Source organism: Patagioenas fasciata, chromosome W, assembly GCF_037038585.1.
Source record: "Patagioenas fasciata isolate bPatFas1 chromosome W, bPatFas1.hap1, whole genome shotgun sequence".
Lineage (NCBI taxonomy): Eukaryota > Metazoa > Chordata > Aves > Columbiformes > Columbidae > Patagioenas > Patagioenas fasciata.
Genome location: NC_092559.1, coordinates 38,499,053 through 38,571,141, shown reverse-complemented (window position 1 = coordinate 38,571,141; position 72,089 = coordinate 38,499,053).

Below are 72,089 nucleotides of genomic sequence, written 5' to 3'. Positions count from 1 at the left end.
GATATATTACTGGAACATGGGTCTTATATTACTAAATGCTCAAGGCAGCACCATTCATGGTTTCTCCATTGTTCACATCCAGAAGTATCAATTAGATTGCCTTGGTTATCTATCAGTTTGCTTCCTTGAACTGGTGCCCATATTCTGTTAGCTACAACTATGGGAAACAGGCTATACTGGTAAATCACAAAATCACAGAATGGTTAAGGTTGAAAGGGACCTCTGGAGATCATCTAGTCCAACCCACCTACTAAAGCAGGTACACCAAGAGAAGATGGCACAGGAATGCATCTCTCGTTATTTTATTAAACTGCGTTTATCTCAATCCAAGTTTCTCCCTTCCCTTTTGACTCCCTGGTTGGGGGGGGGGGGTGGGGGGGGTGGGGGTGAGCGAGCAGCTATCATGGTTGTATTGCTAGCTCGAGTTAAAACATGACAGGCTTTTGTGGTGCCCAACATGAGGCTCAAAAACTGCTAAAATTTGGCACTAAAAAGAGGTAAAATTTAGAGATGTTGGTGTTCTTACTGCTGTGATGCAGATTCAATTTTTTTGGCATGGTGCCAACTCATAGGGTTGAGATACAGGTCTGTGTACTTTGGACATCATCTAGTAGTATTAAAGCAGTTTGAATTATATTGGTTTAAAGATGCTGTGACATAAGTTGTATCAGCTGCTCTCTACAATGTGTTCTGCAGAACCTTATTTGTGCTGAGCATATTTCACTATTAGGTTCGTGCATTCTATTACATCTGGAAACTGGATGATGATGATGATGTTTCTGTGTGTTTTGGCACTGTTGTATTTAGAGAAACCACTATTATATCTAGAGAAACCTCCAGTAGAGATTAAAGAGAAATACATCTATGTGTTTTCCAATTGGATGAGCCAATCTATAGAAAAGCTAACTAACTATACCTTTCCTTTTACATTAGGACAGATTACAGATGTTTTTGAGAGTTTTGAATATCCTTGGAGCTTTGACCATACTTTATTGGTATTGTCAGGTCTGCTGAATGTGTGTCAGTTGATGCCAGTGATAAGAGAGATGATGTTTAATAGGAGGATTGCATCTATTCTAACTCCTGAGACTTATGTTCCATCTTCTCAAGCCTCAGCAACAGGCATGGTTATGGTTGCTGTCTGCCCCAAATGGGGGAAGGCAACTAAAACAGCTCCAACTCCTACACAGAGCAAGGCAGTGAAGGCTATAATAGCTACATTACCCACTACCCCACCCCAACTACTGCTTCTCCAGCCTCAAAGATTGACAAGGCAGCTCCAGCTCCTACACAGAGCGAAGCCGCCAAGGCCGTTACCTCCCTGACCGCAGACACTGTTGCTTCTCCAGCCTCATAGACCGACAACGCAGCTATTGCACCCCCCAACACTGTGCACTGCTACTGCTACTGCTGTAACCACAACAGCCACTGTAATTATGCCAATGTTGGTGACAGTCATTTAGACTCTGGAAATACATCAAGAGATTGTGAGCCCATATCGGCATCAGTTGCCAGTTGTAAGAAAGTCACAAGAAAGACTACTCATGCTACAGATGATGGCAAAGGGCCAACACCAACCCAAGGGTCAGTGTCATCAGCACAAGGAGGAGAGGAAATGACTCAATCCTTTTCTCCAAGTGAGCTGAGAGATATGTGAAAAGATTTTAGTCATCATGAAGGAGAGAATGTTGTAACCTGGTTGCTCTGATGCTGGGATAACGGAGCTGAGAGTATGGAACTAGAAGGTGGGGAATCCAGGCAGTTGGGATCTCTGTCAAGGGATTCCACCCTTGATAGGGCAATTTCAAGAGAGAACATCTCCACCACCCTCTGGATCCGACTCCTGACAGCTATGAAAGATTGTATATGTAAACCAGGGAAATGGAATACTATGGAGAGAAGTATCCAGTTCCTGAGAGAAATAGCTGTGCGGGAGATCATCTATTTTGAGCCAAACAGCCAAGAGGGGACAGACCCAGACAGAATCAATCGTACACGACCTTTGTGGCGCAGGTTTGTATGAAGCGCACCACCTGCATATGCTAAAGTCATTCACAGCAATGATCTGGTCAGCTGGAGGCAGACAAAGCATTTCTGATGTGATTAAGCAGCTTTGGGACTTTGAGGACAGCCTTGCTGGCTCTCTACAGGCTTGTGTCTCGACCATGGAGAATCTGTGTGAAAAATCTGATGACCAGTTTGAAAAGCTGTTGCAGGAAATCAAAGAACTCAGAGAAGACAGGTTCCATTCACCACTTGCACATTTCAGCTATTAGGAGAAGGCATTTCCAATCTCAAGAGAGAGGACAGAGGCAGCCCAAAAAAGAGGTTCACTGAGGTTCTTCCTCTGTGAGCAGGGAGAAAACATGAGAAGGTGGCATAGAAGGCCTACCTCAGAACTTCAGGAATGAGTACATCAGTTAAAAGGAAAAATGCAAGGGCGAAAAATCATGGACTCCACACAATCCAATATGAATTCAAGAGAAGCCATTTATTACAGAGACAAACCTCCTTATATATGCCGTTATTTCCTGATCACGCGTCCACACTCCAAGCATGCATTAGCTGATTGGATATTGTCCATGTTCACGGGCTGTCCACGCGCCCGAGTCTCACTGCTAATAGGTCTGTTGATTTACACCACGTTGGGGCCTTGTTATTTCAGAGTTGCTTCTCTCCCATGGCAGGTCCTGTTCACAGCCTTGAAATTCCTGGCTGGTTCAGTAACAAATCTCCATCTAACAGCAACCCCTCCACAACTCAGCCTCAAGAAAATCCCTCAAATCTCCCACAGAAAAACTCCTAGGAATATGGCTGATCCAATTTACAAAAGGAGCAGAAGAGATTCTGATCCTCTTGAAGGAACCTCTAATTTGTACACAGAGACTGTGCATAACACACATTAGAGGGGTCCTGCGTCCAGCCAGGCCGAGGAAAGGAACAACAGAGTTTATTGGACTGTGCAGATACAATGGCCTGGTACAACACGCCTCAAGGAGTACAAACCTTTGGTGGACACTGGTGCTCAGTGCACGATAATCCCCTCAAACTATAAAGGAACACAATCCATCAGTATTTCTGGAGTGACTGGGGGATCCCAGGAACTGACTGTTGTAGAGGCTGAAATGAGCCTAACTGGAAAAAACTGGCAAAAGCATCCCATTGTGACTGTCTCACATGCTCCATGCATCCTTGGAATAGACTGCCTCAGGAGAGGGTATTTTAAGGACCCAAAAGGGTATCAGTATGCATTTGGCATAGCAGCCATAGACACTGAGAATATGAAACAGCTGTCGACTTTGCCTGGTCTCTCAGAGGACCTTTCTGTTGTAGGACTGCTGATGGTTGACGACCAACAGGTGCCAATTGCTACCATGACGGTGCATCACCGGCAATATCGCACAAATAGAGACTCTTTGATTCCTATCCAGAAGCTGATCCGTCAACTGGAAAGCCAGGGTGTGATCAGTAAGACTCGCTCACCTTTTAATAGCCCAATTTGGCCAGTGCGTAAGTCTAGTGACAAGTGGAGACTAACTGTAGACTATCGTGGCCTGAATGAAGTTATGCTCAAGTGGAAGAGAAGAGTATATAGATCATGGAAGGAGGGGCTGACCACTTGGGGAGAATATAAGGCTGTTGTCAGAGGGTGTAGGGAGGCAACTAGGAAAACTAAGGCCTCCTTAGAATTAAACCTTGTGAGAGGGGTCAAGGACAACGGGAAGAGCTTTTTCAAATACGTGGCAGATAAAACTAACACCAGAACCAATGTAGGTAAACTGATGAATGAGGTGGGTGCCCTGGTGACAGAAGATACAGAGAAGGCACAGTTACTGAATGCCTTCTTTGTCTCTGTCTACTCTGCCAGAGGCTGTCCTGAGGAGCCCCGTACTGCTGAGGCCCCAGAGGAAGTCAGGACAATGGAGGAGTTTGCCTCGTTTGATGAGGACTGGGTTAGGGAGCAGTTATGCAATCTGGACATCCATAAATCCATGGGTCCGGATGGGATGCATCCGTGGGTGCTGAGGGAGCTGGCTGAGGTCATTGCTGGACCGCTCTCCATCATCTTTGCTAGGTCTTGGGTAACAGGAGAGGTGCCTGAGGACTGCAGGAAAGCAGATGTCACTCCAGTGTTCAAAAAGGGCAAGAAGGAGGACCTGGGTAACTATAGACCAGTCAACCTCACCTCCATCCCTGGGAAACTGATGGAACTACTTATCCTTGGTATCATCTCAAAGCATATCAGAGATAATAGGGTCATTAGGGGCAGTCAACATGGCTTCAGCAAAGGGAAGTTGTGCTTGACCAACCTCATTGACTTTTATGAGGACCTAACAAGATGGATGGATGATGGCAGAGAGGTGGACGTGGTCTACCTTGACTGGAATAAGGCATTTGACACAGTCTCCCACAGTATCCTCACAGCTAAATTGAGGGAGTGCAGTCTGGATGATCGGGTAGTGAGGTGGACTGTGAAGTGGCTGAAGGGAAGAAGCCAGAGAGTCATGGTCAATGGGGTGGAGTCTAGTTGGAGGCCTGTATCTAGTGAAGTGCCTCAGGGGTCAGTACTGGGGCCTGTATTATTCAATATATTCATCAACGATTTGGAGGAGGGAATAGAGTGTACTATCAGCAAGTTTGCTGATGACACCAAGCTGGGAGGAGTCACTGACACACCAGAAGGCCGCACCGCCATCCAGCGAGACCTGGACAGGCTGGAGAGTTGGGCAGGGAAAAATTTAATGAAATATAACAAGAGCAAGTCTTGCATCTGGGTAGGAACAACCCAACTACATTCCATGTAGTTACCAATGATTTAACTTCTTTATCTCCATTGCTGAATTTATCCCATAATTTCTGCCCTATATCGTCCCAAAGTTCAAGTTTAAGTTTTGAGTCACTAAAGCTCATAACAGTCTTTTCAGATTTTAGTTGCTTCAGTGTAGTAATCATCAGTTTCCAGGAGGTTACAAGGCCGAGAATATCTTTTTCACTGCGACTAATTGCCTTCCACAACACAGTTCCCACTTTTTCCCAAATCTCTGTTTGAAAAGCTCCTAACTGATCAGCAGGAAACCCATTGCCTCTGCACCAGATTAATAGTCTTTTGAGGTTACTCTCCTCATACTTCACCCCTCTCTTAGAATATGCGAGAGGAGCCGCAGTATTTCTTCTTCTTCTTTAAAAATATTCTGCCCCATCTCCTCTCGCCCCCAGCTGTTCACCTCTTTGGGTGTCTGTTGCAATGATATCAGATCCTTTATCCCTCCTCTGTTGCTTCTGTAGCGATCAATCAGGAGTCACGCTGCCTGCAGACTGCGTCCCGGTCACAGTCCGGCCGCGCCGTTCCAGCTGGGGCTCTCTCCCCGCAGTGGTCATCCCCCTTCCGTAAATTCTCCTTATGGATCATGTTGGGGTCACCACTTGCGAGGGCGAAAAATCATGGACTCCACACAATCCAATATGAATTCAAGCGAAGCCATTTATTACAGAAACAAGCCTCCTTATATATGCAGTTATTTCCTGATCACGCGTCCACACTCCAAGCATGCATTAGTTGATTGGATATTGTCCATATTCACGAGCTGTCCATGCGCCCAAGTCACTGCTAATAGGTCTGTTGATTTACATCTTCTTGAGGCCCTGTTATTGTAGAACTGCCTCACTCCCACAGCAGGTCTTGTTTTCAGCTTTCGAGCTGACCTTGAAATTCCTTTGAGCCTGGTTAGTTCAGAAATAATTCTCCATCTAATAGAAACCCATCCACACAACAACCTCAAGAAAATCCCTCACATCTCTCACAGGTAATTGCTCCATAATACCATACACCATACTAACAGTATTCAGTAAGTACCTTTCAGGTCAATGAAGAATGAACTTCAACAAAACTGAAGAAAGCCCAGCAATCATGAAACCAGAGCTGTCTTCAACAACTGGCATCCAGCCACCTCCTCAGGGTTGACACCTTTGACCTGCAAACCACAGGCATGAACTACATCAGATACACAAGCTATGAGTTCCAGATGTAGCATGCCACAATGCAACACTCCAACATGGCACTCCATCTTTCTTGCCCCAGGAGACCATCTTGACAGACAGAATACAAAGTCACAGACTAAGTGGACTTAATGAACATTTTAGAGGGATGAGATGATGCTGTGGACTAAGGGAATAATATCTATGTGCACATATATATATAAAGTTGTAGTAATTAACTGAAATGTATTGGTAAGTCTAAGACCTGAGCATGACAGAAAAGGTATAGAATAAGGGGTGGAATATACTGAATCTCTCGCTGCCAGGAGTGTGACAGTCTGGGGCACTCTCGGTTCTCTCTGGACCACACGATTTGGTGCTATTGTGTTTAGGGAGTGAGCTGCTGTCCGGGACAGGGGGAGGTTTTGGCGCAGACTGTGGTCGGGAGGAGGCGAGCTGCAGCCACATGGTGAGAGATTGTGTTGTGTATCCATCGCTTTGTGTGTTCTTTCACTATTGTCATTGTTATTGTTGTGGGTTTTGTTTTGCTTTGTTTTGTTTTGTTTTCTCTGTTCCGTTAAACTGTCCTCATCCCATCCCACAAGTTTTGCCTTTTGTTTCCTGATTCTCCTCCTCATCCTACCAGGGCAGGGAAGGGGTGAGTAAGTGGCACATGGTTTTAGTTGCTGGCTGGGGGTGGAACTGGGGCTAAACTGCGACACTGCAAATTTTGTTTACCTGGACTTTAATAAAGCTTTTAACACTTTCCCACAGCATTCTCCTGGAGAAACTGTCTGGTCATGGCTTGGATGGGCATATTCTTCTCTGGATAAAAATCTGGTTGGATGGCTGGGCCCAATGAGTTGTGGTAAATGGAGTTAAATCCAGTTGGTGGCCAGTCACAAGTGGTAATCCCCAGGGCTCAATATTGGGGCCAGTTCTGTTTAATATCTTTATCAGTGATCTGGATGAGGGGATTGAGTGCACTCTAAGTAAGTTTGCAGACGCCACCAAGTTGGGTGGTGTCACATACATACCTTGACTCAGATTCGTTGATCCCCTTGGTTGGAATATACTCAATACCTGAAGTCCATAAACAAAGGCTTTTATTTTGTGGCTCAGCTCACATGGCAAATAATTTGCTAATAGAAAGATTTACAATGCTTGTGGGGTTTATACTTTACATGACTTATTACTTATTAAAAATAAAAGCAAAAGAATAAAGAGAGAGGGAGAAAAAGAGATATCACCACTCTCAGATCCCACAATGTGTATGATGGGTGAAATAGTCCTCTGGTTCTCAGATTCCACTATGAGAATGATGGGCAAAGTAGTCCTCCAGTGGTGGGTGCGCTGCCAGTGCTTGTATATGTCAAGTTCTTGCTTCCGGATTGCTTGCTTACATAATCCTTGATCTTCTGCACAGATGCCACTGTGGGTGTTGGTCGCAAAAAGTGGAAGGGTCAGTACTGTTGAGGGTGCACTTGGTCTCTTCATCCAGGTCACTGATGAACAAGTGGAACAGGACTGGACCCATTGCTATCATGGAGACGTGGTGGGACAGCTCACATGACTGGAATGTTGTCATGAAGGGCTATGTACTTTTCAGGAAAGACAGGCCAGCAAGGCGAGGTGGAGGAGTTGCACTTTATGTGAGAGAGCAACTTGAATGTCTTGAACTCTGCCTGAGGGGGGTTGACGAGTGAGTTGAATCCCTATGGGTAAAAATTAAGGGACAAGCTAATAAGGGTGATACTGTTGTGGGTGTTTACTACAAGCCACCTGATCAGGAAGAGGAAGTTTTCTACAGACAGCTGGAAGTAGCCTCACAAACACATGCCCTGGTTCTCATGTGTCCTGGTTTTGTTAAAAACAAGTTTCTCTTTTAGTGAATTTGCCTGTCAGCTAAAGCTTTCATATCAGCTGCATTTTCCTGGAAAACCAGATACATTTTTGGTAGACATAGCAATGGAATGCGAGGTTATTGATAAAGAACAGATTCACATCTCACGAGAGGGGCAATGAGAAACAGGTGACCAAGAAACTGACCAATGGAGTATAACATTCCATTCACGTGAATACTTCATATAAAAGTGGGAGATCACAAGGATCTCATCCCTTTTTCCTTATGGCCGGCATTAGGAGAGGACCTTGCTAGTCGTCCCTGCGAACTGAGGCCTAGTGACAGACTGAATCCAGTTCCGGTTGGCTGCAGAGTCCAATCCAGGAATTCAGGTGCCAAAGCAGTTGCTGGGACTCTCAAGATTGGTTTTGTGTAATTTGTACTATTTTTCTCTATTTTTATTAGTAGCATTAGTAAAACATTTTTAATTTTTCCAACTCTCTTCTCTCTGTCCTTTTTTCCCCTCCCAATCACCTGTACTTAGTGGGAAGGGGGGAGAGAGAGGGGCTGAAGGGAGAAGGGGGGGAGAGGGGGTTAACAATACATCTGCCACGGTTTTATTGCCACCCCGCAATCAAAACCTCAACATCATGGGAGACTTCAATCACCCTGACATCTGCTGGGTAGGCAACACAGCTAAGCATGCCCAGTCCAGGAGTTTCCTACAGATCCTGGTGGGATCAAACTCTGGCTGCCTGGGGGCAAGACCACCACCAGCAAGAAAGAAGATCAAGGGATTCCTGTCTCCTCCCCTTCCCTGACTGAAGAAGGCAGGTCAAGGGAAAGGGGTGAAGAGAAACAAGTCCACACTAAGGTTGGCAGGAGAAACATCCCCCTACCCAACCCACCTTCCCAGGTGCCTCTGTCCAACAGGCAAGAGGCTCAGGATGTGGAACGCAGCAACTTCAGGAACTAGGAGAAATGGCAGCAAGTTCCTGTCTGGTGCAGAATGAGGAGGGTTCCTACTGTGACCACCCCATCCTCCCAGGTTCTCTTGTAAAACAGGTATGAGGCCTTGTAAGTGGAACCAAACAACAACATCGAGGGAGTCAGTTCCACTGAGTTGGACGTGCTGCAGAGAATAAGTCACCCTGCATCCTCCATCAAAACAGCTCCCACAAAGAAAAAAAGGCAGGTTGTGGTTGTAGGAGACTCCCTTCTAAAGGGAACAAAAGGCTGTATATGCAGGCCAGACCCACTTCTTAGGGAAGTCTGATGCCTCCCTGGGGCCAGGGTTAAAGATGTTAGAAGGAAACTTCCTGTCCTGGTTAGGACCTCAGACTACTACCCACTAATAATTTTTCAGGTGGGCAATAATGAAAGTGAAAAGGGAAAGCTAAAGATGATCAAGAGAGACTTCAGGGCCTTGGGACAACTGGTCAAGGGATCAGGAGCACAAGTAGTGTTCTCCTCTATCCCCACAGCTGCATTGTATGATGAGGAAAGATGCAGGAAGACCCAGCAGATCAATACCTGGCTGCAGGACTGGTGTCACTGGCAGAATTTTGGGATTTTTGATCATGAATCAGCTTACATGGCACCTGGCCTGCTAGCAACAAATGGGATGCACCTGTCTCAAAAGCAGAAAAGGATCTTGGGGCAGGAGTTAGAAGGACTTATTGAGAGGACTGTAAACAAGATTTGAAGGGGGAGGAAACCAGGTGTGGCAGAGGCACACCCAAGGGTGACATGCCGGTATCTGAGGGTAGTACTAGCGAGGCCCTTCAGTGTGCCAACCCAGTGGAATCAATGACTCAGCTGAAGTGCATCAATACAAATGCATGCAGCATGAGCAACAAACAGAAGGAGCTGGAAGCCCTTGGGAGTCAGAAAAACTGTGATATAATTGCCATCACATGTGGAGAGTCTCTGGCTGTGTGCTGTGAACAAGCCAGGGCTTGATGCGGCTGTGCTACACGGAAGGATTTCCCTGAGACACCAGAGACAAAAGGAAAGTAAACAGAAGCTGCTCTGCCCTCGACCCAGGCTGCAGGAGGGGCGTTGCCGCTGCGCATGAACAGTCTGTGAGCAGTGCCCTGCAGCCAATCGCCATAGTGGGGGGGGATGAGTGACTGTGAGTGTAACCAATTGTAGCCTGCACTTGCCGCATGGCCTTTTGGTATAGAGTATATAAGGCTTGGAAAAACGTGGTCTCGGGGACATTGATATTCAGTGTTGTTTAAGAGTTCATTAAAGAGTACGGATGGTAAATTCACATTGAATTAGACTCCTTACTCTCGCCCGGCCCGCCCGTTCGATCAAAGAGCTTATGCCGGCGTCTGGATTCGTCGAATTTACTACCACTACAAATGGTAGCAGAGGATGGTTCGTTAGCAAAGCATAACGCTCCGGATCTACATATGGTAGCAGAAGGATGGATCGTTAGCAAAGCATAACGCTCCGGATCGAAATTACTGCGGTAAGCAGCGTTCATAAAAAACGGAGCCAAGCCGGGGTGTGGGATAGTGTGCTTAGTCCGATATCAAAAGACGGGCACCTGTCGAGCTGGCCACTCGCATCCTACGTTAAGACCGCGCTGATAAGATAATGGATATTGAAACAGCCGCGGCACTGCTGACGACTATTCTCTCTAAGAGAGGTATTGAATCGTCACAGGAAAAGCTAATCACATTGATTTTTTTAGCTCAGAAGTGGGGACACTTTGGAGAAGTTCCACTTTTGTTTTCCCCAACGGAATGGAGATCAGTGGGGGACACTATGTGGGACAAAACTATCAGAGAGGAAGAAGAGAAAGAAATTAAAGCTGTGAGAGAATTGTGGAAAACCGTATTAGAATCATTAGAAGTTATGAAATCGGAACAGCGTGCCGCCCTAAGAGCCGCGGAGGCGCTTGTCCCAGAACAAACCTGGACTGATAAAACTTGTCCAAAAGAAAAGAGGGGCCTGTGGGCTACTCTGTGGGGTCTGCCTGCCGTTCGGGGTGGTCGCGGGGTCCCGGCTCAGCCAATACTTTCACAATCCGATCTGCAACGCGGATTAGAAACTGCGCGGCTCGTAAACAAAGAACCGGAAGTTTCCCCCTCCGAGTCTCTGGGGCAATGTGCCAAGAAGGCGGAAGTGCAACTGGTCGACTGTCCGGATGTGGGAGGCCCTGAGTGCCGCCCTCCTCCTACCGCTCCGCCTCTGCCCTGCCCCGAGCCGGACGCCCCCCCTCCCTCCGAGAAAAACGTGGGGGCCCGGCCCGGCCCGGCCGCGGCGCCGTCGCCGGGGCCGGGGCCGCCTCAAACTTTGCCTCCGCAAGCACCCGCGGAAGTTTTTTGTGAGCCTCCTCCTACATCATTGGGCTCACCCCAAGCAGTAGAGCAGTTACTGCAAGTTATTACCAACAAGCTTGAACAACTTAAGAGTGTCAAATGTAGAGAAAAATAAGGAACAAATTGAGTTTCAAAAACCGGCTTGCCCTTCACAAACAATGCAATCAAAGGTGCCTATAGATTCTACTGACCAACCACAGCTCCGACGTGGCAGATGGTCAGGGGTCATCAAAGATGCCATCCTAGAAGGTGATTGGTCTCCAGCAAAATTAGCCCTACCGGTAATTCAAAATATGAACACTCAGACAACGGTATGGGAACCACACAATTGGAAAATTTTGCAGCAAGCAAAACAAACAACCACAAGCTATGGTATACGTTCAGCAGCTACCGGACACAAAGAACATCTCCGAACCTGTATCACAATCAGTGACCAACCGTGAACCAGGCTTCTTTCACCTCAACAAGCCAAGCACCGCAGGAAGCCTCGGAGTTGATGTGGAGACAGCAGTAGATATAACATTGACCAATACTGCAATTCATAGAATACCAACTAATGCTAAAGGACCTTTATTTCGACAAGATAGTCTCATTGGAGGCCTATTGATTGGCCGTTCTTCTGCTAGTATCAAAGGTCTTATAGTAATACCAGGTATAATTGATGCAGATTTCACAGGAACTGTTCAAATCCTGGCCTACACTCTGCATCCGCCAATTTTTATTCCTTCTGGGAGTAGAATAGCTCAGGTAGTAGCACTGGAAAACTGCCTACCAATGCTTCCAGGAGTTCCTCCAGCATCCTCAACACAAAGGCATGATAAAGGATTTGGATCGACAGGTCCTGCAGTTTGCTTCACCTCATCAATGACTCAGCGTCCCATGTTACGTGTGCAACTATTTCAGTCTGATTCTACTGTTGTTGTAGAGGTAAATGCAATGCTTGATACTGGAGCTGATGTCTCCATCATTAGTCAATTCAAATGGCCACGAAATTGGAAACTTCAAAAATCAATCTCTTCCACTGTAGCTGGAGTAGGGGGTCAAACTACTCCAAATATAAGTGTTGATCCCATTTCGATTAGTTTCCCTGAAGGTCAATGTGTTACCCTTAGGGTGTATGTAATGGAATTGCCAAGCAGCCTTGAGGCGCTTATTGGCCGTGATGTCTTGGGGCAACTTGGTGCTGTGTTAACTACTTTGCCTTTTCCTTAGTGGTCACTGGAAAGCAGTTGCCCAACCTTCCATTGACCTGGTTAACAGATAGCCCAGTTTGGGTTGACCAGTGGCCATTAACAGAAGAGTGACTGCAAAAGGCACGTGAATTAGTAGAAGAGCAATTAGTTGCAGGCCATATCAAGCCTTCTACTAGTCCATGGAATACCCCAATTTTTGTAATACCAAAAAAGAGTGGAAAGTGGCGATTATTACATGACTTGCGAAAGGTAAATGATCAAATGCAAGCCATGGGTGCTTTACAGCCTGGATTACCATCACCTGTAATGTTACCAGAAAATTGGCATATTCTAATTATAGATTTAAAGGATTGTTTCTTTACCATTCCTTTTCATGAACAAGATACACAGCGTTTTGCATTTACACTGCCTTCAGTAAACAAAGCGGAACCAGCTAAAAGGTATGAGTGGGTAGTGCTACCGCAAGGTATGAAAAATTCTCCTACACTGTGCCAAATGTATGTTGCATGGGCACTTCAACCTATTCGTGCATCATGGAAACAAACAATTATTTATCATTATATGGATGATATTCTGTTCTGTCAACAAGCTGAGTTCACAGAAAGTTCCATAGTCCAAATTACGATCAAACTCAAAGAAAAGGGGTTGGTCATAGCTCCAGAGAAAGTTCAGAAGTCTGCACCTTGGAAATACCTTGGTTGGTCCATTTGTGATGCACAGATTCGTCCACAAAAAATTGAATTACATACTGATTTACAAACATTAAATGATGTCCAAAAATTGTTAGGGGACATACAATGGATTAGAAATTGCGTCGGCATTACTAACAATGATATAGCACCTCTTACTTCGCTTCTAAAAGGAGGTGATCCAGCTAAGAAAATAAGCTTAGAGTCCGTGCATCTCAAATGTCTTTCTGATATTATACAAAAAGTACAGACAAATTGGTCTAGCCGAAGACTTTCTGATCGACCAATTTCCCTCCTTATTAGCAATCTAGAACATCCGTGTGCAATCATCTGCCAGTGGCAAAACAAAAACGGGGAATTCCCCATAGATGTTGCTACAGATTCTTCCTTTTGTGCCACTGTCAGATTGAAAACAGAAAATGATTTGCGATTATTAGAGTGGATTTTTCTCAGTGTCCAACCAAAATTCAGTATTCAAACGAGACCAGAAGCAATTGGAGAATTGATTCGAAAAGGAAGATCTCGAATATTAGAAATTAGCGGTCAGGAACCAGATGACATCAGTATTCCGATAAATGGAGCCGATTTAGAATGGTGGCTGAGACATTCGATGCCTATACAGAATGCATTATTAGGATTTATAGGCAAGGTACATTCACGACAACCAAAAGGTAAACTATGGCAATTCCTTAGAACAAATCAGTGGTTAGAGAGAAGCAAAGTAAAAGCAAAACCTGTTGAAGGCCTTACAGTATATACAGATGCAGGAAAACGAAGACACCAGGCAGCATGTGTCTGGCAAGAGAATAGTCAATGGAAACAGCATTTAATTGAAGGTTCAAAAGAGGATTCATTGCAGACTTTAGAGCTCACGGCAGTAATATGGGCCTTAAATAATTGGCTGAAATCTGCTTTAAATGTTGTCACAGATTCTTTGTATGTAGCAGGTGTAATACCCAGAATGGAAAATGCCCTGTTAAGACAATCGAATAATCCTCGATTAGGAAAATTGTTTGTACAATTGAGAGCTATTTTAAATCAAAGAAAAGAACCCTGTTGTGTGATTCACATCCGCAGTCATCAATGGAATCTTGGTCTAGGTGAAGGAAATCAAATTGCAGATAGTTTAGTAAGTTCAGTACAGCACATGCCTCCAACAGATAAATTCCAACAAGCGAGACAAAGTCATGAGAGCTTTCATCAGAATGCCAGAGGTCTCCAAAGACAATTTGATTTAACTTTAAATGAAGCAAGAAGTATTGTACAGGCATGTCCTCAGTGTGGAAGCCAGATGTTAGGTATAGGAATCGGTGTCAATCCTCGAGGTTTAAAAGCCTTAGAAGTATGGCAAATGGATGTGACACATGTGCCAGAATTCGGAAAACTTAAATATGTGCATGTCACAATCGATACTTTTCCAAAAATGATATGGGCTACTGCTTTACCAGGAGAAAAAGCACTACATGTATGTAAACATCTTACAGCTTGTTTTGCTGTAATGGGTGTCCCAGAAAAGATTAAGACAGACAATGGCCCTGCCTATGTTAGCCAGAAAGTTAGAACTTTTCTAATGAAATGGGGAGTGAAACACGTTACAGGTATACCTCATTCCCCAACAGGCCAAGGAATCATCGAGAGAGCACATCAAATGATTAAAGGGTATTTGAGCAAACAGAAGCAGGAAGAGTTAGATTGTCAACAGCGTTTAGCAAAGGTGTTGTTTACCTTGAATTATTTATGTCTAACTGGAGACCATGAGGAGCCTCCTGTGATCATTCATCATTATCAGATCAGACTAGGAAGGAAAAACAGTTTACCGGAATTCATGGTGAGATATCGTGATCCCACCACTGGATTGTGGAAGGGACCAGTACCTGTTATTTTTAATGGTAGAGGGTATATGTGTCTCTCCACAGATCAAGGTCCATTGTGGGTTCCAAGCCGAGCAGTAAAGCCGGAGTTGAAACAAACTCAACCAAGTCAACTCCCTGCAGCAGAACCCTCGGAGGTCACAGAGTGAGGTGTAACCTTTGCATTGATTTAGCTGTGACATGTATGCGTACTATAGTTATATAAGTAGATCTTTAAACACCACTACCTCTTGAGTAAGTTTATCAACACCCAGCACATCGTTTGTTATAAGTTGAGTATCTTTAAACCAAAGTTCTTGGAATTTGTTTAATCAATCCATTGCGATATTTAAACGGCAATGGAATACCTCAGGTTTATTGCAAAGTGCACTGTTTACGTTGATTGTTGTTGTTATTTATATGTTATGTATAAGTTGTTTTTTATCACATATCAAAAAAGGATTAGAACACACAGCTAATCAATCCTGGCTTGTCCAAAAAGAAAAAAAAAAGGAGGAATTGTGGAGAGTCTCTGGCTGTGTGCTGTGAACAAGCCAGGGCTTGATGCGGCTGTGCTACACGGAAGGATTTCCCTGAGACACCAGAGACAAAAGGAAAGTAAACAGAAGCTGCTCTGCCCTCGACCCAGGCTGCAGGAGGGGCGTTGCCGCTACGCATGAACAGTCTGTGAGCAGTGCCCTGCAGCCAATCGCCATAGTGGGGGGGGATGAGTGACTGTGAGTGTAACCAATTGTAGCCTGCACTTGCCGCATGGCCTTTTGGTATAGAGTATATAAGGCTTGGAAAAACGTGGTCTCGGGGACATTGATATTCAGTGTTGTTTAAGAGTTCATTAAAGAGTACGGATGGTAAATTCACATTGAATTAGACTCCTTACTCTCGCCCGGCCCGCCCGTTCGATCAAAGAGCTTATGCCGGCGTCTGGATTCGTCGAATTTACTACCACTACAATCACAGAAACATGGTGGGATGATTCTCATAATTGGAGCGCTGCAATGGATGGCTATAAACTCTTCAGAAGGGATAGGCAAGGAAGGAGAGGAGGTGGGGTAGCGATGTATGTTAGGGAGGTTTTTGATTGTCTGGAACTTGAGGAGGGTGGTGATAGGGTTGAGTGTCTGTGGGTGAGAATCAAGGGGAAGGGCAACAAGGCAGACATCCTGGTGGGGGTCTGTTACAGATCACTCAGCCAGGATGTAGAGGCAGATGAAATATTTTGCAGGCAGCATGGAGGACAACTTCCTAACACAGCTGGTTAGTGAGCCTACCAGGGAAGGAGTCCCACTGGATCTGATGTTTGTAAATAGAGAAGGACTCATGGGCAACGTGTCGGTTGGAGGTCGCCTTGGGTATAGTGATCATGAAATGATTGAGTTTAATATCCTTGGAGAAGTTAGAAGGGTGGTCAGCAGAACTGCTACTTTGGACTTCCAAAGGGCAGACTTTGATGTGTTCAGAAGGCTGGTTGGCAGAGTCCCTTGGGAGATAGTCCTGAAGGACAAAGGAGTCCAGAAAGGCTGGTCTCTCTTCAAGAAGGTAATCTTATGCGGCAATGAGGAACGACGCACACGGAGATGCAGACAAAGACACACACACAGGCAGAGGTTGTGTTCAGGAGGGAGCACAGAGCCAGGCAGAACAGAGAGAGCTGAGTCAGGCTAAGGCCCTCTTTATTAATCATCCACAATTTATAGGTTTACAGATATGGGCCTGGACTAAGAAGTTAGACAGGATGTTTTTTCAATAATTGTTATTCCAAACATACCACACTCGTGTTGCGTCTGTTTTCAGTCACGTTCCCACAAATTCACAGACCAGGCCCAACATCATTCACACGTCACATATACTTGGGGGTGGTTTTCCTGCCTGAGATACCATTCTCAAGAGCCTGGGCTATCACTCCTTACAATTATGAAAAACATACTTCAGTACAACTCGTCCAAGGCCCTTTATATTTTGACTAATTCCTGTGATTTATTCATGTTAGTATTATTTCTTTTTTGACCGTCTGGATGGTCATGTTAGTATCCATCTTCCTTTATCACACGTCTTGCTATTCCCACAATCTCAGAGGTGCAGGAGCAGGTTGTCCCTGTGTGCCAGAAGGCAAGCCGGCAGGGAAGAAGGCCAGCCTGACTGAATAGACAGCTGCAACTGGAACTTAGGAAGAAAAAGAATATTTATAACCTTTGGAAGGAGGGGCAGGCCACTCAAGAAGAATACAAGAATTCTGTGAGGTTATGCAGGGAGAAAATCAGAAGGGCCAAAGCCCAACTAGAGCTGAGCCTGGCTAGGACTGTGAAAGGCAAGAAGAAATGTTTCTATAAATACATTAGCAACAGGAGGAGGGCTAAGGAAAATCTCCATCCCCTGATAGATGCAGAGGGAAACATAGTGACAGAGGATGAGGGAAAGGCTGAGGTACTAAATGCCTTCTTCGCCTCAGTCTTTAATAGTCAGAACAGTTGTGCTCCAGGTACTCAGCCCCCTGAGCCAGAAGACAGGGATGGGGAGCAGAATGAAGCCCAAATAATCAAAGGGGAAATGGTTAGCGACCTGCTACACAACTTGGACACTCACAAGTCTATGGGGCCAGATGGGATACACCCAAGGGTGCTGAGGGAGCTGGCGGAGGTGATCACTGAGCCACTTTCCATTATCTATAAGCTAACTTTCAGCTATCTATCTATCTTGGCTAACTGGGGAGGTCCCAGTTGACTGGAAGTTGGCTAATGTGACATCCATCTACAAGAAGGACTGGAAGGAGGATCCAGGGAACTAAGACCTGTCAATCTAACCTTGGTGCCGGGCAAGGTAATGGAGTGAATGATCTTAAGTAACATCACACAGCACTTAGAAGAGAAACATTTGATCAGGCCCAGTCAACATGGGTTTATGAAAGGCAGGTCCTGTTTGACCAACTTGATCTCCTTCTGTGACAAGGTGATCCAACTAGTAGATGAGGGAAAGGCTGTGGATCACAGAATCACAGAATGATAGGGATTGGAAGGGACCTCAAAAGATCATCTAGTCCAATCCCCCTGCCACAGCAGGAACACCTAGATGAGGTTGCACAGGAAGGTGTCCAGGCGGGTTTTGAATGTCTCCAGAGAAGGAGACTCCACAACCTCCCTGGGCAGCCTGTTCCAGTTCTCTGTCACCCTCACTGAGAAGAAGTTTCTTCTCAAATTTAAATGGAACCTCCTGTGTTCCAGTTTATACCCATTGCCCCTTATCTTATCATTGGTTGTCACAGAGAAGAGCCTGGCTCCATCCTCGTGACACTCACCCTTTAGATATCTGTAAACATTAATGAGGTCACCCCTCAGTCTCCTCCAAGCTAGAGAGACCCAGCTCCCTCAGCCTTTCCTCATAAGGGAGATGCTCCACTCCCTTAATCATCTTTGTGGCTCTGCACTGGACTCTCTCCAGCAGTTCCCTGTCCTTCTTGAACTGAGGAGTCCAGAAATAGACACAATATTCCAGATGTGGTCTCACCAGGGCAGAGTAGAGGGGAAGGAGAACCTCTCTGGACCTACTAGCCACCCCCCTCTAATACATCCCAGGATGCCATTGGTCTTCTTGGCCACAAGGGCACAGTGCTGGCTCATGGTTATCCTGCTGTCTACCAGAGCCCCCAGGTCCCTTTCCCCTAAGCTGCTCTCTTAACAGGTCAGTCCCCAGCTTATACCCGAACCTGGGGTTGTTCCTGCTCAGATTCAATACTCTACACTTTCCCTTGCTATATTTCATTAAATTTTTCCCCGCTCAACTCTCCAGCCTGTTATGTACTTAGACTTCATTAAAGCCTTTGACACCGTATCCCACAGCATTCTCCTGGAGAAGCTGGCAGCTCATGGCCTGGATGGGAGTACTCGGTGATGGATAAAGAACTGGCTGGAGGGCCAGGCCCAAAGAGTCGTGGTGAACTGAACCAAATTCAGTCGGCCACAAGTGGTGTTCCCCAGGGCTCAGTATTGGAGCCAGTTCTGTTTAATCTCTTTATCAATGATCTGGATGAGGGGATTGAGCGCACCCTCAGTAAGTTTGCAGATGACACCAAACTGGGTAGCAGTGTTGATCTGCTGGAGGGTAGGAAGGCCATACAGAGGGATCTGGACCAGCTGGATTGTTGGGCTGAAGCCAATTGTATATAGTTCAACAAGGCCAAAGGCTGGGTCCTGCACTTGAGTCATAACAACCCCAGGCAGCACTACAGGCTCAGGGAAGAGTGGCTGGAAAGCTGCCTGGCAGAAAAGGATCTGGGGGTGTTGATTGACAGCCGGCTGAATGTGAGCTAGCAGTGTGCCCAGGTGGCCAAAAAGGCCAACAGCATCCCGGCTTGTATCAGGAATAGTGTGGCCAGCAGAACTAGAGAAGCGATTGTGCCACTATACTCAGCAATGCTGAGGCCCTACCTTGAGTATTGTGTTCTCTTTTGGGCCCCTCATCATAAGAAGGACATTGAGGTACTAGAGAGAGTGCAGAGGAGGGCGAAGAAGCTGGTGAGGGGCCTGGAGCATAGGTGATATGAGGAGCAGTTGAGGGAACTGGGGCTGTTTAACCTTGAGAAAAGGAGGCTGAGGGGAGACCTTGTCGCTGTCTACAACTACCTGAAAGGAAGTTGTAGTATGGAGGGTGTTAGTCTCTTCTCCCAAGTAGCAAGTGATAGGATAAGAGGAAATGGCCTCAAGTTGCACTGGAGGAGGTTTTATTGGATATTAGGAAAAAATTCTTCACGGAAAGGGTTGTGAAGCATTGGAACAGGCTGCCCAGGGAAGTGGTGGAGTCACCATCCCTGGAGGTGTTTAAATGGCATATAGATGAGGTTTTTAGGGACATGGTTTAGTGCTAGAGTTAGGTTATGGTTGGACTCAGTGATCCTGAGGGTCTCTTCCAACATAAATGATTCTGTGATTCTATGATTCTATGATCATTGGTGACAACCTTTTGACACAGATGGTGGAGGAGGCAACGAGGAGAGGTGTGCTGCTGGACCTTGTCCTGACAAACCAAGAAGAAATGGTTGGAGATGTCACGGTTGGGGGCAGCCTCAGCTGCAGCAATGATGAGATGGTGGAGTTCAGGATCCTGCGTGGATGTCAAGGTTTAAGGCACTGGCAACAATAAACCATGGCAGACACTCTCTGTTACCTCCTCACCCTCCATCCACCCTCTCCTTTAGATCGGAAAGATAATAAGGAAGATAAGAAGGAAGGAAGAGAGATTTAGACTTCAAGTTGGAAGGTTTTAAAGGGTTTTAGTAATGCTACTAATAAATAGAAAATATATACAAAATATACAAAACCAGTCTTGAATGCTTGATATGGAGTTGGCGTCACTCCTGCAGTGGTTGAGCTGGGTGGGTGTAGCTGATGTGGCTCCAGCAGCTGTAGGGCAGGCACCCGGAAGTCATGGGTGGAACTTCACAGCAAACTGGAAACTGGATTTCAGGGATGCAGGTCCTGAGGCCTTCCAGATTGCAGGCAGACAGACAGGGTGCTCTTCAGATGCCGACCATGGTCGAAGAGCACTAGACCCTTGTGATCACTCTCTTATATAGGGGTATGACGATTATGGGATGGAATACTCAGTTGGTCAGTTTTAGTCACCTGTTCCGTCTGCCCCTCCTTCCAAATATGTCCTGTTAGCAGTTAACCTTGGTTACCATAGTAATATATCTAAACACGAGCTTTTTCAGCATTCCATTGGTCCTCTTATCAGCACCAAGCACAGTATCCAAGAAAAATATGCAGGCACTTAGAAGGCACTTAGCTGAGAGGAAATTCACTAAAAGAGAACTGGTCTTGCTTTTAACAAAACCAGGATGGTGGAGGAAGCAGTAAAATAAGTAGGACTAAAACCTTGGACTTCAGCAGGGCGAACTTTGGTGTCTTCAAGGTTCTACTTGGAAGAATACCATGGGATAGGGCTATAGAAGGTCAGGGGGTACAAGAAAGCTGGCTAAATAGTCAAACATTGCTTCCTCCAAGGCCAATACTGATGCATCCCTATACGGAAAAATCAAGTAAAGGGAGTAAAAAGCCAGCATGGATGAGTAAGGAACTCCAGTCAAAATTCAGGTGGAAGAAGGATGTTTATGACATGTGGAGAAAGGGACAGACCACCTGGGAGGAAGACAAAGAAGATGTTAGAGTATGCAGGGATGCAGTGAGGAAGGCCAAGCTCCACTTGGAAGCAAATCTGACCAGGGAGGTCAAAGACAACAAGAAGGGCTTCTTCAAGTATATCAGCAGCAAAAGGAAGGTTAGAGAAAATGTAGGTCTGCAGCTGAATGAGGAGGATGTACTGGTGATGGATAATACAGAGAAGGCAAAGTTACTGAATGCCTCCTTCGCTTCCTTCTTTACTGCTAAAACTGGCCCTCAGGTATTCCAGACCCTAGAGACAGAAGAGCAAGTCAGGCAAAAGGAAGACTTTTCCTTGATTGAGGAAGAACAGGTTAGAGATTGTCTACACAAACTGGACATCCCCAAATCCATGGGCCCCGATTGGTTGCACCCATGAGTGCTGAGAGAGTTGGCAGATGTTACTGCAAAGCCACTTTTCATCATCTTTGAAAGGTCTTGGAGAACAGGAGAGGTGCCTGAGGACTGTAGGAAAGCCAATGTCACTCCAGTCTTCAAAAACAGCAAGAAGGATGACTGAGAAAACTACAGGCCAGTCAGCCTCACGTCCATCCCTGGAAAGGTGATGGAACAGCTCATTCTGGATGTCATCTCCAAGCTCGTGGAGGAAAAGAAGGTTATCAGGAGTAGTCAGTATGGGTTCACCAAAGGGAAATCATGTTTGACCAACCTGATAGCCTGTGAAATGGATCACGAACTGGCTGGATGGCAGAGCTCAGAGGGTTGTGATCAGTGGTGGACTCTATACTTGCCCTTGTTATATTTCATTAAATTTTTCCTTGCCCAACTCTCCAGCCTGTACAGGTCTCCCTGGATAGCAGCACAGTCTTCTGGCATGTCAGCCACTCCTCCCAGTTTGGTGTCATTGGCAAACTTGCTGACAGTGTACTCTATTCCCTCATCCAAGTCATTGACAAATATATTGAATAGTACTGGTCCCGGTACTGACCCTTGAGGCACTCCACTAGATACAGTCCTCCAACTAGACTCTGTCCCACAGACCACGACTCTCTGGCTTCTTTCCTTCAGCTAGTTCACAGTCCACCTCAGTACCTGATTGTCCAGACCACACTTCCTCAGTTTAGCAGCAAGGATGCTGTGGAAGACTGTGTCAAATGCTTTACTAAAATCAAGGTAGACCACATCCACAGCTTTGCCATCATCTATCCACCTCGTTATGTCCTCATAAAAGGCTATGAGTTTGGTTAAGCATGACTTGCCCTTGGTGTAGCCATGCTGACTGCCCCTAATGACACTCTTATCCTTGATATGCCTTGAGATGGCACCAAGGATAAGTTGTTCCATTGCCTTCCCAAGGATGGAGGTGAGGCTGACTGGTCTGTAGTTTCCTGGGTCCTCCTTCTTGCCCTTTTTGAAGACTGGAGTGACATTTGCTTTCCTCCAGTCTTCAAGCACCTCTCCTGTCTCCCATGACTTAGCAAAGATGACGGAGAGTGGCCTAGCAATAACTTCAGCCAGCTCCCTCAGTATCCACTGGTGCATCCCATCCGGACCCATGGATTTATGGATATCCAGATTGCTTAATTGCTCCCTAACCCAGTCCTCATCAATCAAGGTAGACTCCTCCATTGTCCTGCCTTCCTCTGGGGCCTCAGGGGTACGGGGCTCCTCAGGACAGCCTCTGGCAGAGTAGACAGAGACAAAGAAGGCATTCAGTAACTCTGCCTTCTCTGTATCTTCTGTCACCAGGGCAACCACTCCATTCATCAGTGGGCCTACATTGCCTCTGGTGTTAGTTTTATCTGCCACGTATTTGAAAAAGATCTTTCTGCTGTCCTTGACCCCTCTCACAAGGTTTAATTCTAAGGAGGCCTCAGTTTTCCTAGTTGCCTCCCTACATCCTCTGACAACAGCCTTATATTCTTCCCAAGTGGCCAGCCCCTCCTTCCATGATCTGTAAACTCTCCTCTTTCACTTGAGCTTGCCCAACAGTTCCCTGTTTAACCATGCAGGTCTTCTGGCTCCCTTCCTTGACTTCCTATGTGTCGGGATGCTCTGCTCTTGAGCTTGGAAGAAGCAGCCCCTGATTGCTAGCCCACTATCTTGGGCCCCTTTACCTTCAAGTACCCTTGCCCACAGGATTTCCCCTAGCAATTGTTTTAAAAGGCCAAAGTTGGCCCTGCTGAAATCCAGGGTTGCAATTCTGCTTGGTATTCTGTTCCTGCCACACAAGATCCTGAACTCCATCATCTCATGCTTGCTGCAACCAAGGCAGCCCTCAACCTTTACTGCTTCAACCAGACCCTCCTTGTTAGTGAGGATGAGATCCAGCAGTGCTCCTCTCCTAGTGTGCTCATCCACCATTTGCATCAGGAAGTTATCGTCAATGCACTGGAGGAACTTCCTGCGCTGTGGATGTCTGGCTGAGTAGTCCTTCCAGCAAACAGCAGGGTAGTTAAAATCCCCCACAACAACCATGGCCTGTGACTGTGGGGCTGCTCCCAGCTGCCTGTAGAAGGCCTTGTCAATTTCTTCACCCTGATCTGGTGGCCTATAATAGACACCCACAACAGTATCACCCCTGCCAGCCTGCCCCTTAATTCTCACCCACGGACTCTCAACTTGCTCCTCATCTGCCCCTGGACAGTACTCAATACATTGTAGTTGCTCTCTCACGTAAAGAGCAACTCTACCACCTTGCCTGGCTGTCCTGTCTTTCCTGGGGAGGACATAACCATCCATGACCATATTCCAGTCATGTGAGCTGTCCCACCATGTCCCTGTGATTGCCACCAGATCATAATCTCCTGCCCGAACACAGGTTTCTAACTCCTCCTACTTATTTCCCATGCTGTGTGTATTGGTGCACAGGCATTTCAGGGAGTGAGCTGAGTACACCGATTTCACCCAAGGGGAGTGGGAGGCCTCCCGGTCTTTATCAATACTAGAGTGCTGCCCCACTGGTGCAAGCCCAGCTACAACCCCATCCTCCTTCGAATCTAGTTTAAAGCTCTCCAAATGAGCCCTGTTAATTCCTTTCCCAGCATCCTTTTGCCCCTGTGAGATAAACCTATCCCACGTATCACTGTCTGGACTGGTGTCTTATAAAACCAGCCATTATCAAAGAATCCAAAGCCTTGCCTGTAGCACCAGTCTTGTAGCAAATAATTTATGGACTGAATTTTTCTATTCCATCGCATGTCATCACCCAAAAATGGAAGGAGGAAAGAGAAAAATCACTTGTGCCCCAGACGCTTTCACCAACCTTCCCAAGGTCTTGAAATCTTTCTTCATTCCCCTCAGACTACGGGATGCAGCTTCCTCCCCACCTGTCTGGAAGATCAGCAGTGGTTAGTAGTCTGGTGGGTGCATCAGGTTGGGGAGTGTCCTGGTGATATCCCCGATTCGGGCACCAGGTAGACGACAGACTTCCCTATGATGAGGGTCAACTACGCATATTGGGCCCTCTGTTCCTCTCAGAAGGGAATCGCCTACTACAATTACCCTTCTTTCTTTCTTATCAGAGGCAATCTTGAGGCGTGGAGTCAACCACCTCTTCCTATGTGACCTCGTAGGCAGGCCTTGCACCACATCCTCACATACCTCTTCTTCAAGATCCAGGGCCCTATTACAGAGGGGCACCTGGGGAAGCAAAGCAGGTAGGGAGGGGGGTTGCCTGCGGCGCCTAACTGGAACTAGCTTCCAACCCTCCTCATCTTTTTGGTCCCCTGCCTCTGCCCAAGAGCAACAGGGCAGGGGCTGTCTTGGGTCTTCCCCCCTCTGCCCGACAGGGCATGGGTCCATCACCTTTTGGGGGGTATCTCTCTGGGACCTTTCTGACTAGAATGCCAGGGATTTACTCCACCAGTCGATCTCCTTTTCACACTCCCTGATGGTTGGTCCTCAGTGTGTTAAACCTCCTCCTTAAGTTTCACCACCATGCTGAGCAGATCTTCTACCTGCTCACACCTCACGTAGGTGGAATGCTGGCCTCTCTCCCCCAGCAGCAGCAGGCTCTGGCACTCCCTGCGGCTGAACACCTGTAGAGACACGGTTTGGGGCAGACCCTCTGTATGGGTTGCCACAGTCTTTTTGTGACAAGCTCTCTGTCTGGAAGAGACCATGATCAGCAGTAGTCTGGGACACTGGCAATAGGTGAGATGGTCTAACAAGCAAGGAGGGACAAAACCTCTGTACCCCGCTGCACGAGCTACCACACCCACTGCTACAGCACATTGTGGGTGGTACTCACACGCTTCACACGCTCGTCACCCCTCCCAGTACCTGGTGGACAGTGACGGGTCACTGCCCTCTCTGAGGCTTTTTCAAGGCGAGGGGTGGGGGTGTGATCGCCATCACCGTGGTAATGCCCACGCCATGTCAGCCGCTCTTGCAAGAGTTGCCAGGTGCTTCTGGGTTGCAAAATCAAAACCCAAAAACCAAAAATCTCCCTGTACCACGGGATCTGCCGACATGGCTCCAGCTGAGTTGGCTCCAATCAGCCGACATCGGGGACTGAGTGCTAGTTTTGAGTTTCAACCGATTTTAAATCTCTGGCTGTCACCGTGGTAACACCCACGCCACATCAGCCGCTCTCACAAGGGCTGCCAGATGCTTCCAGGTCGCAAAATCAAAACCTAAAAACTGAAAAAACCCCTGTACCACGGGATCTGCCAACGTAGCTCCGGCTGATCTGTCTCTGATCAGCTGACCTCAGGGACTGAGTCTGTAATCTGTTTGTTCTTTCCACTCTCCCTTTATCTTAAGGGATAGTAGGGGACGTGAAATATTCCTTTGCCTTTTGCCAATTCCTGAACCACCCTGACAGTGAAGTGGATACCGTTATCTGATTGGATGGATTGGGGTTTTGGCAGATAACTAAACCATAGCTTCAAGCCTTTCACTGTGTTATCCCCAGTTACTCTCACAGTGGCTGCAGCTTGGGTAACTCCTGACACCACTTCCACCCCAACAAGAACGTACTGCTTCCCATCTGTCACCATTTATTGCAAGGCAACAATAAACCCTGGACGATGCTCTCTGTAAACTCCCCGCCCTCCCCACTCAGAAGGGTAATAGGAGGAAAAGGGAGAGAGACTTATGAGCTGGAAAAGTTTAAAAAGATTTACTAATGCTACTAATAAATAGAGAAAATAATACAAAATAATCAAAACCAATCTTGAATTCCCCGGTGTAGTGCAGCAGCGGCCCATGGCAGAGCTGGTGTTGCTCCAGCAGCTGCAGGGCAGGCACCCAGAAGTCCTGGGCCGGACTCCACAGTAAACCGGAACTGGATTCAGGGATGTAGGGCCTGGAATTAGGCCTCGGATCACAAGCAGAACTGGCAGGGTCCTCTTCAGAGGGCTTCAGTAAGGCTTTTGACACTGACTCTCACAACCTACTCATAGGCAAGCTCAAGAAGTGTGGATTGGATGAATGCATGGTGATATGGTGTTGTGTATTGATGAGGATCATGGTTGATAACATTGTGGTGAAACCAGTTCAGCCAGGAGATGACACATTCAGAGCAAGGGGAACTGTGATCTACATATCAACGAGGAGCTAACGAGCCACAGATCAGGCTAGCTGACCGCCCAGAGATGGAGGATGTGCTAGAGGGCACATAGCCCCATCTCCTGATATGCCCAGCTCTGCAAACAAAGGGGAAAAGTTGAGACCCTTTTAACGTGGCCCAGGACTTGTCCAGACTTGTCCCTCTTTCGCAATCACCACTTCCCCCCCTCCCCACCCCCCCCACCCCCCCCCCCCCCCGACTTTCCTCTACTCTGGGAGCTATAAAAAGCTCATCTAAAACATCACAGGTAGGGCCTACCAGTCTCACCGAAGGGAATACCAGCTTGGCCTCACCAAGAGAATACCAGCACCCTGAGGACCCTCACTCTGAACCAGACATAGGAGGATGTTGCGCTCCTGACCCCAGCATCCTCGCCATGGAACATCGAGGCTACACAACATCGTACAAGTCCTGTCATCCACGCTGTGGGGCTGTAAGAGACTGGATCCCTCTCTTTCTTTCTTTCTTTCTTTCTTTCTTTCTTTCTTTCGCTCCTTTTTTCTATACCCCCATTTCTTTGTCTCTCCTTCAGTATATATATTACTCTCTTTCTCTCTCCTTTATACCTTAGTTTTCCTTCCCTCTCTACCACTCTCTTTCTCCCTTTCCCTTTTGAACATATAAGGATAACACCATCTTTAAGCTCTGCTGTTGATTTCTGGTTAAATTTCATATTATAGCTACTGATGGTTGCCAATATATCGCTCGTAGTAGGATTTTTGCTGTTAATGTGTTGATAAGTTCTGTTATACTTTTGCCAAGTCACCATTCACTGTAACCAATATTCCAACAAGTACTTTTAGTAAAACTCACAATTGAATTGGACCCTGGAGGTGATTGTCTGTCATTCACTTCACATAACTGCACAGAATTAACCCAGAGTTAACTCACACCTGGTCTCATCTCTTGAGTCAGGGCGCGTGTCACGTCTAGAGTTAACTCATCCCTCATCCCATCTGTTGGGGCGGGACAGATGGATCATGAACTGGTTGGATGGCAGAGCTCAGAGGGTTGTGATCAATGGCGCAGAGCCTGGTTGGAGGCCTCTAGTTAGTGAGGTTCCCCAGGGGTCAGTGTTAGGTCCAGTCCTATTCAACCTTTTCATCAGTGACCTGGATGAAAAGACTGAGTGCACCCTCAACAAGTTTGCTGATGAAAAAAACTGGGAGGAAGGGTTGACACACCAGAAGGCTGTGCTGCCATTCAGCGAGACCTGGACAGACTGGAGGACTGGGCAGGGAAGAACCTAATGAAATTCACCAAGGGCAAGTGTAGGGTCCTGCACCTGGGGAGGAATAACCCCAGGCATCAGTGTAGGTTAGGGGTGCACCTGCTGGAAAACAACACTGCAGATAAGAACAACAACAGGTTGACCATGAGTCAACAATGTGCCCTTGTGGCCAAGAAGGCAAATGGTATCCTGGGGTGCATTAAAAAGAGTGTGACCATCAGGTCAGGGAGATAATCCTACCCCTCTACTCTGCCTTATTTAGGCTACAGGGAAGGAGACTCCACAACCTCCCTGGGCAGCCTGTTCCAGTGCTCTGTAACCCTCACTGAGAAGAAGATTCTTCTCAAATTTAAGTGGAACCTCTTGTGTTCCATCTTGATCCCATTACTCCTTGTCCTATCATTGTTTGCCACTGAGAAGAGCCTGGCTCCATCCTCATGGCACTCACCCTTTATATATTTATAAACATTATTAAGGTCACCCCTCAGTCTCCTCTTCTCCAAACTAAAGAGACCCAGCTCCCTCAGCCTTTCTTCATAAGTACTACCTCTATGCAACCCACAGCTTCAATTTCCAAACCACCAATCTGTTTGGTGTTGCCACTCATATGACTTAGCCAGGTCTCATCAGTTTGGTCACCTGCTTTTTTATTTTAAAAAGTTTTCTTTTTCCAAGGGGCAGCTTTCTACAGATCACAACACACCTGAAATTCCCAAATGAAGCTCTGGTAACTGCTGCGAAACTCAAAAACTGCTCCACTTGGTACCTTTACAGTCCCACATGTTTCAGAACTGGGAAAAACAGCACTGTCACCACACAAGACAAAACCAGAAAGCTAGATGCTTATGCCACAGCTGAATTTGAAAGTTTAATTCAGCAGAGAAGAGGAACCAGGAAGAAAAGATGGAAAGTTAAGGAAGGCAATAAAAAAAGAAGCCCTACAGCAGTAGTACAAGAGATTTCTTTGCTGCTGCTGAGACTGCAAGCACTGGAGATGGGTTCATCAAATAATCACCTGTTGTCCTGGTTACGTTAAAAAAAAAGTTTCTCTTTTAGTGAATGCCCTGGTTTTGTTAAAAAACAAGTTTCTCTTTTAGTGAATTTGCCTGTCCGCTAAAGCCTTCATATTAGCTGCATTTTCCTGGAGAACCAGATACATGTTTTGGTAAACATAGCCATGGAATGCAAAGTTATTGATAAGCACGGATGGACATCTCGCGAAAGGGGCAATGAGAAAGAGGTGACCAAGAAACTGACCAACTGAGTATAACATTCCATTCACGTGAATACTTCATATAAAAGTGGGAGATCACGAGGATCTCGTCCCTTTTCCCTTTTCCTTTTTCCCATCTGCTTATGGCCGACATTAGGAGAGGACCTTGCTAGTCGTCCCTGTGAACTGAGGCCTAGTGAGAGGCTGAATCCAGCTCCAGGTTGGCTACAGAGTGTAATCCAGGACTTTGGGTGCTGGTTCTGCAGTTGCTGAGACTTTCAAGATTGGTTTTGTATATTTTGTATTATTTTCTCTATTCTTATTAGTAGCATTAGTAAAACATTTTTAATTTTTCCAACTCTCTTCTCTCTGTCCTTCTTTCCCTCCCAATCGCCTGTCCTTAGTGGGAAGGGGGGAGAGGGAGGGGCAAAAGGGGGAAGTTGGGGGGGGAGAGGAGGTTAACAATACCTCTGCCAGGGTTTTATTGTCACCCCACAATCTTAACCCTCGACAGTGAATTTGGCCTGTCAGCTAAAGCCTTCATATTAGCTGCATTTTCCTGGAGAACCAGATACATGTTTTGGTAAACATAGCAATGGAATGCAAGGTTGTTGATAAGGACAGATTCACATCTCACGAGAGGGGCAACGAGAAACAGGTGACCAAGAAACCAACCGAGTATAACATTCCATTCACGTGAATACTTCATATAAAAGTGGGAGATCACAAGGATCTCGTCCCTTTTGCTTATGGCCGACATTAGGAGAGGACCTTGTGAATCGTCCCTCCGAATTGAGGCCTAGTGAGAGACTGAATCCAGCTCCGGTTGGCTGCAGGGTCCAATCCAGGACTTTGGGTGCCGGCTCTGCAGTTGCTGAGACTTTCAAGATTGGTTTTGTATATTTTATATTATTTTCTCTATTCTTATTAATAGCATTAGTAAAACATTTTTAATTTTTCCAACTCTCTTCTCTCTGTCCTTAGTGGGAAGGGGGGAGAGGGAGGGGTTGAAGGGGGAAGGGGGGGAGAGGGGGTTAACAATACGTCTGCCACAGTTTTATTGTCACCCCGCAATCAGAACCCTCGACACCTGTAAAATGTGTATTTTTCATAAAAGATGCTGAACCTGACAGCTGGAAATGGACACTTCTCAGGAAGGGCCTAAGATGAGAAAGCACTCTCCACCCCCAGGAGAATCAGACAAGACCACACACTCAGTGGACACGGAGGCTTTGGGTGACTTCTTATGATGCGGAGTCACTCCCTGTGAACCAATATAGGAAGCTCCCATCTTCTCATTTTTCTTCACTGACTATTTTGAACATAGTAATGATGAGGGAAGAGGCAGTGTGCAAAGGCTGGGCCATAGAAAATGCTGACACAGAAGTCTGCCTCTTTCTCCCTCTAGGTACTGCTCATCCCTTTGACTGCCAGCTCTGAAGGCAGGGATCACACTGATAAGTAAGCAAGCTGCTACACAGAGAGAGTTCCTTCCATAAATGTAGGAAACAATGACATTGTCTGAATGTTGCCCTGTGAGACTGTCACCCTGGTGTAACTAGATATCCTGCTTCAACAGCCAGTTTGGCTTCATTTTCTGCCAGTAGCCTTGTTGCTGAGGGCTCACCTGAGAGCATCTATAATTGCATACTTTTTTCTTGTCTCTCTCTTGGGGGCATAAAACCAGAATTATTATCTCAGTTTCAGTCCTGAAATAGTGATGGCACAAAGCACCCTTAAGGGAGTACCTCAGGCAGGGAAGTCACCAGTGGTTGAGCTGGCACCATTGCCCCACAAACCAGCCATAACTATACCTGGCTGCTCAGAGGGAGGGCTGTTCCAGACAGCACTGCCACCACAAGGTTTCATGTGCAAAAAGGGGCCCACTGGCATGGGCTGCCATACCTGCTGGTGCAGGTGGACAAGGCTGATAACAGGTTGGTAAAAGTGATCACAAACTCCAGCACCTCCCCTGCCAGGAACACAGGCCCACGGTCCATCTTGGCCAACACCTCAGTCATGGCTTGGACAGCTCTGCTTGCACACCTGCCAAAAAAAAACCCAACAGTGGGCATGGAGAGAGGACTGAGTGCTGTGACAGTAGGGGAATGGCAACATCCAGGCGGGGCACATGCGCTCTCTTTAGGGCTCTGCTTGGCAGCACTCAGTCTGATGCCCTGGAGATTGTGGGCTGCGGCAGGTGTTGGGGCTGGCAGGGCAGGAGGAGAGGTGCAGACAGGTTTCCACAGAGGTGGCTGGTGCGCCCTGGGAGGGTGTTACAGCACAAATCCAGAATGTCTGGGTGATGTTTGGACAGGTTTTAATTCTGCTGCCAATTTGAAGGGAAAAAAATGCCCTCTGGCCCTGGCAGGGCTTTTAGTGTTGCAGAACACAAAGACTTTCTCCTGGTTATTTTGCAGCCTTGGGAAAGCTGTTAATAGCCAGCAATTGGACATCGAGCATCTTCTCCTCTTGGCCTGTGCCATGTGGGGAGAAGCTGTCAGGGGAAGTTTGCTATTGAGACAGCAAAAGAGCTCGAGCAGTGACTATAAATCTCAAACCTCTCCTGCTGTGTGCTCCTGGAATAAATGCTTTTTTAAATCCCTCCGTCTGATACCTAAAATCAGCAATTAGTAATAAAATAAGTCTATACAAATAAGGGTTGTAGATTTTACTAAGTTAATAAGAATAAGGTTCACAGATGTTAGGTGTTAGGCATCAAGTCACAAGAATGGTATTTGTTAAGATAAGCAGGGGAAGGTTAGGAGACAATGCCCTTGCTCTCAGAAGATAAGGTGGTGACACCAGTGCAAGCAGGTTACAAGCCAAATAACAAAGGCATGTAATACATATGCAAAGGATTTCCAAGAAATGTAATGAATATGTATGATCTGGATGGATATAACCTGTGCCTGGAACTTCTTCTGCCCCCCTCCCCGAGGATGGATCCCCTGGAGTTGGCGGCACGCCAATAAAGGATGCTTGCTTTTAAACCCACAAATTTTGGTTTTAGAAGTTTTTTTACGTGGCCGATTTGCAGTATCAATCATGTCCTTTCCAAGGAGCCAGGATGCCCTGCTGGCCTGTGCTGCAGCTGCTCTGCCTGGGTATCTTTTTTCTCTGATACTAGGTTTAAAGAAAATAATAAAAATATCATTTCCTTGAGACAGAGAGCAAGCATGCTGCCATAAACCTCGCCTCAGCAGTGTAAAGCCGGGGCTGTCTCAGCTAGGAGAAGAACACTTGCAGCAGATGTAGCTTGAAGATAGCAGCAGGCCCTGATTCAGGGCGGTCATGCAGGACAAGCAGGTTCTCTTTATGCCCTGGACCTCTGCAGGCAAAATGTCCTTAAACAGTCAAACATGAAGGTGAGTACATAGGAACAGAGAGCAGTCTGCAGTTGTGTCCTATGACTGCATCCCAGAAAATATCATCCCAAGAGGGCTTCGGAGACCTTAAAAGTTGGTGAATAAAGTGAATGTCTGGTTATCACACAGCCAAAAAGGTAAGAGTGGGTTGTTTTTGCTGGGGAAGTGTGTGTAGGAGCAGGGCTTGTTGTGGAAGAGTCTCTCCCCTTTGATGCCCCCATCCCCATTAAACTAGGGCTACATGTCCTGAGGTAATAGTACTCACTGCCCACTGCCTGGCCTTTGCATCCTGTGAGCTGCTGGAGCAGAACAGGCTGTGGGCTCCCAGCTGGGGTGGCTTTCTCCTCTCAGTGATATAGCATTAGTGCTCACGGGTAGCTCAGGGATGTTCCCCACCACAGGAGCTCATGTGCCCACCTGGCACTGTGGAGCCATCACTTGGGTCTTGCCTGTTTGTTTGCTCAGGGGAGTTCAGCAGCTACTTCTAATCTGGTAGCTGGTTTCTGTATGCTAATTGTCTCCAGATGGAAGATTTAACTTGGGGTGGTTCATTAGCAAAAGCCAGTCCCTTATGAGTGCTGACCTGGGACCTCAGCCTTGCTCCTCTTGCCTGGAGTGGTGCTGGCACACCCAGGTGTGGGTGTGCCCCTGTTTGAGTGTCTCTTGATTCTGAGGCCTTTGGGTGAGAAATTATCTGATGGGCAGTGCCTGGCTGCACAGCTGGTGTGAAAGCAGAGGTGAGTCTCTGGGATCCTGCCAGCTGCAGACAGCAGGCATCACTTCCTACAGGGCAAGGCTGCCCCGTGTGATCTTCTCCTGGGGATGTAGCACTGGGATGTGGCAGGGCTGTGTGTGGCAATGGAGACATGGAGGTGGAAGAGCAAGGCTCACATCCCCAGAGCAGTGTATGGCTTCTCCCAGCTTGTGCCTCCGTTCTGAGACTTACCTTAGCAGGATGTGCCCTACCAGGCATGGTGGTGGGGATACCGCAAAATTGGCAAATTGAAGAAACTTCTAAAACCAGGGTTTAAGGTTTAAAAAGCAAGCATTCCATTTAATGACTGACGTGCGTCACTCAGGCACTCTCACAGGATAGCTCTGTCTAGTGAGGGCCCCGAACAATTCCCTGACACAGGTTTTATCCACATGGAACATACATATTCATTACATTTCCAGGAAATCCTTTGCATATGCATTATATTCCTTTGTTATTCGGCTTGTAACCGCAAAACCAGTATGAACCGATCCTTATGCTGGTCTCACCACCTTATCTTCTGAGAACAAGGGCATTGTCTCCTAACCTTCTCCTGCTTACCTCAACAAATTCCATCCTTGTGACTTAACACCTAATAAGTGCTTAAAACCTAGCATCTGTGAAGCTTATTCTTATTAAACTTCATAAGTGCCTAAAATCTATGACCCTGTCGTGGTTTAACAAGCCAAAATTGGAAGGTCCCAACTTCCCTTAAGTCTGAAGCATGACGCTAATGGGATGGAATACTCTTATTGATCAGTCTGGATGTCAGTCAAGCTCTGCCCCATCTCTGCCCCTCTTCCTCGCTGTCTCACACCTGTAAGCAAGGCACTCAGAATGTCCTTGGCTCTCAGACCAGAGCAATTACAAACATTATCTCTGTGCTGGGGTGTTATCTGCTTGTTCTCAAACTGAGTTTAAATAATGAGCATTCTAGCTATGAAAAAGAAAGATTTCTAATTGCACGGAGAAAATTAACCCATTTTCAGTCAAACCAGCATAGACCCTTATTCTTATTAACTTATTTTATTACTAATTGCTGATTTTAGGTCCTTGTGTGTGTGTGTTGCTGCTTCTCAGTGGGGGTGGCTGGGAAAGCTCCCTGCATGAGCTGGGAGTCCTGCTCTTGGGTATTGGAGTGCTCTGTTTTCACACTGTGCCCTTGCAAGCAGCCCTGTGCTGCCTGAGCTGTGCCTACTCACGTCTTCTGATACACACTGCAGATGGATAGCAGGGGATGTCACCCCTCACACCCTGGGACATAGGTCACTTTTGTACATTTATACAAGAGGGGCAGCTGCAATGTGTGCCAGTCAGACCCTGCTGTGCAGTGATGCCAGCTTCTGTCATCTTTCATACCTCTCCTTCCCTTGCTTGCAGATACTTCAGGTGGTGGTACAAGAAGACCCACAAAGAGAAGAAATCTGCCTTCATTGACCTCTTATGTGCTGTTCCTCTAAAGCAAATTTACAGTCAGCCTCCATTTTGGGCACTGGGGTGATGCAGAAGGCAATGCCAGCATATGCTGGCTGGTAAGGGATTTATGTGGGGCCATCAAGGTGCTAGAGGGGGAGACTGGATCGAGTTACTTCTGGGGGGCAGGTGTGAGGGTGAAAAATCATGGACTCCACACAATCCAACGTGAATTCAAGAAAGGCCATTTATTACAGAAACAAGCCTCCTTATATATGCAGTTATTTCCTGATCACGCGTCCACGCTCCAAGCATGCATTAGCTGATTGGATATTGTCTATGTTCAAGAGTTGTCCACGCGCCCAAGTCTCACTGCTAATAGATGTGTTGACTGACGTCGTGTTTTCAGCTTTCCGACGTGGCCTTGAAATTCCTTAGGGCCTGACAAGTTTAATAACAAATCGCCATCTAATAGAAACCCATCCACACATTAACTTCAAGAAAATCCCTCAAATCTCCCACAATTCCCCCTTTTTGTTTTTGAACCAGCCAGGCCTTGTTTACAACACGCTGAATCATCTTTGAAATACACTGCAGCATACAATCACATGATTAACAACATAATTACAATTACATACAATGCAGTTGAGCATAATTTAACAAGATCAAACAACTACCCACCTATTCCCAAGCTTTTAAACCATTTGTCAAACCCTAATTCTACTATGACAATCTTAGTAACATGCTGTTTTAGTTTGTCTAAAGTACTATGAATAGATTCAGAAGGATCAGACAAGTTAATACAACACATTCCAATTCTTCACAACCATGATCTAGTGTTAAAAGTAAAAGATCTATAACTGTGTGATTTTGTAGAGTAGCATGCCTAATACCATCAACATCTACTATTAATTGAGTTAGTATCTCAGAAGTTAGATTAGCCTGTTTAAAAGACCAATAACTTAACTTTGATATGTCTCCTAAAGCTTTACCAGCTGCTAGACTAGGGAGAAGGAGTGCAGTAGATACTATGGTAGGAATGTCTCATAATTCTACCTCATTTTTGCATTGACTATCCAAGCGTAATATCGCCCTTTCGGCTCTCCTGCTGTTTGTTCAAATTGCCGTTCTCCACAGAAGGTACACCACCTGCTTGCTAATAGGCTTCTAGACCACCAGGTCTGTGAGCATCTATAACACTGAATTAGGATCCATGATTTACATCTGAAACAGTCCTCACAACTTATCTCCCTCCTGTCCATCGGCATCCGTTGAATCTTTGTTGAATTCACTTCAATCCTCGGCCTGTAATGACACAAGCATAACCTTTTCCCCAGGTTATCAATTGATGTGGCCTTTTCCATTGACCATTAACTAGTGATTTGACCATAACTAATGCAGGTTCTTTCTGATTTAGCATGTTTTTGGGTCATACTTGCAAAGTGTTTCATCACAGGGCAAATTTGGGCTGCACCACTTAGATATAAGTGATTCATCACATACAATGCTTTTGACAACTGGGTTTGTGGTGTTTTCCTTACTTCTCCCCCTTTTCGTTTAAAAAAAAATACAGTTCAGAATCAGATACGTGCGTTGGATCTTGACTACGTACTCAAAATCACAAATCAAATTTAGAGGTTCCTCCTTAAAAAGCTCTAAGTAATGTAAAGTTGTGCCAAGTTCTGCTAATTGGGTTGAACCTTCAATAATTTTTACAGAATGATGACAATTGTTATCTTCACGCCAGACCACTTCAGCTTTATGAAACTTCCCAGAACCATCAACAAAAACTGTGCAAGCATGTAGGATCAGACCAAATACAAGGATGGTCTGTGACCTGATGTTAAAGACTTGCACGTTCTGCAGTAATTTACATTTAGGCATGCCAAAAGCTGTGCTGTTAAGAAAATCAGCTAGTGCAATTTACAAGGACATAGACTGCAAAAATAAAAAAATCAAAATTAGATTTCACAAATGGTACATATATGACAAAAGGATCATGGCCTATTAAGACTTAAATTCATTCCCTGCATTTCTTGATCAGAGTAACAATTGGTATATCAGTGTGTTAGCAATATCATCATACTGTCTCACAATAGCCACAGGTTGTTTCTATGTTGTACCTATAAATAGACAGATCTGCAAGTCCAATCAAATGCAGTTACCTTGTAAGGTTGTCATAAATTTATTCCTCAAAGTTTCTAACTCCATTTTGGCTGTCATATTTATTGGATATTGTTTTCCCTTACCGGATCGAAGTCCTGTTTCAGTTCTATCAGTGTAGTATTTGATTTATCGAAACATTGGCTGTTAATACTAGTGGAAATACAGCATTCGAAATTTCCTTGGAGATTTCTCACTTGAAGCAAGCAGATCTGCACCGTCCAAGCAGCTTCTTGTAGGACATGCAACTAAACAGAATTCTCAGAAAACGTTATTTGAGCTTACAATTTACTTAACAAATCTTGACCCAAGAGAGGTATAGGGCTTTCCGGCAAATACAAGAATTCATATGGTACAACTTTGTTCCAAATTTAACATTCCATTGGTCTCAAAAAACGGCCTTTCTTTCATTCTCTCCCACGACCTCAAAAACTAGCACGGTGAATTTACTAAGAAGTCTCTTCCAACTAGTTACCACACAATAAGTCTATTAAAATAAAATTTTGGTTTAATTTCCCAGCTTCATTAGAACTATGGATCCACTGGCTTAATTTACATTTAAAATTTACAGATGTCAAAAAACAGTGTATTAAACATCAATCCATTATTCAATTTTCCTAGATCCAAATCAGTTCATATTCTAGCAACTTTTAAATGCAACTTCATACAATACCAAGTTCACATCCATCATAGCATTTAGGTGTTTTGGTTTTTTTGTTGTTTGTTTTATTTTGTTTTGTTTTTTTCAATGCGAATTAGAGTTTAACAACTTAAATTCTTTTCTGGTCTCAAAATTACTAGATAAAAATATAAGCAATTACTCTAATGCGTAAGGATGCATCCTAAGGGAGAGCAAGGTGGAATTTTAGCAGTGGAACCGGTTCCCATTTTGTAATTATCTCCCCAAACAAAATTATTTTGGTACCAAACATAAATATGCAAATTAAAATACTGAGCTCAGATATGAAAATCAAAGACCAAGTTCAAATATGCAGATAGATCACAGTTACACTTATTCGAGACAATATTTCAGTTTTTGCATAGTACCTTTGGACTGGTTACTGCTCAGCCAGGCAGAGGTACCGCTGGGTATCCCTGAAAAAACAGGTCAGTGCCTGCTGGAGCCCCATCGGCACCTGCCCCCCCGCCCCCGCAGCAAGCTGGACTGGGCAAGGCTTTTAATAGTGTCTCATCTGGGGTGCTACAACTGTTATCCCAAAACCAGGATTCTTTACATGATGTGCATACAAAAGAGCCAAATACAGCACATCGAGATGAGACACAGCCTATCACAGAGTTGCACAAGTCTGGATATTGGAATAAAGCTAGAATGCTAGAAAGAAAAGTAACAGCTACTACACACAAAATTTTACCATCACATTCACACAGTAAAGAACTAAATTACTCATGATCTTCTGTAATATCACAAAATGCACATTTTGAGTCCATGAATTCTCATGGACTATAAACTTACTGTACCATGTAACAGACAAAGACCTATTAAACTGTAATATGCTTAAACAGATACCTACAAAGAAAACAGGTTAATAAGGAAAGCATCTTGCAGACTTCAAGTTTTCTGACCTGTGCGTTGTCAGTTAATTCTCAGCTTGTTCAAGTTCAAACCGTTCTGCCTGTAAAACTGTCTGAAATGGTTTAATGATCTCTTGTAGAGATTTATTTTGTCCTGCTCTTCTCACCTTAAAAACAACATTAATTGCAACAAGGTGTTATACTTCAAGATTCTGTTCTCTGGACACTTTTCCCAATAATTTAACTTATACCACAGCCACCATTAATTACAATATTTCACAAGATCTTCCTTCCTCATATTTCCAAGTGCTTTCCTATGTTTTAAAACACCTCCCAATACCAATTTCTTAGGAACACGACTGAAAACAGTCATTCCTGACCCCATCTCGAAAGTAAAAACCATGAGAAGAGGGAGGGGGGGCGGGGAAAGCACAGGGCTGCTTGCAGCATGAGTGGGAAAAGTGGGGAGAAAGTTTTACGATGTACTTATACCACAAAGAAACAATTCTAACAACAATCAGTAAAACAATTAACTCACATTCCTGACAAACTGCTTGATTTTCAGAGAGGCAATACACAGAAGCACGTAATATGTACTGTAAAACTCGCAGATAACACCTTGATAGCAAACAGTAGCGTTCTCTATTGCTAATTTCAACACCAGCGCTTCCTTAGCTTCTAAGTTTTCAACTTGCTTATTGATGGCCTCTTGAAGATGGTCAATAAATTGCATGTAATTCTCATTGGGATCCTGATAACAGTTGTAAATTATTTGGCTGCTTTGTTGGTTTCAGGCACCTCTATCATAGCTTGATATGCAAGGTCTGTTGACTGCCTCAGGATTTCAGAAACTAATAGTGCCTGTAAATTGTGGTGTGTCAATTAGTGTCTGTTCCAAGAGTTGTGGAATACCCGCCCCTTTCAAGGAGTCCCCATCATTCCATCCTGAATGATCTATAGCAATTACATTGCATAGGTCAAATTTTGCTTGAGTCTTTCATGGTTTTTATCTGATCTCGGGGCAACATGTACACATACTGCTTTTCCTTTTAACGTTTCAAGAAAATGCTGCAAACCCTCATCTTCATCCAAGTCATCAAATAATGTGGACTTGAACAGTGCTGCAGAATCATTAGTAACAGAGGGGTTTGGAACAGTACACATTCTCACCAATACTTTCTAGCATCATAATTATTCGTATTACCTGAGTCCCCAGGAGCACCCCCTTTCCTGTCACAATCAGCATGACTGCATTGCCGACTGTTGGATTCACTCGCTATTAGCTGATCTAATTTGTCACACAGTTCTTTTGTGCATTTTTTATGCAGTGACTCCTGCTCTCTCATCGAAGTTGGAGGGTTACAAGGCAGTAAAGGCAGATACAAATTGGTAAAAGGACTGAGAGTACACTTGTTGACGACCTTAGCATTCTCAGCTTTCACAGGTTCTTTGGGCAAGTTGTCTGACTCCAGTCCTCTGGACTTGTTTTTCTCACCAGGGTTGAGCAATGGTACAGGAGGCCACCCGCTCGGCATTTTTCCTCCCCCCGCCCCAGACTGCTGAGCTATCGGGGGTGCCAAAGCTACAGCAGGGGATGGAATAGGGAGGGTATCAAAGACACGAACCGGGTAAACTTCATAGCGACTTTCAGGATACTTATCAGGCTGCAACGCTGCAAAAATTCTGGCAGCAGCAGACTGTTCAGCCTTAAGATCTTTTAAGGTGGTAATTATAAGCTTCCATGTAGTTGCTAATGATTTAGCTTCTTTATCTCCATTGCTGAATTTATCCCATAATTTCTGCCCTATATCGTCCCAAAGTTCAATTTAAGTTTTGAGTCACTAATGCTCATAACAGTCTTTTCAGGTTTTAATTGCTTCAGTGTAGTAATCATCAGTTTCCAGGAGGTTACAAGGCCGAGAATATCTTTTTCACTGCGACTAATTGCCTTCCACAACACAGTTCCCACTTTTTCCCAAGTCTCTGTTTGAAAAACTCCTAACAGATCAGCAGGAAACTCATTGCCTCTGCACCAGATTAATAGTCTTTTGAGGTTACTCTCCTCATACTTCACCCCTCTCTTAGAGAGAATATGGGGGGGAACCGCAGTATTTCTTCTTCTTTAAAAATATTCCACCCCATCTCCTCTCGCCCCCAGCTGTTCACCTCTTTGGGTGTCTGTTGCAACAATATCAGATCCTTTATCCCTCCTCTGTTGCTTCTGTAGCGATCAGTCAGGAGTCATGCAGCCCGCAGACTACTGTCTGCCGGTTGCTGAAATCTTAAGCTGTTTGTTGTAAAGTTCTGCTCATATTCCTCAAACTTGTATCTACTTAATGAAAACAAAAGAAGCTACAGACCATCATGGACACCTGCAAGATAAGGCCTGTTTTGCAGTTTTTGCTGGGAAGAAATAAGATTCATTCAGACAAAATAACACCTTCAAGGCTGACACGAAGCGGCTATGGACTAGAAACAACGTCTTCAGCTAAACAATACAAAAGCCTCTCTGAACTCCTTGAAAGGATCCAACAAGAAGCAAAAAGATCCCAGATTCAAATATTGCTATTGGAGTGAATCATGGTGTGAGGGGCAGGTAAATAGTCTGTAAGGGTATAATTACCCAGGGATTTCAATGCTTGTCTGGGACCTCTGCGAAGGCACCCAGCTCGAGCCAACCCTGCTGCTGTACTACTCCATTAAATTATTTATTTATGCAAACTTTGACGCCTGAGAGCTTGCTTCAAGTCACACTTTAAGTGATCTAAACACTGCTCTGTGGCAAACAGGACCCTACATCACTCATCCATGACACTACTAAGAAGAAAAGATTCTAATTGCATGGAAAATTACCTTAATTTCAGCTAACCCAGCACAATGGTCTTCACCATGGGCTGCAGGGGAATTTCTGCTCTGGCACCTGGGGCACCTCCCCCCCCTCCTTCTTCACTGACTGCAGGGTTGTTTTTCTCACATATTCTCACTCCTTTCTCCCAGCAGTTTTTACCCTTAAATGTTATCACAGAGGTGCTACCACCACTGCTGATCGACTCAGCTTTGGCCAGCAGAGGGTCCATCTTGGAGCTGGCTGGCACTGGCTGTGTCGAACATGAGGGAAGCTTCTGGTATCTTCTCACAGAAGCCACACCTACAGCCTCCTCACTAGTAAAACCTTGCCATGCAAACTCACTACACTCATTAGGAAAGAAAACAAACAGACATGTCAAACAAGGGCTCAATGCCCTTTGCATGGACTCCTCTAACGTGAACTCACTAATTCGTCACTTCATCAACTCACAAAGCTTCTAACTCACAAGTTCCTTAATCCCGAACTCACATCTCCTAACTTTGGTGCCCATAAGCACCCCAGGCAGGCACCCATGTGTGCAGGGAGAGGCACAAAGGGCTTCAAGTGGGTGCTGCCTGGGGGCTGCAGGGCTGCCAGAGGAAGAGGCTGTCGGATGGGGCAGGGATTTTGGGGTAGCAAGCACACAGTGCCCTGGGCAAGTGTCAGGGCTTGTCCACCATTCTCTTCCTCTTGCAGGGTGCCCCTACCTGCCCTTCCCCAGTCTTCCTCTCTCTCCTTTCCTGCTGGGCTCTGGGGCTGCTCTCAGGCCTTCCAGCTCCTGAGGAGTGCATAGACCAGAACCTGTCCAGTGTATGCCCCAACTGGCTGAGGTGTCTGGTGGTTCAGCTTTTGATCAAAAGCCACCCCTCCACTCTCATCCTCATCCCCACATCCTCATTCTCACCACTGCACCCTCATCCTGCACCCTCACCCCTGAATCCTCAGGACTCGTTCTCAACCTCACCCTCCCCAAACGCTTGCTGTGGCTGTCACCAGTAGCATGAGTGAGTCCCCACCTCAGCGCTTCCCTTGAAAACCACTTCTCCAAACGGTCTATGAAGTTAAAGCCTCGAGAGCCCAGTGGGAGCAGGAGGATGAGGCTGGGAACCCTGGCAGGGGAGTTCACAGGGGATGAAGGGCTACTGAGAATCATGGGATCTTGGCATGGGGTAATGCTCATATAGGGGATCAGTCAGCCACTCTCCGGATGGAGAAGGAGTGTCTGTTGCAGGGGTTCTTGCAGCAGCTCCAGCAGGGTCAGATGAGACTCCCCGAAACACTCCGTGTTCAGCTCTTGTCCGGCTGTTGGCCATGCTCCAGTGCAGGCATGATCCATCATTACTGCTTGTCTCAGCTACATGGGAAACAGAACTTACATGTCTTAACTTCATGCAGAAGACTGTCCTACATGACCAATTCTGCAATGACTGTTCCTAGCAACTGTTTACAAATGTCTCAACACTGAACATCTCAGTGCCCGGTGTCTCAGTGCTCAATATCTGTCTCAATCCAGCTGTTGTCTCACCTAAGCAGATGGAGCTGGAGAGTTCCCAGGTCACCCAGGGACTCCATGGCTGGTTGGCACCATCACACTGCATTGATGACAGAAGAATAAATCTGATTTTTCAAGGATGTAACTTCACTTATAAATGAAGTCACGTAGTTCCTGCCCCCTCTGCTATGTCTGCATGGTCATCACTCCCACCAGCCCCCTGGTCAGGACCACACACCCTGCTCTGCTCCTCTGCCTCTCTCCTTGGCCCAGCTCTGGCTGCAGCCTTGTCAAGCATGGACCATCATGCTGTGAGGATGGAGGAGCTCCTCAGCCAGGTCCCCAGACATTCCTGGGACTGACCGGGAGCCGGGACACCCTCCCACAAAGCCAGGCAGTAGCCATTTTGGCAGCAAGCTTCCACTCCTGAGGATAATGGGCAGGCTTAGCATCACTCTCCTCACCCTGACCACAGTCTCCCTCAGTGTTGCATTGCAACCATAGGTAAGCTTTGGTGCCAGGTCTGGGCTGACACATTGCATGGAGGCAGACAGCAGGGACGTAGCTCCCAGGGGTGCCTGCTCCTGCTGCCCTGCCTGCAGGACAGGTGCTTTTCCTTTCCCAGCCTTCCTGTGATGTCCCCAGAGCTCCACAGCCTTCCCTGTGGTGTCCTTGATGCTCCCCCATCACCAACCCCAGATTTGTATGGCTGGTGGCTCCTCCCAACTTCTGGATCTTGTCTGAGCAGGTTCTGCCCACGATGAGGTGAGGTAGAGCTGGATGCAGGCTCAGTTGGGCTCATCCCCCCATACCCTGCATATCCCATGCCCATCCAATGCTGCATCCCTAGTCCCAGTGAGGCAGGAAGCTAATGGATGATCACAAGTGGTGTTTCCCAGGGCTCAGTGTTGGGGCCAGTTCTGTTTATATCTTTATCAGTGATATGGACAACGGATTGAGTGCACCCTCAGTAAATTTGCAGATGACACCAAGTTGAGTGGGAGTGCTGAACTGGTTGAGGATAGGAAGGCTCTACAGAAGGATCTGGACCAGCTAGATCATTGGGCTGAGAGTGACTGTATGAGGTTCAACAAGGCCAAGTGCCGGGTCCTGCACTTGGGTCACAACAACCCCATACAATGCTACAGGTTTGAGGAAGAGTGTCTGGAAAGCTACCTGTCAGAAAAGGATCTGAGGGTGTTGATTGACAGCCAGCTGAACATGAACCAGCAGTGTGCTCAGGTGGCCAAAAAGACCAACAGCATCCTGGATTGTATCAGGTATAGTGCAGCTAGCAGGACTAGGGAAGTGATTGTCCCTCTGTATTCAGTGCTGGTGAGGCCCCACCTTGAATATTGTGTTCTATTTTGGGCCCCTCACTACAGGAAAGACATTGAGGTGCTAGAGAGAGTTCAGAGAAGGGCAATGAAGCTGGTGAGGGGTCTAGAGAAAATGTCTTATGAGGAGCGGCTGAGGGAACTGGGGCTGTTTAGTCTGGAGAAAAGGAGGCTGAGGGGAGACCTTATTGCTCTCTGCAACTATCTGAAAGGAGGTTGTAGCATGGAGGGTGTTGGTCTCTTCTCCCAAGTAGCAAGTGATAGGTTGAGAGGAAATGGCCTCAAGTTGTGCCAGGGGAGGTTCAGGTTGGATATTAGGAAAAATTTCTTTAAGAAAGGGGTTGTGAAGCACTGGAACAGGCTTCCGTTTAGCCAGCACTGCTGATAAATAATTGATAAACTGATAAATAATTATGCTATATCCTGGAACCTGTGCAATTAGTTGAGTCGTGTTTAACATATATCTTGAGATTGTTAGATAAAGTGTCCTTTAGTTGAACTTTGCTCATTATAAGCTCATTACAATACTAAAAATCACACCCCAAGGAGGAAAAACACAGACTGCTTTTCCCAACATACTCTTCATTCACATCACAGGGACTTTATCCCCCTCCACAGTGTGTGGAGGCTTCAACTGGGCAGGATCAGCTCGATTGGTAGATCCCTTGGTGTTAACCAACCAAGTGACTTTCGCCAAATTTGAATCCCAATTTCTAAAAGTTCCACCACCCATTGCTCTTAGTGTAGTTTTTAACAGTCCATTGTACTGTTTGATTTTTCCAGCAGCTGGTACATGGTAGGGGTTGTGATATATCCACTGAATGCCGTGCTCTTTGGCCCAAGTGTCTATGAGTTTGTTCCAGAAATGAGTTCTGTTGTCTGACTCAGTTCTCTTTGGGGTGCCATATTGCCATAGGACATGCTTTTCAAGGCCCAGGATGGTGTTCTGGGCAGTGGCATGGGGCACGGTGTATGTTTCCAGCCATCTAGTGGTTGCTTCCACCATCATAAGCACATAACGCTTGCCATGTCGGGTTTGTGGGAGTGTAATACAGTCAATCTGCCAGGCTGTGGCAGTTACACATTCCCCTGAGATTCAGAGCCTTCAATGGGGCAGCTGATGGCTCTTTTAGCACCTTTTGTGCCCCACTGTGCCTGCCTCCACATACACACCTAGGGTGGCACAAAGGTGCTGATAGTCACATCCTCCCCTACTCCGGGGCAGGGTGACTTCACTTCCACCAGCTGGTGGGACAGGAGGGGTGGGACTCTCTGTCAATTGACAGGCTCCTTAATGGGACCCTGAGTCAATTGACAGGGTTGTTAGCAGAGGAAGTGCCCAGAGTAGCTGCAAAGCTTCTGGACTATGTTGTAATGCCCACAGCCAGATCTGACCAGACTATAAAAATGGGGTTCCCACCAAAGGCCCCTTTTGGAGTGGTCTTCTCGGAGCAGTGGGTCTGTGAACTAGAGCCCTCTCCTTAGACTGGAACACTGTTTAAGGAGACTTCCCAGGACTGAGAGTACCTCACCTCATTGTTTGGGTGAGTGGTTATTTACTGGGTTTATCCTTGAATGAGTCTTTGCCTAACCAGGCAAGTGAGAGTCCTCACCTAGCCCAGGCAAGTGATTATTTCTTGTGGGTACTCTTGAGTCAGAGGGCTCTGGTTTTGTTTCTTGTGAGTGTGTGCATGCATGCTATGGATCCTCATTATTCTTATTTTGCTGTACCCCAATAATCTACTCAACTGATATCCGAACCTGTATTTTACGTTGTCGGAGTGCTAACTAATTGTATAAACCCTGTTTCTGGTTAGCTGATTGGTTGCACTTTTCCGGCTAGAATAAAGTCTGTTTTGGAACTTGTTCCCTGCCTAAAACTGATTTTGGGGTGCCTCTGTGACACAGGCTTCCCCATATTTATACTTCAGCCATTGCCCCCGAACCACATAGGCTTTAACTGCTTGGCTTGCTTGATTGTAGAGCATGTTTCACAATTGTGAATAATCTGCACAATAGTGTCCATGGTCATTCTACCCCTCAATCATGAGCCTACCTATATATTGTGTCTCTTCCCTGATGACCTGAGGCATCATGGGCCCACTGAGCTATGAATAATTAACCTTTGTGTTGCCAGTCCAGATCTACCTGAGACACCTTAATCTTGGCAACTCAATCCATCTGATGGTTGTTTTGATGTTGTTCAGTGAACCGACTTCTAGGCACATGGCTGTCTATGTGGTACACTTTTACAGGCAGGTTCTCTAGCCGGGCAGCAATATCTCACCACAATTCAGCAGCCCAGATGAGTTTGCCTCTGCGCTGTCAGTTGTTCCTCTTCCATTGCTGCAACCACCTCCACAGGACATTTGCCCCCATCCATGAATCAGCATAGAGATAAAGCACTGGCCACTTTACTCATTCAGCAATGCCCAAAGCCAGCTGTATTGCTTTTACCTCTGCAAACTGACTCGATTCACCTTGTCCCTTAGTGGCCTCTGCAACTTGCCGCATGAGACTCCACACAGCAGATTTCCACATCTGATGCTTTCCCACAATAAGACATGACCCATCAGTAAACAAGGCATAACGCTACTCATCCTCGAGTAGCTTATTATATGATGGGGCCTCTTCAGCACATGTCACCTTCCCTTCTGGCAATACTCCAAAATCCTTACCCTCTGGCCAGTCCATGATCACCTCTAAGATCCCCGGGTGATCAAGGTTCCCCATTTAAGCCCATTGCGTGATCAATGAAACTCACTTACTCCATGTGGCGTCAGTTGCATGATGAGTAGAGGAGACTTTTCCTGTGAACATCCAGCCCTATACTGGCAATCGAGGTGCCAGGAGGAGCTGTGCTTCAGTGCCAATCACTTCATAAGCAGCTCGAACCCCTTTGCATGCTGCTAACATCTCCTTTTCAGTTGGAGTGTAGCGGGCCTTGGAACCTCTGTATCCCTCCGACTCCAAAATCCCAGGGGTCAACCTCGAGTCTCCTCTGGTGCTTTCTGCCAAAGGCTCCAGGTGGGGCCATTCTCCCCAGCTGCAGTGTAGAGCACATTTTTAACATTTTGTCCTGCCCGAACTGGCCCAAGAGCCATGGCATGGGCTATCTCCCGCTTAATTTGTTCAAAGGTCTGCTGCTGCTTAGGGCCCTACTCAAAGCCATTCTTCTTCCAGGTTACCTGATAGAGAGGGCTTATGATCTGACTGTATTTTGGAATGTGCGTTTTCCAAAATCCCACAACCCCCATGAAAGTCTGTGTTTCCTTTTTACTAGTCGGTGCAGAAATAGAAGCTATTTTGTTGACCATATCCATTGGAATTTGATGACGTCCGTACTGCCATCTTACTCCTAAAAACTGGATCTCCCATGCAGGTCACTTGACCTTACTTTGTTTTATAGCAAAACCAGCTTGCAGGAGAATCTGAATTATCCTCTCACCTTTCTCAAAAACCTCTGCTGCTGTGTCACCCCACATGATGATGTCATCAATGTACTGCAGGTGTTCCGGAGCTTTGCCCTGCTCCAGTGCAGCCTGGATCAGTTCATGGCAAATGGTGAAGTTGTGCTTCCACCCCTGGGGCAGTCGAATCCAGGTGTACCGGATGCCTCTCCAGGTGAAGGCAAACTGTGGCCTGCACTCTGCTGCCAGAGGAATAGAGAAAAATGCATTAACAGTGTCAATTGTAGCATACCATTTGACTGCCTTCGACTCCATATTGTAGCTCTAGCATGTCCAGCACAGCAGCACTCAATGGTGGCATGACTTCATTCAGGCCACTATAGTCCACTGTTAGTCTCTACTCTCCACTGGGCTTCCTCACTGTCCATATGGGACTGTTAAAGGGTGAGTGAGTCTTACTGATCACTCTTTGGCTCTCCAGTTGACGAATCAGGTTATGGACAGGAATCAAAGAATCTCGGTCAGTGCTATATTGCTGCCAGTGCACTGTCATGGTAGCAATTGGCACCCGCTGGTCATCAACCTTCAGCAATCCTACAACAGAAGGGTCCTCTGAGAGAGGCCAGGCAAGGTAGACAGCTGTCTAATGTCCTCTGTCTCCACAGAGGCTATGCTAAAAACCCACCTGTACCCCTTCAGGTTCTTAAAATACACTCTTCTGAGGTAGTCTATACCAAGAATGCATGGAACATCTGGGCCAGTCACAATGGGGTGCTTTTGCCAGTCCTTTCCAGTCATGCTCACCTCAGCATCTCATACAGTTAGCTGTTGGTATCCCCCAGTCACCCCAGAAATGCTGATGGGTTCTATCCCTTCATAGTTTGATGGAATCAGAGTACATTGGGCCCCGGTGTCCACCAGAGCCCTGTACTCCTGTGGTTCTGATGTTCCAGGCCACTGAATCCACACAGTCCAATAAACTCTGTTATCACTCTCCTCCACTTGGCTGGAGGCCGCGTCCCCTAGTCCCAGTCATGGTACTCATTGCTTCCTCCTTGTAAGAATGAATCAGAAGTGCCTTTCAAGAGGGTCAGAGGCAAGGTCAGCTCTTCTAGTCTGTCTGGGGAACTGCCTGCTGGAAACTGGGGCAGCATTTTTCCTGGCGTAATGTCCTCTTGTGGTTGTCTCCCCTTTTAACTCATGTACCCATGCCTCTAGGACTGAGGTAGGTTGTCCATCCCACCTCCTCACGTCCTCTACGTTGTCGCGCAGTAAAAACCACAGGGTGCCCCATTTTGAATACCCTCTGTATTCTCTCTCTTAATTGGAGAAACGCTCATTCTGAGTAGCTGAAACCCAAGGCCATGCAGGTGGGGAGCGAAACTTGTCTTCAAAATGCTGGAACTCTTGGGACAATTTTTCAGCTAGCACATTGGGCAGTTTCTCCACAGACAAGATGGAAGCCTGTAGGGAGGAGGATAGACTTCCCTCATACTGCTGGAGCTGACCAGCCAACTGATACACCGTTTGTCCCTCGCCTTCTTTCCATGACATTACTGCCAATGAGCTGGCATGGGATGATGGTGTACTTCACAGAAACCTCCACCACATGGGTTGCATGCACTGGATCTCATCGGTATCAGTGAGTGGATCGTCATTATTGGTGTTATTATAAATCACCTCCAGAACAGCTAGCTCCCTCAGGTACTGGATACCTTTCTCCATGGTGGTCCACTTGCCTGGGTGACAGGTAACATCTTCCTTGAAGGGATACCTTTCCTTCACACCTGACAGAAGTCACCTCCAGAGGCTGAGGGTTTGTGTCTTCCTTCCAATCGCCTTGTCAATGCCCTAGACAGGGATCCTAATTGCTTAGCTTCCCTGCCTTCTAATTACATGCTACTTGCCCCATTATCCCTGCATCGGAGCAACCAAGCAACAACGTGTTCACCATCCCAGCAGTTGAAATCCTTTCACATATCTCGCAACTCACCCAGGGATAGCAATTGGGTGACTATCTCTGGTTCTGCCTCCTCCTCCTTTTCCTGTTCTTGTGATGGGCCTGGGTCATCAATTTCCCTCACTAAGCAAACTGATTTCTTTGTGTAGTTCTTCTTCTGGAGAGGACCAACAGGTTGGTTCTCTGATTCAGTTGCAGCACCTGCCACATGGGTCTGAGTAGCCACAGTGCCCGTTGCCTGGCTTTGAGTAGCCACAGTGCCTGTCACTGGCGTCTGAGCAGCCACAGCATCTGGCACAAGGGCAGGAGCAGACGCAGTGCCTGTGGGTTTGTTACCACCCCCTTTGCCCTGGGGGCACTGCATGATGTTGAGCAGTGTTTAATAGATAATGGCCAGGGCCCAATACAGCACAGTAAGTTGTGCCTCTTTAGAATAACTAGAGCATCTCCCTTTTACATATTCTGTCACCTCACCAAGGTCCTGCAGTTGTTCAGGAGTGAAACTCCAGACTGTCAAAGGTGAGAAATTCTCCAGATATCTGCCCATGTTTTCCCACACACCATTCCACCCATGCTCATCCGCCCTTGGGGCAAATCTATGGGTGATATTCCCAGTATATCCTTTTGTAACCCTGTATATGACCTGGCACACATTCAGAAGACATTACAGGAAGATCAGGCTATCTTGAGTATCCCCAGGGTGTCCAAAATCCTCAGAAACTGTTGGACCCAAGCTGGAGGAGAAAAAAGAAGTGAAGAGATGAGGGAAGATTTCACCTCCCTCCGTCTTCTCCATAGACTGGGTGCAATTACTAATCAATTCTGAGAGGTGGCACCTGAGATATGGAAAAATCAAAAATATCTTATAAAAATACCAATATAGCTGTGTAAGGAAGGAAATCACAATCTCATAGGTTGATATCATACAGGACAGCGTTATGATAAACCAAATCCTTTTGTCAGATGTTACCAACAGCACTCCAGGGAACATACGGGGCATGTAGGAATTCAAGTGGCACAGCCACGTGGACAAACAAAGAAACATCATGACCACTTAACTAATAGTGTGAGCTCTAACACACTCCAGTCAGCTCTGTGTTTTTTGGGTTTTTTTGGTGTTTTTTTGTTTGTTGTAGGAAACAATTATTTTGCAAATATAATAGGCTCAGGCAGGATCTCTCAGCAAAGCAATCTTTTTAATAACGATATTGCAAGACGGGATGTTCTACCTGAAGGTAGGCACACATAATAGGGCAAAAAACCCCTGCTTATATCCCCCCAAAATCCCAACCACAATTTCCCTCCCCTGTTCCCCATTGGTTGGGTACTTCATTGTTTACAGACTACCCCGAGGCTTGCCTCAGTTTACATACAATACCCTTCCCCCTAAATTAACTTGTAAATACAGGTATCAGTATGTATACAGGTATCAGTATATATTCCGGGAAGAGACTGTGTTTTACATTAAGGATTCATAGTCTGATGTCTCTCGGTCCTTCTCCCCTGCTGGGGTCAGGTGCCAGGTCCTCAGTTATGTAAAAACAACAGTTCTTCATTAAATGTTCCTTACATTTGTTTTTGGATTTTTTTGTTTTGGTTTGGTTTTGTTGTTTTTTGGGTTTTTTTAATCCCAAACTTTTTTATTCTTTCTCCTGCCTGGCTCGCCAAAAAGGACTGTTGTAGGTTAGCCCCACCTCCCCCTCAGCCGGCAGCTGCTAAAACTACGTGCCACTTCCTCCCCCGCCTCCAGTGGGATGGAGAGGAGAATTAAAAGGAAAAAAAAAAATTAAAAAAAGGCAAAAACTCATGGGTTAGGATAAAAAACAATTTAATGGGGCAGCAAGGAGAAAACAAGGGAGGACAAACAAACAGTAACAGCAGTGACAAAGGAACCTACAAAGACGGTGGGCACACAGTGCTGCGTGACCACCCTCCCCCACTGTATACGCCTTTCCCACCTGGCTGCTCACCACTGTAACAGTCAGCGCTGAAACCACCACTGCTTTCCCCCTCCCTTGTCCCCAATCCCCATTTGCATCCTGAATACCAAGAGAGAGACACGTGGTCCCCGCTGGAACTACGTGATCCCTGCTGGAGCTCTGCCACTCCCTGGCTCACCCCCTCCCCGAAACAGAACCCCCCCAAGAGACAGAGACCGGATATGGTATAGAATACCCAGATATCCTGGCAGCGTGGAAATTAACTCCATCCTGACTGACCCTGCACAAAAGGTAATATCATTGTAAGTTTTGCTGCTAAAGTCTTGTTAAATTTTGTGATATAATAATATACTTTTGCCAAGTCACTAATCACTGTAATTTGAATCCTACCATGGGTCATGTCCGCAGGTCATCTCATAGGAACTCTGCTTCCCCCAGAGGGTGGGCAGAAATGTCTTCACATGCAAATGCACCCTGAAAGATTCTGCCGATCTAGTCTCCATCCTGTGAGGATGCAGCTTTGCCCACCTTGTAATGGTGTGCTTTGTCTGCAAGCTGCCCCAGCAAGGCAAGCAAAATCACCCACTCACATAAAAAAAAAAAAAAAATCATGTCAGCTGTGGTTGTCTTTTTTAAAAAACTGCTCTCACTCCCCCTCTGCAGCAGCTTCTATCCCCACAGGTCCCCCTGCAGAGAGGAGGACTCATTGCTATCTACTGACCACAACTTCCCTTCCCCAGGGACATGTGGATACCCCCCCAATTACCCTCGTTCAGCTCCCTGGGCTCACTTCCCACTTTATCCTAATCCAAACTTCCATCCTGTACCATTGCTCCACACCTGCCCACCGGTGGCAGAGGTGACATCGGCATCCCAAATCCAGCTTCCTGCCCTGTGGTGCCTTCATACCCATCCCCACCAGATGCCTTTCCAGCCCCAGGACTCCCTGTAGAGTTAGGTGATGGAGGCAATGGCATCGATAGATGTGAGATGTTGGTAAAGCACTTCCTTCGTGCTGTACAACATGCTAAGTAAAACATGCAGTCAAAGCCCCCATCCCATCCATTCCATCTCTCTGGGTTACAATCAGGGATTCTATGCTTCTCTGCCACTGCATTTTGGCAGTGCTTCTCAATCTGCTTCTGTGGACATCTGTCAAGCTTGTGCTTTTGACACAAGGTTTTTGGCAGGTCCATGGGTGAACCCAAAGCCTCTTGCAGAAGCATTATAAATATAACCCAGCACCAGGGGTGCCAACACACAAGCCATACAGTCTATCCAGCCTGGCCCAGCCTCAGTGAGGCCAGTGCATGCCACCATGTGTGACATGGAACAGTGTCTGCCACATCCCTGGCACCTCAAACAGGGCAGATTGTCCCTGCCAAACAGTGCAGAAAGGCAGGGGCTGGTGTTAGGCCAAAAGGATGGAGCATGACATCCAGGGCAAGGGCAAGAGAGCCCTAAGGGCAGAATTCTCAGGTCACTGTGAAAAGCTTGTGAGTTTGGGACTGTGTAAAAGGCAACAAGGAGAAGTAATGTGTTACAAGAGGAGTGGTTTCTGCTCACCCCAGCCTTCAGGGCCACCTGGACTGGAGGGAGAGGCACTGAGCAGCAGCAGCAGTGGGGCCCTGGGGTGTGCTGGGGCTCATTACAGGTGCTGAGTGGCACGGGCAGTGGTACTTAACACCCTGATGTGGGGCTCCACCACACTTAGTACACAGACCACAGCCTTGGTGCCATCCAGTGCCCCAGACACTGACATCCCAGAGATGGCATGTATTTAGGCACTTGAATTCCACCTGAATTTTCAGTAGCCCACAGCCCCATGCCTGCTCTAGGCACTGCAGGGAGCAGAACAACAGCTCAGGCACACAGTGACAGTGCACTCCCTGTTGTGTACATCCAAAGCCCCCAAGAGCAGTGATGCAAACACAAGGAAGGCTAGTGTAACGTGCGGAAACAACTTTACGACCTATAAGGCCATAAAACTTTACAACCTGCAGGGTTATAAAGATGGTATGTTTATTCAGCACCGGGCACAAGAGGAATATTTCCTCTAATCTCGCGTGCCTTCTAACAATATGAGGTGTGTTTAAATACAGCAAGGCATTACATATTCATGGTAACCCCAGGAACGCCTATACATATTGTCACGGAGGCACCCCAAGATTAGTTTAAGGGACAACAGGGTCCAAAACACTTTTATTAAACTGGTCAGAAACAGGGTTTTAGCACTCCAAAAGCTGACAGGCAAATTCACTAAAAGAGAAACTTGTTTTTAACAAAACCAGGACATTCCACCCCTTATACCATGCCATTCACGACATACTTAGACCTTTTCAATACAATATAATTAATCACTACTACTATATATACACACACATGTACATATATACACAGAAGTAATCCATCATTCTCTTAGTCTGTGGACCATCCTCTGAAAAGTTCATTAAGTTTATTTATCACAACAGTCTCCCAGGGCAGGAAAAATGGTACATCTAGTGCATCTCATGACCACTGCTTGTGGGTCAAAGACATCAACTTTGAAAAACTTGTCAGGCGCCACTCGAAGAAACTAGCTCTGGTGTCATCACCACTGTCTTGATCTGAAAGACACTTATTAAACACTGTTAGTAGGGCAATTCACATCATGCAGTCCAGTATTGAATATTTTCACCTAAAATCAAATCCCCTTGAGGAACTTCTCCATCCTTAAGCATCACTCACCAGATGCTGCCAGGTCCCTGGGCAAAAACAGTCCCACAAATGGGCTTGCCTTTGTCTGAGGCAGGAGTAAACCAGACTGCCTTTCCTAACATATTTTTAATGTGTACTACAGGGTCTTTATCTCCTTCTACAGTACATAGAATTTCTGATTGAGCAGGTCCAGCTCGATTAGTTGATCCTCTAGTGTTGACCAACCAAGTAACTTTTGCTAAATGTGAATCCCAGTTTTTAAAGGTTCTACCACCCAATGCCTTGGTGTAGTTTTTAACAGACCATTGTGCCTTTCAATTTTCCCAGAGGCTGGTGCATGATATGGACTATGACATACCCATTCAATACCATGTTCTTTGGCCCGATTGTCTATAATACTTTTTTTAAAATGAGTGCCACTGTCTGATTCAATTCTTTCTGGTGTACCATGTCGCCAAAGGACTTGCTTTTCAAGGCCCAAGATAGTATTTTGGGCTATAGCATGAGGTACGGCATACATTTCCAACCATCCAGTGGTTGCTTCCACCATTGTAAGTACATAGCGCTTACCTTGACGTGTTTGTGGAAGTACAATATAATCAATCTGCCAAGCCTCTCCATACTTATACTTTAACCATCGCCCCCATACCATACAGGCTTTAACCGTTTAGCTCGTTTGATTTCGGTGCAATAGTGTCCATAGTTAAGTCCATCCCACGATCGCGAGACCATTTATATATTGCATCTCTGCCTTGATGCCCTGAAGTATCATGGGCCCACTGAAATAGGAAAAGTTCACCTTTATGTTGCCAGTCCAAGTCCACCTCAGCTATTTTAATCTTGGCAGCTTGATCCACTTGTTGGTTGTTGCGATGTTCCTCGGTGGCTCGACTTTTAGGCACATGAGCATCTACATGATGAACTTTTACAGACAGGCTCTCTAACCGGGCAGCAATGTCTTGCCACAGTGTGGAAGCCCAAATGGGTTTGCCTCTGCACTGCTAGCCACTTTTCTTCCATTGCTGCAGCCACCTCCACAAGGCATTTACTACCACCCACGAGTCAGTATAGAGAGAAAGTATTGGCCACTTCTCTAGTTCAGCCATGTCCAAAGCCAGCTGGATGGCTTTCACTTCTGCAAACTGACTGGATTCACCTTGTCCTTCAGGGGCTTCTGTAACTCGTCGTGTGGGACTCCACACAGCAGCTTTCCACCTTTTATGTTTTCCTACAAGACAACAGGACCCATCTATGAACAGTGCATACTGCTTATGAGTTTCTGAAAAGTATTATACGGTGGTGTTGGAACGATAAAGGACTCAGCACTCCGATTCAATGTGAATCACGCAAAAGCCATTTATTACAGAAGCATGTCTCCTTATATACGCAACTGTTCTCTAATCACGAATCCACGCTCCAAGCATGGATTCGCTAAATGAGTATCATGGGCAGTCCACACGCTGGAGCCCCACCGATGATAGGTCCGATGACTCACGCCATGCTGAGGCCCTGTTAATGAAGAAACGCCCCTCTTTCTCACAGCAGATTCTGTTCTCAGCTTCTCGAAGTGGCCTTGAGATTCCTTTGGGCCTGACTAATTCAACAACATATCTCCTTCTAACGAAACCCCTTCACACGGTGGTGCTTCTTCAGCACGTGTTACTTCCTCTTCATCTGGCGACATCCCAAAGTCTTTACTTTTCGACCAATCTGTAATCACTTATAAGATCCCTGGGCGATTGAGACTTCCAAATAGAGTTTGTTGCATGATCAATGCAATTCACTTACTCCACGCAGCATCGGTTGCATGATGCATAGAGGGAACTGTCCCTTTGAAAATCCAGCTCAGCAACAGTAGTCGAGGTGCTAGGAGGAGCTGTGCTTCAGTACCGATCACTTCTGAAGCAGCTTGACCTCCTTCATATGCTGCTAGTATCTCTTTTTCCATTGGAGTATACTTGGCCCCAGATCCTTTGTATCCTCGACTCCAAAAACCTAAGGGTCGGCCACGGGTTTCTCCTGGTGCTTTCTGCCAGAGGGTCCAGATAGGACCATTATCTCCGGCTGCAGTGTAGAGCCCATTTTTAACAGCTAGTCCAGTCCGAACTGATCCGAGGGCCACCACATGAGTTATCTCACGCTTAATTTGTTCAAAGGCTTGTCGTTGTTCTGGGCCCCACTCAAACTGTTTCTTTTTACGAGTCACTCGATAGAGAGGGCTCACAATGTGGCTGTAGTCAGGAATATGCATTCTCCAAAAACCTACAACGCCCAAGAAAGTCTGTGTCTCCTTTTTATTAGTAGGTGGAGACATTGCTGCAATTTTGTTGATCACATCCATTGGGATCTGACGACGGCCATCTTGCCATTTTATTCCTAAAAACTGGATCTCTCGTGCAGGTCCCTTGACCCTGCTTCATTTTATGGCAAAACCAGCATCCAAAAGAATCTGAATTATTCTCTCACCTTTCTCGAAAACTTCTTTCGCTGTGTCGCCCCATATGATGATGTCATCAATATATTGCAAGTGTTCTGGAGCTTTACGTTGTTCCAGCGTGTTCTGGATCAGTCCACAGCAGGTGGTAGGACTGTGTTTCCACCCCTGGGGTAAGCGATTCCACGTGTACTGGATGCCCCTCCAGGTGAAAGCAAACTGTGGCTTGCACTCTGCTGCTAAAGGAATAGAGAAAAATGCATTAGCAATGTCAATTGTAGCATACCACTTGGCTGCCTTTGACTCCAGTTCAAATTGCACTTCTAGTATGTCAGGCATGGAAGCACTCAATGGTGGCATAACTTCATTCAGGCCATGATAGTCTACAGTTAGTCTCCACTCGTCACTAGACTGGCCAGATTGGGCCATTAAAAGGTGAGCGAGTCTTACTGATCACACCCTGGCTTTCCAGTTGACGGATCAACCTCTGGATAGGAATCAAAGAATCTCGATTGGTGCGATATTGCCTGCGATGCACCGTCGTGGTAGCAATTGGCACCTGCTGATCATCAACCATCAGCAGTCCTACAACAGAAGGGTCATCTGAAAGACCAGGCAAATCAGACAGCTGTTCAATTTTCTCAGTGTCCACAGCTGCTATACCAAATGCCCACCTATACCCTTTTGGGTCCTTAAAATACCCTCTCCTGAGGTAGTCTATGCCAAGGATGCACGGAGCATCTGGACCAGTCATAAGGGGATGCTTTTGCCAGTTTTTTCCAGTTAGGCTCATTTCAGCCTCTACAACAGTCAGTTCCTGGGATCCCCCAGTCACTCCAACAATATTAATGGATTGCGTTCCTGTGGCAGAATGCAAACTCCCCTCTCTCCCCCTCCCTCCTTTGATATGGAAGGAGTAGACACATCTCCCTCTCTCTCTGCTGTTTGAGGCTAACAGCTTCTTTTGTTTGGCCCCAGAGCACCCTGGCCAGGGCCGTTAGGAGAAGGGAGTGCTGAGGTGCCAGAGAGCCGCTAGGCGCCTGCGACCAGTGTGGGGGATGTTTGGAGGCTTCAGGGGCACTCCACAGACAGGGTGGGGGTGCAGAGAAGCTTCTGTAATGCCCACAGTCAGATCTGATCAGGTTATAAAAAACGGGACTCTCGTCGAGATGTGTGGTCTTGCGCACGATCTCTTGGAGTTACGAGCTTAGCCACTGCCGCTAGGAGCCACGGCCCCCCCTCCCCGGGACAGAGACTCTGCTGACCTTGCCACCAAGTGTGTAAGTAAAATTAACCCTCACAGGATTGCGAGTGTATCTACTTTCTGCGCACATTTGCACGTGTATTTATACTTTCTGTGCACATTTGCACACGTACTTTCCATGCTCAATACGAGCACGTGTATAAATTAATGCTCGCATAATCGCGAGTGTATTTTCCTCCCGTGCTTCCACATAAGCACGTGTAATATTCCGTGCACATTTGCACGTGCATTTCTCCTCACAGGATTGCGAGTGTACTATAAATTTACCCTTGCCGAATCGCGAGTGTACACTTCCCATACTCCATACGAGTATGTGTATCCCTTTAAAATAATCCCACACCATGTTCAGGCAAATGTGTAGTCTTCCTGGACTCAGGAGTGGCTCCGGCATTGTTTTTGGTGAAGCCATGTGTATGGACACTGTGGACCTCCTGTTGTATTAGTTGCTGCCCCTTAATAATTTTCCTCAACTAATATCTGAACCTGTATTTAAGTCACCTTTGGAGTGCTAAAACCCTGTTTCTCACCAGTTTAATAAAAGCTGTTTTGGACCCTCTTGTCCCTTAAACTAACCTCGGGGTGCCTCCGTGACAGTTCCTTTATAATTAGAAGGAATGATTGTGCACTGAGCACCAGTGTCCACTAAAGCTTTGTACTCCTGGGGGTGTGTTGTACCAGGCCATCGTATTTGTACAGTCCAATAAACTCTGTTATCCCTTTCCTTCACCTGGTTGGAGGCAGGGCACTGCAAGGGCGAAAAATCATGGACTCCACACAATCCAATACGAATTCAAGTGAAGCCCTTTATTACAGAAACAAACCTCCTTATATATGCAGTTATTTCCTGATCACATGTCCATGCTCCAAGCATGCATTAGCTAATTGGATATTGTCTATGTTCATGAGCTGTCCACACGCCCGAGTCTCACTGCTAATAGGTCTGTTGATTTACATCTTGTTGAGGCTCTGTTATTGTAGAACTGCCTCACTCCCACAACAGGTCCTGTTTTCAGCTTTCCTTGAAATTCCTTTAGACCTGGCTAGTTCAGTAACAAATCTCCATCTAATAGAAATCTATACACACATTAACTTCAAGAAAATCCCTCAAACCTCCCCCTTTTTGTTTTTGAACCAACCAGGCCTTGTTTACAATGCACTGAATCATCTTTGAAATACACTGCAGCATAGAATAGATGATTAACAACAATGATTACAGTTACATATAACGTAGCTAAGCCTTATATAATAAGATCAAACAACTACCCACCTATTTCCAAGCTTTTAAACCATTTGTCAAACCCTACTTCTACTATGACAATCTTATTAATGTGCTGTTTTAGTTTGTCTAAAATACTATGAACAGATTCAGAAGGATCAGACAAGTTAATACAACACATTCCCCAAAAGGTGATGAACCCCTTGCCCTGTCGGGCAAAGGGAGAAGACCTGAGACAGTCCCTGCCCTGTCACTGTCAGGCAGAGGTAGGGGACAGAAAAGATGATGAGGGTTGGAAGCTAGTTCCAGTTAGGGGCTGTGGGCAACCCCCCTCCCTACCTGCTTTGCTTCCCCAGGTGCCCCTCTGTAATAGGTTTGAGGCCCTGGATCTTGAAGAGGAGATATGTGAGGATGTGGTGCAAGGCTCATTTGAGGTCACATCGAAAGAGACAGTTGACCCCACACCTCAAGACCGCCTCAGATAAGAAAGAAAGAAGGGTAACTGTAGTAGGCAATGCCCTTCTGAGAGGGACAGAGGGCCCAATCTGCAGAGTTGACCCTCATTGTAGGGAAGTGTGCAGTCTACCTGGAGCCCAGATCAGGGACATCACCAGGATGCTCCCCAACCTGGTGCACCCGACAGACTACTACCCACTGCTGATCTTCCAGACAGATGGGGAGGAAGCTGCATTCTGCAGTCTGACGGGAATGAAAAAAAGATTTCAAGGCCTTGGGACAGATGGTAAAAGAATTTGGGGCTCGAGTGATTTTCTCTGCCCTCCTTCCAGTTTTGGGTGATGATGTGGTCGGGAATAGAAAAATCCAGTCTCTAAACAATTGGCTACAGGACTGGTGCTACAGGCAGGGCTTTGGGTACTTTGATAACAGCTGGTTTCACAAGACACCAGTCCAGACAGCAATACACGGGAAAGGTTTATCTCGCAGGGGCAAAAGGATGCTGGGACAGGAATTAGCAGGGCTCATTTGGGGAGCTTTAAACTAGATTTGAAGGGGGATGGGGTGGTAGCTGGGCTTGCATGCGTAGGGCATCACTCTAGAGTTCATGAGGGCTGGGAGGCCCCCCATACCCCTGAGGTGAAATCGGTGTGCTCAACTCACTCTCTGAAATGCCTGTACACCAATGCGGGCAGCATGGGGAATAAGCAGGAGGAGTTAGAAACCTGTGTTAGGGCAGGAGATTATGATCTGGTGACAATTACAGAGACATGGTGGGACAGCACACATGACTGGAATGTGGTCATGGATGGCTATGTCCTTTTCAGGAAAGACAGACCAGCCAGGCGTGGTGGTGGAGTTGCTCTTTATGTGAGAGAGCAACTACAATTTATTAAGTATTGTCCAGGCATGGATGAGGAGCAAGTTGAGAGTCTGTGGGGGAAAGTTAAGGGGCAGGCTGGCAAGGGTGACGCTATTGTGGGCATCTACTACAGACCACCAGATCAGGGTGAGGAAGTTGATGAGGCCTTCTACAGACAGCTGAGAGCAGCCTCGCAATCACAGGCCCTGGTTGTGGTGGGGGATTTTAACTTCCCTGATGTTTGCTGGAAGGACTACTCAGCTGGCCAGCCACAGTCTAGGAGGTTCCTCCAGTGCCTTGATGATAACTTTCTGATGCAAAGGGTGGAGGAGCCAACAAGAAGAGGTGCATTGCTGGACCTTATCATCACTAACAAGGAGGGTCTGGTTGAAGCGGTAAAGGTTGAGGGCTGCCTTGGTTGCAGCGACCATGAGATGGTGGAATTCAGGATCTCATGTGACAGGAGCAGGATAGCAAGCAGAACTGCAACCTTGGATTTCAGAAAGGTAAACTTTGGCCTTTTCAGGCAATCGCTAAGGGAAATCCCATGGGCAAGGCTGCTTGAAAGTAAAGGGGACCAAGACAGTTGGTTAGCGTTCAGGGACTGTTTCTACCGGGCACAAGATCAGAGCATCCCGACACATACGAAGTCAAGGAAGGGAGCCAGTAGACCTGCGTGGTTAAACAGGGAGCTGCTGGGTAAGCTCAAGTGGAAGAGAAGAGTTTACAGATCGTGGAAGGAGGGGCTGGCCACTTGGGGAGAATATAAGGCTGTTGTCAGAGGGTGTAGGGAGGTAACTAGGAAAGCTAAGGCCTCCTTAGAATTCCACCTGGTGAGAGGGGTCAAGGACAACAGGAAGAGTTTTTTCAAATACGTGACAGATAAAACTAACACCAGAGGCAATGTAGGCCCACTGATGAATGAGGTGGGTGCCCTGGTGACAGAAGACACAGAGAAGGCAGAATTACTGAATGCCTTCTTTCTCTCTGTCTACTCTACTGGAGGCTGTCCTGGGGAGCCCTGTACCCCTGAGACCCCAGGTGAAGCCAGGTCAGTGGAGGAGTTTGCTTTAGTCGATGAGGACTGGGTTAGGGAGCTATTAAATAGTCTGGACATCCATAAATCCATGGGTCCAGATGGGATGCATCTGCGGGTACTGAGGGAGCTGGCTGAAGTCATTGCTGGACCGCTCTCCATCATCTTTGCCAAGTCTTGGGAAACGGGAGAGGTGCCCGAGGATTGGAGGAAAGCAAATGTCACTCCAGTCTTCAAAAAGGGCAAGAAGGAGGACCCGGGTAATTATAGACCGGTCAGCCTCACCTCTGTCCCTGGGAAAGTAATGGAACAGCTTGTCCTTGATGTCATCTCAAGGCATATCAGGGATAAGAGGGTCATTAGGGGCAGTCAGCATGGCTTTACCAAGGGTAAGTCATGCTTGACCAACCTCATAGCCTTTTATGAGAATGTAACAAGGTGGATGGATGATGGCAGGGCGGTGGATGTGGTCTACCTTGACTTCAGTAAAGCCTTTGACACAGTCTCCCATAGCATCCTCACAGCTAAATTGAGGAGGTGTGGTCTGGACAATAGAGTAGTGAGGTGGGTTGCAAACTGGCTTAAGGAGAGAAGCCAGAGAGTGGTGGTCAATGGTGCGGAGTCTAGTTGGAGGCCAGTATCTAGTGGAGTGCCTCAGGGGTCAGTACTGGGGCCAATATTATTCAATATATTCATTAACGATTTGCACGAGGGAATTGAGTGTACTAGCAGCAAGTTTGCTGATGACACTAAGCTGGGAGGAGTGGCTGACACGCGAGAAGGCTGTGCTGCCATCCAGTGGGACCTGGACAGGCTGGAGAGTTGGGCGGGGAATAACCTGGTGAAATTTAGCAAGGGAAAGTGTAGAGTCCTGCATCTGGGCAGGAACAACCCCAGGTTCCAGTATAGGTTGGGAAATTACATATTAGAGAGCAGTGTAGGGGAAAGGGACCTGGGCGTCCTGGTGGACAGCAGGATGACCATGAGCCAGCACTGTGCCCTTGTGGCCAGGAAGGCCAATGGCATCCTGGGGTGTATTAGAAGGGGAGTGGTTAATAGGTCCAGAGAGGTTCTCCTTCCCCTCTACTCTGCCCTGGTGAGACCCCGTCTGGAATACTGTGTCCAGTTTTGGGCCCCTCAGTTCAAGAAGGACAGGGGACTGCTGGAGAGAGTCTAGTGCAGGGCAACAAAATGATCAAGGGAGTGGAGCATCTCCCTTATGAGGAAAGGCTGAGGGAGCTGGGTCTCTTCAGCTTGGAGAAGAGGAGACTGAGGGGTGACCTTATTAATGTTTACAAATATATAAAGGGTGAGTGTCACAAGGATGGAGCCAGGCTCTTCTCTGTGACATCCAGCGGTAGGACAAGGGGTAAGTGGTTCAAACTGGAACACAAGAGGTTCCACTTAAATTTGAGAAGAAACTTCTTCCCAGTGAGGGTAACAGAACACTGGAATAGGCTGCCCAGGAGGGTTGTGGAGTCTCCTACTCTGGAGGCATTTTAAACCTGCCTGGACGCCTTCCTGTGTAACCTCAAATAGGTGTTCCTGCTCCGGCAGGGGGATTGGACTAGATGATCTTTTGAGGTCCCTTCCAATCCCTAACATTCTGTGTGATTCTGTGTTAACTAGTTGCAAAGGACTTCTTAGAAAATTTACCGTGCTAGTTCTTGGGGTCATGGGAAAAAAAAGAAAGGCCATTTTTAAAATCCAATGGAATGCCAATTTTGGAACAAAGTTTTAACAGATGTATTTGTGTGTTTGCCAGAAAGCCCTATACCTCTCTTGGGTCAAGATTTGTTAAGTAAACTGTAAGCTCAAATAATGTTTTCTGAGAAGAAATGTTGAAGAGAAGAAATGTTCTGACAATTCTGTTTAGTTGCATGTCCCATAAGAAGGTGCTTGGAAGGTACAGATCTGCTTGCTGCAAGCAAGAAATCTCCAAGGAAATTTTGGATGCTGTATTTCCACTAGTATTGGCAGCTGAAGTATTGATAAAACCAATACTACACTGAGACAGAACTGAAAGAGGACTTTGAGCCGTTAAGGAAAAACAATGTCCAGTAAATACAAAACCCAAAATGGGGTTAGAGACTTTGATGAACAAGTTTATGACCACCTTACAGGCTGACTGCATTTGATTACACTTGCAGATTTGTCTATTTATAGCTACAACACAGAGGCAACCTGTGGCTATTGTAGGACAATATGATGAGAAAGCAAACAGATTGATATACTTGGAATGTGGGTTTTTTTGCCCAATTGTTTCTGTAAAACTATTATTCAGCCTCTAGAATTGATTATTACTCTGATCCATATGCGTGTCTGTATGCGTTGTTCTCATCACCGCATACAATAATGCTTTAAATCAGGTGTTCCATTTCTCTTGTCAAGGAATTAAACAAGTCATTCAGCCAGGCATTATCACTAGATTGTTTCCCTTGATGCATTAGTACCGAATATGTTATATGTCATCTTCTATTCTGGCTAGTTTATCAGCTATGCTAAAGCAGCACATGCCTTCAAAATTGAAGCAGCTTTTACAACCATTACCTACTCAGAAAAAACAGCAATAAGAAACATTAATATCAAAATCCCTTAGCATAGTATAATTCTGTAATACAGCTACCAGGGTTGACATGCTAATAAAACACATTTTTAAAATATCTGCAGCCATTAGTCTTCCCTTAATATAAAAGGCAGATGAGTTATTTACAGTAGAGACCAACCAAATCTAAGTATTTACATATTGGTCTTGCAGAAACATATCCAGGGCATATGCTTTTAGTACAAGATAGCAAAGCACGATGAGCCAACCTGTGGTAGGTGAAGAAAACAGGGGTGTCATCACCTTCCAGTAATACATATATGTTGTTCCAGCTTCTGCAGCTAATGTTACTCTGGGTCTGATAACCTGACATGAGGTGATTATCCACACAGTTTGGAGACATCTGGCTTGTACTTTTTCAAATTGAACTTCAATACAATATGTCTTGTTCTCAACATCAATAACACTGTTCCAATGCTGTCTCCTTGAGATAAGGTACAGGTATTCATCGTAGATACCCCAAATAAAAGAACTCGAAAATCTGATATTAGCAAAGGATGTAAAATAAGAGGAGAAGTCAGGGTACAGAACCATACAGCATTGTCTGGAGTTATTATATGAATTTTTACATCTAGATTAATAGGCTGCAGTCCCATGAGGGGTTCAGAAGGATCCACCATAGCCGTACATACCCTTGAGTCTTCTGGTTCTCATCTTGGGAGGCCGCTAAGGAATATTTGTTGCTGCTGTGGTTGGCCTGGCTTGTTCCCTAGTTGGATGTGATGGCATGAGCATTACCACTTAGGACCCCACTCCGCAAGCTCTTCAGTTTAAAGCCCTCCTCACCAAGTTGGCCAGCTTACTGCCTAAGATTCCCTTGCCTCTTTCAGACAGATGGATTCCATCCCTCCCTAACAGGTTATAGTCATAAAAGAATGTCCCATTGTCATAAAAGTCAAAACCCTCACAAGGGCACCAGCCTCAAAGCCAGGAGTTAATGTGCATTATGCATTTATTTCTGGCTACCCCCTTTCATCCAACTACAGAATGGAGGAAAAGGTAACTTGGGCACCAATATTTTTCACTTGTGCCCCTAGGGCTTTATAGTCTTCCTTGATTCTGCCCAGGCTCTGGCTTGCAGTGTCATTTGTCCCCCCATGAAAGAGCAGCAGTGGATAGCAGTCTGTGCTCTTGACAAGTTGTGGAACCCTCTCAGCAACATCTTGGATCTTAGCTCCCAGAAGGCAGTATACCTCTTGTGACTCCCGGTCAGGATGGCAGATGTGCGCTTCAGTGCCCTTTAACAGAGTCACCCACCACAAACACTCTTAGTTTCTTTTTATGGTATCCACTGTGTGCTACCGGTACAGTTTCTTCTTGCAGACCTTGCTCATTGATGCCTATAGCTGTTAAAGCTTCATATCTGTTTTCAGTTGTGATGCTGGAGGGTGGAGACTGAGATGGAGCCCTGCTTTAGTGGGTCACCAGGGTCCAAGGTGCCTCATTCTCAGTGATGTCCACTACATTCTCAGTGATGTCTGCTACAGGAGCATGGTTCTGTAACCACCTATCTATCACCATCTCACCTCCTCTAATACTGCACAGCCTTTTAACTGTTTGTTGCAACTCAACCACCTGACATAGCAGATCATCAGCCTGTGCACACCTTGTGCAGGTATTTACCTTTTCTCCAGGAATAGGGTCTGGGTACTCATTGCAACATACCACCTGTACTGAAGTCTCCTTCCTTACTGGTTCTGTCTGGGTGGAAGCATGAGACATCTCAGGGGCTTTCCCTGCAAGCGCACTGTTTTTAACTCTGAGGCGAGTGCACACCATTATGGCAGAGACCTAGAGCACAAGTACTACCTTGGGTTGTGGACCTACAAGTAGCCTGCAGCGCACTTCCTGCATGCCCTGACTGCAAACCCCCACACCCCTGTTTGCTTGCCCTGATCGCTTGTGCTCCTTAGAACCATTTAAATCTCTCACGGTTGCTCCACTTGCTTGCACGAATGCCACCACAGACTTCTCCTCAGAACTTTTCCCGTGTGACCATGGAGAAGTCATGAGGAGATGGGATGGAAAACCTACCTCAGTCCTAGAGGCACGTGTACATGAGTTGCAAGGAAAGACAACCACAAGAAGGGATTCTGCCAGGAAAAATGCTACTCCAGTTTCCAGTGGGCAGTCCCCCAGAGTAGAAGGGCTGATCTTACTTCTGAACCTCTTGAAGGGGCTTCTGATTCATTCTTGCAAAAAGGAAGCAGTGAGTACCATGACCAGGACTAGAGGGGCCCTGCCTCCAGCCAGGTGGAGGAGAGGGACAAGCTGTGTGGATTCAATGTCCTGGAACGTCAGACTCACAAGAGTACAAGGCTCAAGTGAACACCAGGACCCAATGTACTCTAATTCCATCAACCAATGAAGGGACAGAACCCATCAGTATTTCTGGAGTGACTGGAGGATGCCAACAGGTGACTGTACTGGAGGCTGAAGTGAGTCTAACTGGGAAGGACTGGCAAAAACACTCCATTGTGACTGGTTCAGTTGCTCCGTGTATTCTTGGTATAGACTACCTCAGAAGAGGATATTTTAAGGACCCAAAAGGGTACCGGTGGGCCTTTGGAATAGCAGCCGTGGAGACAGGACATGAAACAGCTATCTACCTTGCCCTGTCTCTCGGAAGACCCTTGTCTTGTAGGATTGCTGAGGGTCAAAGAACAGCAGGTGCCAATTGCTACCATGATGGTGCACCAGTGCCAGTATCACACTAACCAAGACTCTCTGATTCCCATCCATAAGTGGATTTGTTAACTAGAGAGCCAAGGAGTGATCAGTAAGACTCACACAGTCTTCAACAGTCTCATATGGCCAGTGCAAAAGTCCAATGGAGAGTGGAGACTAACGGTAGACTATCATGGCCTGAATTAATTCACGCCACCATTAAGTGCTGCTGTGCTAGAGCTGCAATATGAACTGGAGTCAAAGGCAACCAAGTGGTATGCCACAATTGACATTGCTAATGCATTTTTCTCTATTCCTTTGGCAGCAGAGTGCAGGCCAGTTTGCTTTCAGTTGGAGGGGCGTCCAGGACACCTGGAATCAACTGCTCCAGGAGTAGAAGCACAGCCCTACCATTTGTCATGGACTGATCCAGACTGCACTGGAACAGGGCAAAGCTCTGGAACACCTGCAATACATTGACAATGTCATCATGTGGGGCAACACAGCAGAAGAATTTTTTGAGAAAGGGGAAAGAATGATCCAAATTTTTCTGAAAACCAGTTTTGCTATAAAGCAAAGTAAGGTCAATGATCTGGATGGGAGATCCAGTTTTTAGGAGTAAGATGGCAAGATTGACGTCATCAGATCCAAATGGATGTGATCAACAGCTATGTCTCCACCAACTAACAAAAAGGATAGACAGACTTCCTTGGGGGTTATGGGTTTTTGGATAATGCAAATTCCAGACTACGGTCAGATCGTTAGCACTCTTTATCAAGTGACCTGGAAGAAGAATGATTTTGAGTGGGACCCTGAGCAACAGCAAGCCTTTGAACAAATTAAGTGGGAGACAGTCCATGCTGTGGCTCTTGGGCCAGTCCAGGCAGGACAAGATGTTAAAAATATGCTCTTCACTTGGTGTGCATACAAAAGAGCCAAATCTAGCACATAGAGATGAGACAGAGCCTATCACAGAGTTGTGCAAGTCTGGATATTGGAATAAAGCTAGCATGCTAGAAAGAAAAGTAACAACTGTCACACACAAAATCTTATCATCACATTCACGCAGTAAAGAACTCAGGGTCTTCTGTATAATCACAAAATGCACATATTGAGTCAATGGATTCTCATGATTTAGCAGTCTGTGAACTTACTGTACCATGTAACAGACACTTATTTAAACTGTAATGTGCTTAAACAGATACCTACAAAAAAACAGGTTAATAAGGAACAGTATCTCGCAGAGTTCAGCAAGTTTTCTATGACTTGTGTGTTATCAGTTAATTCTCTCTCAGCTTGTTGAAGTTTAAACCATTCTGCCTGTAAAACTGTCTGAAATGATTCAATGATCTCTTGTAGAGTTTTATTTTTGTCCTGCTTTTCTCACTTTAGAAACAACAAAGTGTTATACTTAAAGATTCTATTCTCCGGACACTTTCCCAATCCCCACAATCTTAACCCTCGACAGTCAGTTTCTTGGTCACCTGTTTCTCGTTGCCCCTCTCGCCAGATGTGAATCTGTCCTTATCAATAACCTCGTATTCTATTGCTATGTTTACCAAAACATGTATCTAGTTCCCCAGTGTCGAGGGTTTAGACTGCGGGGTGACAATAAAACCCTGGCAGATGTATTGTTAACCTCCTCTCCTCCCCCGACTTCCCCCTTTTGCCCCTCCTCCTCCCCCCTTCCCACTAAGGACAGGTGATCGGGAGGAAAAGAAGGACAGAGAGAGAAGAGTTGGAAAAAATTAAAAATGTTTTACTAATGTTACTAATAAGAATAGAGAAAATAATACAAAATATACAAAACCAATCTTGAAAGTCTCAGCAACTGCAGAGCCAGCACCCAAAGTCCTGGATTGGACTCTGCAGCCAACCGGAGCTGGATTCAGTCTCACTAGGCCTCAGTTTGCAGGGACAACTAGCAAGGTCCTCTCCTAATGTCAGCCATAAGTAGAAGGGACAAAAAAGGCAAAAAGGGAAAGGGACGAGATCCTCATGATCTCCCACTTCTATATGAAGTATTCACATGAATGGAATGTTATACACAGTTGGTCAGTTTCTTGGTCACCAGTTTCTCGTTGCCCCTCTCACGAGATGTCCATCCATGCTTATCAATAACTTTGCATTCCATGGCTATGTTTACCAAAACATGTATCTGGTTCTCCAGGAAAATGCAGCTAATATGAAGGCTTTAGGGGACAGGCAAATTCACTAAAAGAGAAACTTGTTTTTAACAAAACCAGGACATTCTACCCCTTATAATATGCCATTCACGGAAATACTTAAACCTCATTAATACAATCTATCAATACAATCTAATGAATCACTACTACTATATATATATATATATATATATATACACGCAAATGTACATATATACACAGGAGTAATTAATCTTAATCAGTGAAACATCCTTTGAAAAGTTCATTAAGCTCATTTTGTCACAAAAGTCTCCCAGGGAAGGAAAGATGGTACAAGTGCATCTCATGACCACTGTTTGTGGGTTAAAGACATCAACTTCGAAAAACTTGTCAGGCGCCACTCGAAGAAGGTAGCTCTGGTTTCATCACCATTGTCTTGATCTGAAAGACACTTATTAAACATTGTTAGTGCGGTAATTCACATCATACAGTTCAGCATTGCATATTTTCACCTAAAATCAAATCCCCTTGAGGTACACACCGAACTTCTCCATCCTTAAGCATCACCCACCAGGTGCTGCCAGGTCCCTGGGCAAAAACAATCCCACGAATGGGCTTGCCTTTGCCTGAGGCAGGAGTAACCCAGACTGCCTTTCCTAACATATTTTTAATGTGTACTACAGGGACTTTCTCTCCTTCCAGAGTACGAAGAATTTCTGATTGAGCAGGCCCGGCTCGATTGGTTTATCCTCTAGTGTTGACCAACCAAGTGGCTTTTGCTAAATGTGAATCCCAGTTTTTAAAGGTTCCACCACCAAGAAGTGCCTTTAGTGTAGTTTTTAACAAACCATTGTACCTTTCAATTTTCCTAGAGGCTGGTGCATGATATGGAATCTGATATACCCACTCAATACCATGTTCTTTGGCCCAATTGTCTATAATACTGTTTTTGAAATGAGTACCATTGTCTGATTCAATTCTTTCTGGCGTACCATGACACCAAAAGACTTGCTTTTCAAGGCCCAAGATAGTATTTTGGGCTGTAGCATGAGGTACGGCATATGTTTCCAACCATCCAGTGGCTGCTTCCACCATTGTAAGTACATAACGCTTACCTTGACGTGTTTGTGGAAGTGTAATATAATCAATCTGCCAAGCTTCTCCATACTTATACTTTAACCATCACCTCCCATACCATACAGGCTTTAACCGTTTCACTTGTTTGATTTCAGCACAAGTTTCACATTCATGAATAACCTGTGAAATAGTGTCCATAGTTAAGTCCACCCCACCATCACGCTCCCATTTCTGTGTTGCATCTCTACCTTGATGCCCTGAAGCATCATGGGCCCATCGAGCTAAGAAAAGTTCACCTTTACGTTGCCAGTCCAAGTCCACCTCAGTTACTTGAATCTTGGCAGTTTGATCTGCTTGTTGGTTGTTTAGATGTTCCTCAGTGGCTCGACTTTAGGCACATGAGCATCTACATGACGAACTTTGGCAGGCAGGCTCTCTAGCTGAGCAGCAATGTCTTGCCACAGTGTGGCAGTCCAAATGGGTTTACCTCTGCGCTGCCAGTTGCTTTTCTTCCATTGCTGTAGCCACCCCCACAAGGCATTTGCTACCATCCATGAGTCAGTATAGAGATGAAGTACTGGCCACTTCTCTCGTTCAGCAATGTCCAAAGCCAGCTGGATGGCTTTCACTTCTGCAAATTGACTAGATTCACCTTGTCCTTCAGTGGCTTCTGTAACTTGTCGTGTGGGACTCCACATAGCAGCTTTCCACCTTCGATGTTTTCCTACAAGACGACAGGATCCATCTGTGAACAGTGCATACTGCTTATCAGTCTCTGAAAGTGTATTATATGGTGGTGCTTCTCCAGCACATGTTACTTCCTCCTCATCTGGAGACATCCCAAAGTCTTTGCTTTCTGGCCAGTCTGTAATCACTTCTAAGATCCCTGGGCGATTGGGATTTCCAGTTCAAGCTCGTTGCGTGATCAGTGCAATCCATTTACTCCATGTAACTTCGGTTGCATGATGTGTAGACGGAACCGTCCCTTTGAACATCCAGCTCAGCACCGGCAGTTGAATTGCTAGGAGTTGTGCTTCAGTACCGATAACTTCTGAAGCAGCTCGAACTCCTTCATATGCTGCTAGTATCTCTTTTCCAGTTGGAGTATAGCTGGCCTCAGATCCTTTGTATCCTCGACTCCAAAAACTTAAGGGTCGGCCTCGTGTTTCTCCTGGTGCTTTCTGCCAGAGGTTCCAGGTAGGACCATTATCTCCGGCTGCGGTGTAGAGCACATTTTTAACATCTAGTCCAGTCCGAACTGGTCCAAGGGCCACCGCATGAGTTATCTCACACTTAATTTGTTCAAAGGCTTGTAGTTTTTCCTGGCCCCACTCAAATTGGAGGGCTCACAATGTGACTGTAGTCAGGAATATGCATTCTCCAAAAACCTACAATGCCCAGGAAAGTCTGTGTCTCCTTTTTATTAGTAGGTGGAGACATTGCTGCAATTTTGTTGATCACATCCATTGGGATCTGACGACGGCCATCTTGCCATTTTATTCCTAAAAACTGGATCTCTCGTGCAGGTCCCTTGACCTTGCTTCGTTTTATGGCAAAACCAGCATCCAAAAGAATCTGAATTATTCTCTCACCTTTCTCGAAGACTTCTTTCGCTGTGTTGCCCCATGCAATGATGTCATCAATATATTGCAAGTGTTCTGGAGCTTTACCTTGTTCCAGCGTGTTCTGGATCAGACCATGGCAGATGGTAGGACTGTGTTTCCACCCCTGGGGCAAGCAATTCCATGTATACTGGATGCCCCTCCAGGTGAAAGCAAACTGCGGCCTGCACTCTGCTGCTACAGGAATAGAGAAAAATGCATTAGCAATGTCAATTGTAGCATACCATTTAGCTGCCTTTGACTCCAGTTCAAATTGCAGTTCTAGCATGTCAGGCACAGAAGCACTCAGTGGTGGCGTAACTTCATTCAGGCCACGACAGTCTACAGTTAGTCTCCACTCATCACTAGATTTACGCACTGGCCAAATTGGGCTGTTAAAAGATGAGCGAGTCTTACTGATCACACCCTGGCTTTCCAATTGATGTATCAACCTCTGGATAGGAATCTCGATTGGTGCGATACTGCCTGCAATGCACCGTCGTGGTAGCAATTGGCACCTGCTGATCGTCAACCATCAGCAGTCCTACAACAGAAGGGTCATCTGAAAGACCAGGCAAATCAGACAGCTGTTCAATTTTCTCAGTGTCCACAGCTGCTATACCAAATGCCCACCTATACCTTTTTGAGTCCTTAAAATACCCTCTCCTGAGGTAGTCTATACCAAGGATGCACGGAGCATCTGGACCAGTCACAATGGGATGCTTTTGCCAGTTTTTCCAGTTTAGGCTCATTTCAGCCTCTACAACAGTCAGTTC